At 50.1% G+C, this 71206-nt stretch overlaps 3 protein-coding genes across 8 annotated transcripts in view; 2 read left to right on the forward strand and 1 right to left on the reverse strand.

The window, feature by feature from the left end:
- The first annotated feature begins 220 nt into the window (after window positions 1-220).
- Window positions 221-38028, forward strand: phc2b (polyhomeotic homolog 2b). Of its 5 annotated transcripts, XM_084464296.1 has the most exons (16): window positions 221-391; window positions 1995-2108; window positions 13251-13572; window positions 15842-15991; window positions 16731-16808; window positions 18148-18312; window positions 19797-19907; window positions 21285-21567; window positions 27485-27810; window positions 28935-29220; window positions 31400-31629; window positions 32581-32710; window positions 32949-33102; window positions 34570-34684; window positions 35541-35913; window positions 36504-38028. In XM_084464296.1, the coding sequence occupies exons 3-16, from the start codon at window positions 13309-13311 to the stop codon at window positions 36656-36658; spliced, it is 2820 nt and encodes a 939-aa protein (XP_084320422.1). In that variant the 5' UTR covers window positions 221-391; window positions 1995-2108; window positions 13251-13308; the 3' UTR covers window positions 36659-38028. The 5 variants fall into 5 exon arrangements, with proteins under 5 accessions (XP_084320422.1, XP_084320421.1, XP_084320418.1 ...); XM_084464295.1 differs by lacking the exon at window positions 1995-2108; XM_084464292.1 differs by lacking the exons at window positions 221-391; window positions 1995-2108 and adding an exon at window positions 10273-10503.
- An 890-nt stretch (window positions 38029-38918) lies between these two features.
- Window positions 38919-48152, forward strand: LOC311338760 (T-complex protein 11-like protein 2). 2 transcript variants are annotated; one of them, XM_084464081.1, is made up of 10 exons: window positions 38919-39026; window positions 39176-39268; window positions 39602-39734; window positions 39832-39952; window positions 41359-41579; window positions 41993-42129; window positions 43768-43949; window positions 44244-44425; window positions 44914-45086; window positions 46875-48152. In XM_084464081.1, the coding sequence occupies exons 2-10, from the start codon at window positions 39193-39195 to the stop codon at window positions 47105-47107; spliced, it is 1458 nt and encodes a 485-aa protein (XP_084320207.1). In that variant the 5' UTR covers window positions 38919-39026; window positions 39176-39192; the 3' UTR covers window positions 47108-48152. The 2 variants fall into 2 exon arrangements, with proteins under 2 accessions (XP_084320207.1, XP_084320208.1); XM_084464082.1 differs by having other exon boundaries at window positions 38933-39026; window positions 39188-39268.
- An 8149-nt stretch (window positions 48153-56301) lies between these two features.
- The window catches only part of anks1ab (ankyrin repeat and sterile alpha motif domain containing 1Ab), a gene marked incomplete at its 5' end in the record, with an annotated part of 26336 nt that continues 11431 nt past the window's right edge, over window positions 56302-71206 (reverse strand). Inside the window, 8 exons of the mRNA XM_084464732.1 lie at window positions 56302-56450; window positions 60328-60504; window positions 62262-62399; window positions 62763-62846; window positions 63219-63290; window positions 64456-64593; window positions 68111-68281; window positions 69975-70082. Of these exons, the coding sequence (XP_084320858.1) occupies window positions 56328-56450; window positions 60328-60504; window positions 62262-62399; window positions 62763-62846; window positions 63219-63290; window positions 64456-64593; window positions 68111-68281; window positions 69975-70082 (1011 nt within the window). The 3' untranslated portion in view covers window positions 56302-56327. The remainder of the gene's footprint in view (window positions 56451-60327; window positions 60505-62261; window positions 62400-62762; window positions 62847-63218; window positions 63291-64455; window positions 64594-68110; window positions 68282-69974; window positions 70083-71206) is intronic.

The raw sequence follows: 71206 nt of genomic DNA on the forward strand, positions 1-71206 counted from the left end.
AATCTGGAACAGGTATATTCAATGTTCAGAGTGGGGGACGACGACGACGACGATCTGACAGACGCGTGGAACCGGAGACCTGAACGGGACGGGACGGGACGGGGGGGGTGGACGTGGGGGGTGGACCGGGGGGAACGGGGGCGTGTTCAAATGTCACGCCCTCTACCATTGGCTGGGGGTCACGTGGTGTCGGAACGCAAACGAAGACAGTCCGCTTCTAGTGTCGAGCCTCGCTCTGTTATCGCGCGTCTGGTCCCGAGCGTTTTGGATAAAACGCGCAGAAAACCCCCGACATGGTGTAGGAGGATATCGGGGCGAAATCGCTACGCGACACCAGCGAAGACGCGCCGCCGGATTACCGACAACAACAACAAGAAGGCCCTGGGCCGAGGTAGGGCGACACGCTCCCCTGTCCGTGCCCCGCAGCGCTGTGTGCCGTCAGGGGACCCGTCCCCGTCGCTCCACGTCGGGGGGCGAGGCGCGTCGGTACGCATGGGTTCGTACGCGTGTCCGGCTGCGTGACGCCCGACGCGTGTAGCCACGACCGCTAACGCCACAGTTAGCATGACGGCTACCCAGCAGTGTTGCCAGATTGGGCCAGAAGAAGAGGGATACACAAGGCAGTTGTACCCTCGGTTGACACGGGTTTACGTAGGGTTTCATAACTGCAATGTGGATTTATGACCATGAAGTCATCGTGGATAGCGAGGGGGGGGGGGTGTTAGCCTGCTAATGTTTTTAGCATGTTCGTTTTTTTATGAATGGCTGAGAGGCACCCAACATATGCAAAAGGGGGGTAACGTTGGCAACAGCCTCCACTGAGAGATTCTTAACTTCGTCTCTGGGGTCCGTTTTATTTATTATTTAGACACATACGCGCATGCCCCAACCACACCCACCCACACCAACTTCGTCTCTGGGGTCGTGACCCCTGGGCTGGGGGGGAGGGAGGGTGGATGGGCCAGCTATTTTGACAAGTGCGTAATCTGTGCCATGCCTTAGAGCAATAAGCCACCGGTCGACTGATCTCTTGTAGAACTGAAGAAGCCAAAATGGCCTTAATGTGACCCGAATGCTGCGACGATAACAACTGGCTGACATGAAGCCATATGCTGCCCTTAGCTGTTCTCCTGGCTATTGACGTTGATACAGAATGATGGCAGGCTATTCTGTGATTCGGTCTCTCAGCCCCTCGTTCAGTCTCTATCACCACTCAACTCCTGGGATAATCAGACAGAAAGACCTGTGCATATATCGGTTCAACCTTGTTGTGTGTCAGGCTGTAATTGGTCTCATGTTGTACTGTTATCTTTGAAGTTGCTCAATAGCCCTTAATGGCTGTCCTTTCGTTAATCGTTGCACGGTTCCTGCTAGGGTTATAAGATGGTTAACGTTGATATGCTGTGCTCTTCCGTTTCTTAGTTTAGAGGCTACCTCCCTCCCTTGCTCTTTCCTGTATGTTTGCCTTGATGTACAGGAGCATATGAGAGGAGTTATGTGGTACTATAGTCCCCCCCACTGCAGTATGGGGATAAATGCTTGATTATTTTAATTCCAATGTCCACCCTAGTGGAAGTAAGAATGTTGGCGTATAGCAGTCTGAAGTCAAGCCAACTGGGAGATGGAGATAAGCCCATTAGAATAGCTATGCTACATGCTATGTCAGGTCAAAGGTCATGCTAAACCCATCGCTGGGGAAATGAGCAGGGTGAGAGTTGAAGCTGACCTCTGACCCCAACCTCAGCAGCTGGAAGTTCATTGGTGGCTCCAAAGGGCCTTTCTACTGCATTTGATTTCACTGACTGTTTTTTTGTGACATGATGTTATAAAGTTGTACTTAATAGTCTTGCTGTTGTTTTGGTTATTAACCTCCAAATGTCATGTACCAAATTGTGCCATCTTCTTGAAAACTCAATGCCTTTCCACTCTGTTGTTGAGAGTAGTCGGTGCTAAGGTTTGGTAAAAAAGTACTTCTAATCCCTCCAACGGTGTAGAGTGCATGAGGGTCGGGCCAGCGTGCCTGCTACTCCCACCGTCACCAGCGGAGACAGAACGCAGGAGCCACCATCTCCATAATGGCTCTGAGGCTGCATTGAGTTACTCCAGAGGTCAGAGTTGTTTTTTTTTCAAACACTGCACTCTTAAAAGTTTTGTTATGTTTGGCTTTCACATGAACATGTGAGATCGTTCATGTATTTCCCTGACGGTAGTCTGCACACAGATGTCTTTCTTTGGCGTATTACTTAATGTCCTTATGATCTAACACAACACATACTATCTGCTTTGTGGTTGTAAATTGTGTATTTGGTTGACGTAATGGTACATAAACATATAACAACATAAAACATTGTATTTCTCAATTATGAAATGTGGGATTTTGCTTCAGACTCCAAAACCCTTATTTTCTCTTATTTTTTAAACAGTTTCATTGCTAGCCAGGAGCACCAGATACCACTTTTCTCTAGCAGGCTGCACATCAAGGAGACATAACCTGGCCACGACTCGTTGACACGGTTTCCATCCCTCATTACCTGTAACACCTTGACCTAAAACATGAGGCGCACAAGGGGCAGTAAAGTCCTGAAAGAGGGCCCTCTAAACCCACTCTACGAACCTGGGTTTCACCGCTAAGTGAAGCCAGATTGGTCCACAATGCACATCGGTTGTGTGCTCGTGTTCGCACGCCACACTGTGTGGATTCCCTTTCGTTCAGGAGTGAAGATGAACAGTATGTAAAGGTGATCGAATGTTGTGTTGAATGTGATGGCTTCTTTTTAATATTGTCCGTTCATTGTTATTCCAGATCGCCAATTTATGATCCGATTACCAGGGGCTGGTTGGAATCACGTCTACTGCAAGCAATAAAACAGTGACTTCAATAAACATTTATAAATGACTGAACATTTTATCTATACTTTTAAATGATTGCATACTTTATAGTCATGTCTTTTATCAAACAACGACTCACTTTACAAAGCTTATTTGAGATTTGTGGGACATTATTTTATCATCACGTTCCGTTTAACATAGCTTATCTTTTAATGTGGTAATCGAAATCCTATCCGCAATGTTAACTGCCCTCAGGGAGCGAGTGACGTCAAACTGGATATAAATCCTCCTCGTCACTTGTGCTGATTAACGGGGCGTAGCGTGTGGACATTCTGCTCCACCATAAACATCTCCACCCTCACAGCGGGGGCCAGATTCTACAACCTATTTTTTTAACATCTGGTTTCTGATATTTCTCATTTACATTGAGGGCATTTAGCAGACGCTTTTATGCAAAGCGACTTACAACGGTTCATACACACATTCACACACCGATGGCGGAGTCAAACACACAAGGCGACAGCCAGCTCGTCGGGAGCAGTTAAGGTGAGGCGTCTTGCTCAGGGACACCTCAACACTTGGAGCTAGGAAGAGCCGGGGATCGAACTAGAAACCATTACAAGTCAGCCCACTCTACCTCCAAAGTTACGCAGACAGAATTCACTACAAACAGAGCTGTCTCAGACTCAGCCTCCTACCCACTATTTCACCACTTGGCGAACAGAGTGGACAATATTAAAATATGAACTGTCACCACTCAAATGGAAGAACTGAAAAGTCGCTGAGCACGCCTTTCTCTGCAAAACGACAGACATCTTTATCGTAATTTTCTTACACCTTACACATTTGGCAAAGCAGGACATCGTAACTATCGGGGTTTGTTCAGTCAAACACGTCTCTAAAGTGTGTTCTGATGGGAGGTTTGTTAATGTTTAATATCCATCTAGACTTATTTATTTTGTCGCTCATCCCTTCCAGGGTGATGTATATGATGTAATCAAAAATTGGCACAATCTACATACTCTTCTTAAACAACGATCCAGAGCCCTAAAAGTCTTATCATGTAGTCCTGGATTGGCCGCTACTGATTGAGCCTGTATGAGGGGTGAAGGGGTTCATACTTCTTCTGCAGCTTCGCCCTTCCTTTCTCCCTCGTCCTGTACATCAATGCTCCCTGCTGTCAGTTCTCTTGGAGTTGTGTCAAGGATCATAGAGGATTTTCAAGATGCCACTGGCACCGTGGTGCCTATAAAATGCCCATTGTCTGGCTCCTGGAGTCTGTTTGTTTGCTCTGAATGCCAAGCTCCCGGAGGCTAAATCCAATCCAACAGTCACCACCCAGGCTGACCAGTATTGCTTTGTTCTCCTCAGACGACGAGCCGATAGGTTTAACTGTCACATCCCTCAGAATAGATCACTGCAGCTTCCATCGTTTCCCAGAAAGCGAGTTCAGTTGTTTCTGTCCCCTCATGCCCTGGACATCCTTCCTAATGCTTTATCCTTTTGAGTTTGTGGATTACTTTTTCTTTCATCCCCATCTTTGAAATGAGTGACACTGCAATGCCTGCTTTCTTTTTTGCGTATTCAGAAGAGAATGTGAGGCAAAGTACACAGAAGATGGCCTTTTATAATCTTCCTCTGGATCTCAAAGTTCCCATTCTTCTCAATTTTCTTTTTTTTTCTTTGCAGGATCAGTCAAATCTGTCAAGGGATGTTGGAATGGCCTTCTGGAAACAGTATTTGGGTTAGGGTAGTAGTGTTTCTTCAGAACAGCTTTCTGTGAAATGCAATCTCTTGGCACCAGTTTTAGCCTATCAGGAACACTAATTGTATCCATGATCCAGGCTCATCATCCCAGATGTATTGATTCCCTGTGGGGCACTGGGAGCTCCTCACTGCTTCTACACCCTCCTCCACCTACTGCTCAGACTCCCAGGCAGGAGCTCTCCCCAATCCTCCCTCTCCCCAAACCTCCTTCTCCCCAAACCTCCTTCTCCCCAAACCTCCCTCTCCCCAAAACCTCCCACTCCCCAAACCTCCCTCTCCCCAAACCTCCCCATACAACTTTGTTCTTGGTGTGAAGGCAGGTGTCATTGGAGGCTATTAAACAGGCTAACAACTAGCTGGATGGCTATAATTATAATTTTATGTTGTGGAGCCACCAAATTGGAATGGTAACTGAAACTTGCTTTTTGCCGTTTAGTCAGATGTCATGATGCATTCAGATTTTAAGGAGCAGGTATTGGGCATCTTGCACAAGGATGGCTATTGGTAGGACACTGAGTCCAACCCAGTACCCCAGCCCTTACACTAGCTCTCCCTTGCCCTTCATTATTACCCTCCACCATTGTGTGTGTTGATGTTGGTCTATGGTCGAGCTGCTTTTCATTGAGACCTTCACACAAGACTGGCAGACCCATGAATGTCGCTCTGCTGAAGCCAGAGACATTTGTCTTGTCTGAGTCCTTTCCATTCCCTGTGCTGCTTTTGGCCTCCCCCAACCCCATACCTGACCTACTTTCTCCCCCCCTTTTGGAGTGCAGGATCCTGGGAATGAGGCCTGACTTGGAGAGCTCTTTCTGGTTGTAGCATGTTGCTAATCTCCAGTCAATAATGGCATTGTTTGACAGAGCTTTAGTATACTATTTATAGATGAGAGACGCCAAAACAAGATTTAGTCATCCTCCCAGGATTAACTTTCGTCTTTTTTTTCTCCAGATTCATAATTATAGGCTAATAATATATCTTGTTATGAAGCATTTGAAATCACCAACGGAATTTGTATTGCACAACAAGGAAAAAAAGTATTAATAGTTACAATCACATTACTTTTATTAAGGGAACATTCAAGACCTTCTTTCATAAAATGAAATTAACTTAATATATGGTTGTCCAAAATAGTGAAGAGTTTTGGTTTGGTTCAGAATACACGTTTTTCCCGTATGTCCCCGGGATGTGGAGCACGCAGAATTCCCAGGGTGCCCTTGGTGTCATCGCACCAGTATGAGGTTATTTTGGGTGTTAGGATTTGCACAGATTCTAGAAACCTTGACGTTTCTATGAGGGCTTGTCAGACGGGCGATATCAGGGTGCTCTAAAGAATCAGACCTTCTCCTTGACTTTACATGGCCATCTGAAATAGAGAGACATGGCTGGTATCAAACCAAGCAACCAAACCACCACCAATTCCCCATCCACTCAACCTGGAAGTTTCTATGAGGGCTTTGTCAGACGGGGCGATATCGGGGTGCCCTAATGAGACAGACCTATAGGTGTTGAGTTCATGTGACTGCGGTCCGCTGTTGGGAAGGAACCATCTCGGAAAATCTCTTTAAAAATTATTTTATTTCAATTGGTCCGACTCTCAAGTGCTTCTGAGTAGGAGTGGACAGGCTCACAACGAGCTCCGGTCGGGGCTGAGGACTTCCCTGGAACGCAGCCCACGGCCTCTTTGTGCCGGCTTACTCATCTGTGCAGGAAGAGGTCCGATGGCTCACTTACAGCCGGGCCCTTCGGGGAGGGAGCGGGCCCCTTAGGGGAGGCCCTGTGTATCTGAGTGGATCTCAGCCACGCCGGACTAAAGAAAGCGGTGCTGAGGCGGCCTCTTGTTTGGACAGGGCCTCATCGACCCGCTGCTCCCCGTCTTGGCTATTGTTCTCTGGGGACGACCCAGAGGAGAGAGCAGCTTTTTGGGCCACGTGGCACAGACACAGCACCCCCCCCCCCCCCCCGACCCGTGGCTCAGGAGATAGAGTGGGTTGGATGGTTACTGGAAGGTTGCTAGTTCAATCCCTGACTCCAACACTTGGGGCTCCCGAGTGTTGAGTCCCTGAACAAGACCCCTCACCCTCACTGCTCCCGACGAGCTGGCTGTCGCCTGCATGGTTGACACCGCCGTCGGTGTGTGAATTTATGCATGAATGGGTCAATGTTAGGCAGTATTGTAAAGCGCTTTGAGTGGCCACTGGTTAGAAAAGCACTGAATAAATGCAGTCCATTTACCATTTACTTGGTTTGCTCCATGTATACATATACACAAATATCAGTCACTTCCTTAATGATGGTGCCAGCATCTCCCAGCTTGCCCACACTTGATGATCAACGTATTGAAGACACTGTTCTCTGGGACTTGTAACCTTCTATGGAGAATATTAACTCTCATGCTAGGTGGAGGCTACATGGATGCCTCTATTATCTCAAGTGGATATCTGAATGTTTTAGCTTCACTATATTTTTACGCCTGGCGTCTCACTTTACAACTGGGCCATAATTGTGTCTGATTATTTATCATTGCATTTTCGGATGATGAGGCCAAGTCGTTTAATATGAGCTTCTTTTAGAATGAATGCGATTCTTTTTGGTTTGAAATGTTCTCAGAAACATTGACCTTCATGTAGACGCTAACCTCAAGGCTAAATGGATCTGGGTTAATTGCTCAGACTCTGCAGCTGCATATAGAGAACTTGGCGAGTCTTGCTTTTATTCCTGGTCAATCGCAGCAGCTCAAAGGCGGGCGTGGCGTCAATCAAGATCAGGGAGGCAACTCATATGTTCCCTTCATTGTTGATCATCGTGTAACTGGCTGATGTTGGCAAGCTCCCTCTTATTATTATTTAATAATAACAGGGAGTGTACACTACAAAGACACTACAAACTAAGTGTTTGTAGAGCAGAGCTGCTTTTGCACAATGGAGAGGATTGAGAGGGAAGGAAGACGACTTGGATGTGACGCAGAAGTTGCCTTTTATCTGCTGGACATGTAAGTGAGTTTACAGATCTTGTCACCAACAGTCGTTTCAATGCCGGTCATGTGGTTATCAGCAAGTTGTCAAGGTGCATTAAGATGCAGAAAATTATGTTTGGTGAAATCAATTGCAATCTCGGCTGATTTCAGTCTATTGATTTCTTTGAAACCGGTTTAATGAGTGGAGTCTGTGTTCCCATTGTCTTTGCACTTGAGGAAGTGCATACTACTCATAACCGCCTCAGACAGCACCCCTGAAACCACAAGTCCTTCCAAGACAGAGAGACTGAGATGTTTATTAATATACTTTTGGACATTTTCTTGACAAGTAGTTGAGTAGTTGCGTAGTGGATACATCCCTCTGTGATATGTCATCATACATTTTAGGTTCTGTTGTCCATCACTTTAAACATAATTGCCCTCATCTTGGTCCATCTCAGACCTCATATTTGACCTCATCTCGGTCCCTCGATCAGAACTATATATATGGGTGTCAGTCAGTTCATGTGAAATCCTCCATGATTGCGTTCATAGCGTTCCTCATAACCCCACTCCAGACAGACCACTGTCCCAGTCGGCCCACTTCATCAGGCCCGGGCCTTGGCCACTAATAACCCTACAGCCACAACACTTGAGAGAGGACAGAAAATCAACAAGCCAATGGAAACGGACACACACACAATCAGATCCGGCCCTCAGGCCGCGGGCTGGTAATATTTTCACCTCCTCTCCCATTTTGTGTGTGTGTGTGTGTGTGTGTGTGTGTGTGTGTGTGTGTGTGTGTGTGTGTGTGTGTGTGTGTGTGTGTGTGTGTGTGTGTGTGTGTGTGTGTGTGTGTGTGTGTGTGTGTGTGTGTGTGTGTGTGTGTGTGTGTCCAGCCAAGGTTTCTCCTAATCTAACTTGGCTCTTCAGACCTACCATCAGACTAGCGTTCACTGCATTAAAACAAACCAATACAAAATAAACTGTTGTTTGTAAGTAACCGTGGCTAAGCCCAACCACACAGCCAATACTTCTGATCTGTTATCTCTGGTGGAGAATGCCTCCGTCTGTCCACAGGAATCCAGTGGTATTGGCCCTGGCTGTGCATTGGCTGCCTGCGTCATCCACTGGCTCATGGTGCCCACAAGAACAGCTTATTAGGCATTAAGGAGAATGGAATTGATCAGCTGACTACAGGGCAGGCAGTGGGGAGCGGCTTGTGTTGTCTTTAAAGAACACACACACACACACACACACACACACACACACACACACACACACACACACACACACACACACACACACACACACACACACACACACACACACACACACACACACTACTTTACAATAGGTTCTCCTTGGCTTCATAAGGCCATCTGAAACAGAGAGACCTCGGGTTAAATGGTTCGTATCAAACAAAGACACCGCCGCCACCACTTCCCCAGCCACTCAACCAGCCATATTGGGTCCATCGCCGGTGCATTACCCCCCCCCCCCCCCCCCCCTGCAGAAGTGTGCGACTGCAGGCACATGGATCTGGCTAGCCCACCACAGGCTAATCTATATGCTAATGGGAAGATCATAATCAATGAGGCTTGTGCATGGTCGCTCGCAATCAATTGCACGTAGCGTGCCGCGAGCATCTGAAAATGGCTGTATTTCAGCCCACCAGACAGTGGGCTGGCATGTTAATGTGGGGGCCTCAGACAATGAGGGTGCTATCACGCACAAGCACACACGGTTAATGGAGGTTTGATTTAAGAATTGTATTCACATTAAGTATTTCTTTTTCTAATACATCAATTAATTTTTTGGGATTAATGGGAGTGTTTCCTCTGTCAGTGATCTTATAGCATTATTATTCAATATTATTTTCAAATCTCTCTTAAACTGGGCCTCTTGGTGTACTGAATCATTTCAGTGCTCCATTTAATTGTAGTTAGTTAGTGTGGCCGGTTAGAGTGATTTGGTTAAGGCTGTAGCAGAATTAGGCTAATCTCTAGGAATGGGTTTAGGGAGCCATCCCTGGGCCGTGTAAGCCGTGGGGTGTTAGTGTTCTGGGTTAGGAGAGAGAGAGAGGTCTACTCCCAGCACATCCACCATCATTAGTTTCCCCTGGATGATAATGGCCTCAATCTCACACACACACACACACACACACACACACACACACACACACACACACACACACACACACACACACACACACACACACACACACACACACACACACACACACACACACACACACACACACAGGTTTTTGTTAAAAGGAATCGCTTGACGCCTGTGCTGTCTTACTCTTTAAAATATGTTCTATTCCATCATCCTACCCATAATGTATCACTGCTGTCTTTTTAAGCACGCTCATTTGCACGTTTATGAACCGTTTTTTGCATGCTTCCACCATAAAAAGACCCATCTGCACCCAGGCTCTGGTTCCTTAGCATAAACGCCTCCGTGCAGCCTCCAAAATATGCGCTCCCCCGCTTGAAGGGGAAGGGAAGGGGGGAGGGGAACGCCGGGTAAGAACCACGGCCATCATCTTCATTAGAGGGGGATCACAGTGGCCAATCAGCGCGCAGCTCAGCACGGGGATTCCGTAGGCACCCCGTTGGCTGTCGCTAGGATACCAGATAATCAGGAGGCAGGCCGGGGGGCTGGTTGGTGGAGTGGGGTGTCGATGGTGGGACGAGGAGCTCAGCCACTGCGCGCTGCTGGGGGGTCGACGAGAGGAGCTGGCGGGGGTCTAGAGCGAGGGTACGGCAGCACCACGGCAGCAGATGCACGCGAGCACACCGGCGGAGGAGCAGGAGACAAAGAGGAGCAGCAGCAGCAGCAGCAGCAGCAGCGCTAGGAGTAGCATCCCAAGCTAGGACAACAACAGGATCCCGGGGGATGGGGCACCATACCCCTGCATCACGCCGGGGGGGAGGGAGGAGGAGGTAGGAGCAGCGAGGGTAGGGGGCTTTGTCTCGGCAGAGGAGAGGAACCCACACACACACACACACACACACACACACACACACACACACACACACACACACACACCACACACGTTGTCTCTGGTTGTGCGTCCAGCAGCCTCTGAAGCCACTGGGCTGTGCCATGCTGTATTGCTATTGATCGCTGCTTGTGTGTGAGGAACGCGTGGCAGTGTTGTGTTGTAATGTGGGTCAGGGTCTCCCGCTCCTCGACGTGGTCGGGGGGGTTGTCAGAGGGGGGGGACGGAGCCTGAGGACTCACTCCTTCCATCCCGCATCACTTCCCCTCCCATGGCTGTGTTATCTCTGAAGGAGAGACTGACTGTCTGTCTGTCTGTCTGAATCCTAACCAGGATTCAGACAGGGTCCTAACCAGGATCCCCCCCCCCCCCACCCCCCTGGGGTTGGGTGAAAACCTCTCAGCATCCTCCTCCATCGCTCCACCCTCTCCTCTCCCCTCTCTTCTCCTCTCCTCTCTCCTCTGGCAGAACACATTTGATGGTTCCTTGTCCGGCTGTCATCCAGGGCTCAAGTGCCGTCGGATCGTCACTCAGTGGCGTCGGGTTCTGGTGCCGTGCTGCCGAGATCACGTGATGCCACGTTGTCATGGTGACGAGTATTCCTCCCACGGTGGAGGGAGGAAGACTGTTGTTTACGTTTTTTACGTGTTTGTGTAGAGTTGGATGTTCACCGGTGTACAGAAGGTGATGAGGGAGGGAGGGAAGAAGGGGGGAGGGGGGAGGGGGGTGAATGCCTTGGGAAGGAGGAGGAGGTGAGGGGTGAGTGGAGGGGGGATTCCTCAAGGCTGCTGATGAATGAATGAATGAATGGCTGCTCTCTCAGGGAGACGCTGACAGAAGGGGTCATTAGACAGCATCTCTGGAGAGATCTCTGCTTTTCATTCATGGCGGGGCACAATGTGTGTGTCAACGGCCTCTATGGGGCTGCTGGAGCCTTCGGAAGCGCGGGCAGGAAGGCTTTATTTACACCCCAAACCCGGCAGCGGACATGATGAGCTCATACCAAACGGGACGGCCGCTTGTTTACCCAACAACCAGACGGAGGGCGAGGAGAGGCTTGGTGGGGTGTGAAATCAGAACGCTAGGTTACAGCTTGCTCCATCTTCTGGTTCTGCTTCTGTTGTTGTTTTTGTTGTGGTTGTTGTTTATGGTAATTGCAACGTCCCGTGTTTATTTTCGTCCCAAGTTCTCATGTTTCCACACTGGGTTCTTCACCTCCTGCCGTCTCTAGTCTCATCCACACTGCAAAGATTGTTATTTAGGTAAGATGAAATATCTTAAATCAAGGCAATATATGCTTGTTTTTAGTCTGACAAGATATTTCTTCTTACTGGGCAGTTTTTATGTTAGAGCAGTTCACTTGTTTCAAGCTCTTTTGTCCTTAATTATCTTAATAACATATAACTTGATAGTGAGATTTTATTACTGGTTCTTAGCAACATGATGCTTGAAATTAGAATAACAAGAATTCTAAAGCTGTTTGTTTTCCCAGATTCTCAGAAGAGCTGTGTTGTTTACTTAGCGTAAGGGTTCGCTGGTTTAGAGCCCGGCTTGGCTAAGGGTTCGCTGGTTCAGAGCAGGGCTTGGCTAAGGGTTGGCTGGTTTAAGCAGAGCTTGGCTAAGGGTTGACTGGTTTAAGCAGAGCTTGGCACTCACCAGAGGAGGCAGATCCTATCTGCTGCTGGTTTGGTTTGAAGCCATTCAGCCCGGGCCCCTGCGTCTTATTCTTCCCGGTAATGAGGGAGGGAGGACGTGTGTCTGCCTCCCTCCCTCCTCGGCCTAATTACTTCCCTCACACTCCCACACATGTACAAAGAGAAATGCAAACCAGCTTGCTGAGCCAGCACGGTTCTACAGGCAGGAGAAGGGCAGCCTGACGGACAGGCGCTTTCATTCACTACTCCCGTCACCCCGGACAGTTAACCTGGGGGCCAGGAACCCTTGCCTCCCTTACTCCCACTCTCTCCCACTCTCTCCCACTCTCCCAGCCGCTGGGCTTCCTGAAACACTTGCTTTCTGTCTCTCACTTTCTCTCTCTCTCTGCTTATCTCACTCGCTCATGCTTTATCTCTCTCTCTCTCTCTCTTAGTTCCTTTCTGTCTCTCTCTTGCTCTCTCTTTCTCTCTCTTAGTTCCTTTCTGTCTCTCTCTTGCTCTCTCTTTCTCTCTCTTAGTTCATCTGTCTCTCTTAGTTCCTCTCTGTCTCTTAATTCCTCTCGGTCTCTCTGTCCCTCTTAGTTCCTCTCTGTCTCTCGCTCTCTCCCACCCTGGCCTCCATCAAGTCCCCTCCATCTGCGTTGTGGTGAAGGTTTGGAATCCAGGACCGCATTCTTCCTCTCTTCTTCCTAACCCCTCTTCAGCGGCGGGCTCCCCTTCCATTCAACGCGCCTCCCTCGCAGGCCTCTGCTTTGGCTCGCTGCCGACACAGCTGACGTGTGTTTTTAAAAGGCCATCCGTGCTCTGGTCCGCTGGAGAGAGACTTGAACCCAGATTACCCAGCATGCACTGGCAGGTCTGACATACAGCTCATAGCTAGCTCTGTAGCGTGCATCTTCGTCGTTAATGGTAATGTGGAGGAGTACTTGATTTAAAAAGGGATCTCTAAATGGAATGCAGCATATGCTTCCACACGCTGCCATCTTGGTTTCTTTCTTCTTCTCCTCACTCACTTCCTCTTCCCTCTTACCAGGCACAGGCGAGCCATTCAGAAGAGTCGGGGTTCAAAGGTCAGGAGAGCAGAGGGAACCATGGAGAGTGAGCCAGCTGCCCCCGCCTCCATGGCCGGCGCCGGCGGACCGCCCCACCCTGCACCACCACCCCCACCCACTGCCTCCACCACCAGCACCACCGCCGCCTCTGGCAGCAGTGTCGCTGGGAGTACTGGTGCTGGGGCCGCCCACGCCAGCACTACCAGCGGCAGCACCAGTATCATCACCAGTAGCTCCAGCACCAGACAGGCCGTGCCTCAGATCTCGGTCTACAGCGGGATCTCGGACCGCCAGACTGTTCAGGTACGCCTCACCTGGGGAGGAGGAGGGGGGGGGTTGTGAGAGGGTGAATTAGAGATGTTCGGATACCATTTTTCCTTCCGATTATCGGCCGATACCGAGTATTTACCGATGCAGCATCTAGCATTGTTTTTACTAATAGCACTGGTTCTTCTTTCAATGACGGCAATGGTTGGTTCACTTACTGTAGACAACATTTATTTTTTCAGATCTAGATCATTTACATTTATAATTATAACAATACATTTATATTCTTCTAGTTAAGCGTTTTTCCAACTTCGTAGCTCGAACTCAGGTAGGTCGGAGATGACACGTTTCCCATTTTGACTTCCCACCTCCGACCGTTAACGAACGCAGCATAACACTGCACGTGTTTGTGATGTTCTCTGCCTGTGTAGTGAATGAGCTACTCATGTGATGGTATCCGATCGGTGCATAGACTTGCGTACTCGCCGTGACCCGATACTGCATTTTAGGCAGTATCGGAGGAATTTCTGATACTGGTATCGTAACAACTCGAGGTGAGTGTGTTGACGTATCACACCCTCATTAACACACAACCTGCGGGGCTGATTGTGTGTTGATGTGGTGGAGACGGTGCAAAGTTCAGCTGGGAACTGCCTTCAGTGTCTCCATCGTTGTACTACCACGTCGTTCAGCAGACACCTTCATCCAACGGGACTTGGGTTACATCTTTGAATTATTAATGTGGTTCATTAGCGGATGGGTAGGGCATCTGGCTCTGGTACGCATACACACTCAGGAGGGTTCGAACTCACAACCTTCGGACAGACCTACATCCGGACCACTGGACTGTCCTGGCCCTGGTTTGTCTAGTTTAGACAAACATTAGCAGGCAGCATACACAGGGAGGCAGGGTTACCCTTAGCCCTGGGCAGCATGTGACTCAGGAGGTAGAGCGGGTTGGCTGAGTGTCGAGGTGTCCCTGAGCAAGACACCTCACCCTCACTAATGCTGACGAGCTGGCTGTCGCCCTGCATGGTTGACTCCGCCGTTGGTGTGTGAATGTGTGCATGAATGGGTGAATGTTAAGTAATATTGTAAAGTGCTTTGAGCGGCCACTGGTTAGAAAAGCGCTGTATAAATGCAGTGCAATTACCATTCACCCTGTTCTACTGCCCCCCCTTTTCTAACACCAACACAAGGCGGTCGGATGAGCTTGACCTGCCAATCAACAGAATTAGTTAAGAGTGCATCTTGGCCGCAAAGTGAGTCCCACCACCGGAGTTCCAGCGTCCCGAGACTGACGCGCCTTCACCTAAAGCGCTCTGGATGACCCCTCCTCTACACGGGATAATCCCCTCCCAGGTCGGGACAGCCCACCCTCTGGTCGGGGGTGGGGGGGGTGGTGGCTGTCAGGGAGAAGTGTTTTTGATGCTCCTTTTTTACTCCTGAAGATCCTGAATAATCCCCTTCCACACAAAGCCCCTCCCCCTCCACCAGAACCAATAGGAAGATTAGCAGGCATTCAAGTGACCTTTGACCTCGAATCCCCTCCCCCACACCACCCCCCCCATTCCTGTCTCCTCCCGGGAGGTTTGGCCGATGCGTCTTCTGTAGGCTGAAAGACTCCGGGTCAGCCCGCCTCCTTCTCCTCGTTGCCCCGGCAACTGGGTCAGGGCTGTCAGTCACACAAAGAGAGGTGCTGCTGTCAGTGGGAGGGATTAAGTCGACACAGGCGTGTGGATTCGCTCAGTCTGAACGTGTAGTCACCTGTTTATATGCAGGAGGGGTATTCTGATACCATCTCTTATCTAGTCCTATATGAGATGTGTTGTATGTCATATAGTGGTGCTGTATGTCGCACACTGCACCGCTGCAGCCCCCTTCCCTCAGGACGCAGATACAGGTCCGTCCATTCAGAACCTAGCTCCCCCCCCAACCCCGACCCACCCCTCCATCAGACCGCTCCGGTCCTCGTGGTTAGGAACCATCTGCTTCTTAGGGAGTTTTAAACAAATTTTGGAAACTTCGTTATCTCCGACTCCCTGCATACGAGCTACCAAGTCGGAAAAATGTAAATGCATGGACGCTTGACTACAAGAATACAGATTATTATTATTATTCTTATATAATTATAGATTATAAATGTAAATGATCTATACATTGCTGTCACGATAAGAGAACCCTTCAATAAGAACAACTGCTATAATAGTTACGATGCTAAATCTGTATATACTCGAGTATCTGAAAAATCTCTAATGGGAAGCTCCCAGTGCGTGGTGCGGCTAACCTCTGTGCTGTGCTCCAGGTGATCCAGCAGGCGTTGCACCGGCAGCCCAACACGGCGGCCCAGTACCTGCAGCAGATGTACGCGGCGCAGCAGCAGCACCTGATGCTTCAGACGGCCGCGCTGCAGCAGCAGCACAGCCTGAGCACCGCACAGCTGCAGAGCCTACAGGTACAGACAGACAGACAGACAGACCTGTCTCTATCATCCATTCATCCTTTAGGTCATCAAGGACAAATAAAAGACATTTGCTGCTTAATTCAGATGTTTGGTTCATGGATCGTTATAAAAGGTAGGTAAAGGATAAATGTAAAGGTTGTCAGATTATCAAGCACGTTTAAGACATCGCTTGTGTTACTTGTGATGATATTTGCTATTATTTATGACATTCATTCACATTCATACTCATTCACTCACTCCCTACTGCCTCCTTCCCTCCTAAGGTTTTATAAATGAGATATTAGACTGATATCAAAGGAAGGTAAAGTAAGTCTACATTATAAATGAGATATTAAAGATGGCTGACTATCAGTAGTCAGTAAGAGTAATGCTGCTTCATTATAAATGCGAAGCAGCACATACCTTGGTAATCATTTCGGAGAAGCTTCAAAGGAACATGGCTTTATTTTTAACTCTCTCTCTCTCTTCCTCTCCCTCGCTCCTCTCTTCATGTCTTTTTCCTGTTCTTCTCGTCTATTTGGTCTGGTCCCTCTTCCTTCTCTCTCTCTCTCTCTGTCTCTGTCTCTCTCTGCCTCTCTCTCTCTGCCTCTCTCTCTGTATCTCTCTCTCTCTCTCTCTGCCTCTCTCTCTGTATCTCTCTCTCTCTCTCTGCCTCTCTCTCTGTATCTCTCTCTCTCTCTGCCTCTCTCTCTGTATCTCTCTCTCTCTCTGTCTCTCAATCGTGCACCAGGCCAGTATGGCGGCTGGCAGGCAGGGTTCCTCCCAGAACGGCACCTCGCCCCAGCAGGGGGCCTCCTCCCAGACCACGGTGAGTTGGAGGAGGCTGGGGGCGGCAGGAGGCATGAGGCTCTGAGCCACCTCACCTCCCTGGAGGAGGAGCCTTATGGAGCTGGCTCGATCCTCCTTCTCTTTGTTCCATTTTCTTTATGCAGTAATATCACAACTACGTCACAGCACTAAATCACAATCTGGCAACACCATATCCGCACGTTATGAATTCTAACTATATGGTCAGAATAGGACACATTCAGGTGTTAAACAGAACCTGGGTCAGTGAGAGGATAATCAGTATTGCAGTACACACTCTCTGTTCTGCAATACACAGTACACAATAAGCAGTACACACTCCTGTGTGTCCTGAAATACCTCTGATTACTTGATGCAGAGCATTCAAGAAACCCCACTATTTTTACAATACTCTTTTATTTTTATTTTTTTGCCAGAAACTATCCCACATTTCTTCCATTGGAACATTGACATGAATCCATCCCAACATTTGCTCATGTGACACGGTTTCCACCAATAGCGTCTCTGTGTTCTCTCGAGCCAGGTGTTCTGGGCCGTACCCAATTAGGAAGAAGCATTCTGGCAGCTGTGATGATGTCAGCCTTATTTGTAGTGTTTGGTTCTGTCCCTAAGGATACAAATCGTGGGTCCACAGATACTAAACTGGCTTGATCTTAACCCAAAGGAGTATTACATTTACGTTAATGGAATTTAATAGACACTTTTTTCCAAAGCGACTTACAATAAGTACATTTGTCAGAAAGAAAGAGAAACAACAATATATCGCTGTCGGTACATTAAGGATGTTCATAGAAACAAGTGCCAAGCACTAACAATCACTAGGTTTACCCATTCCCCATACACAACAGGGATAGCTAGGATAAGATGCGACACAATGTAAAATGTACTACTAAGTGTAAGTGTAAGGAGCATTTAGGAGTCTAGACTGTTACTCTCTCTATCCCTGGATCCAAACTGCTCTCTCAGCAGACATCTGTCTCCGTCTCTCTCTACCTCTCACTGCTGTTTGCGGTTATTTCAATAATGTAAATAACAGAATGCATTCTGGGAGATGTAGTGCAGTTAGTTTGGAAGTTGCAGTTATAGTTAAAGAATACCAGGGTATCGCTGGACAGTGCCCTAGTGTCCCGTCTGGGATAAGTAAAGGACGATAATAAAGGTTAGGGTTAGGGTTAACCCACCAAAGCTAAAGGAGCTTTGTGAATACATTAATACACTGAGGATGAACACATGAGTCGACGGTGAGGACCCATGCAGTGAGAATAGGATCATCTGAGCGATCATCGCGCCTCGACCCTCTCATCGGCTAACCCCGTCTCCGTCTCTGACTCCGCCCCCAGATCAACCTCACCACGTCGTCGGGTGCCGCCCAGCTCATCAGCCGCGCCCAGAGCGTTAGCTCCGCCCCCACCAGTATTTCCCAGCAGGCCGTGCTGCTCGGGAGCCCGTCCAGCCCCACCACCCTCACCGCCAGCCAGGCACAGATGTACCTGCGGGCACAGATGGTGAGACCTCACTCACTCTCACTCATTCATTCATGTACCTGCGGACAAGGATGGTGAGACTCGCACGCACACACTCACTCACTCCCTCATGTACTTGCGGGCACAGATGTGGGTGAGACACTGACTGACTGACTGACAGCCTTTGAGGCCTGATGCGTGTGTCCATCTGTCCTTCCCATCCAGCGCTCCCCCCTCCCCCGCTGTTGGTTAGTGTAATAAAAAGCCAACGCCACGAACGATGCATCGACGTACTGAGGTTGTTATTATTTTTAAACTCAAACATTAACTGTCTAAATGCGAGAGTCACTAACGAGAGAAAAACACTCAAACCACTTCCAAGCGGAGGAGGCCGTCGTTACTTTTAAACGCCCCCGTCTCCAGCGGCAACATCATATGTTTTTAATATTCCCCTTCTTCATTAGTGCCTTTTTTTTACAGCTCGGCGTGGTTAACCGCTGACGTCTCTTGCTCTCTCGCTCTCTCGCTCTCTCTCGCTCACTCTCTCTCCCTCTCCATCTCCCGCTCTCGTCCTGCTGGCTCTCAAAGCGCAGGCCCAGACGGAGGCTGTCTCATTAGCGGGCGGGCTAACCGCTCTGCTAACGGCGTGTGACGCGGTTGGCAGTGTCTGACACACGTCTCTCTGTTCCGACTGCCACTCGCTCAGAACCCCCCCGCCCAGCTCCCAGGCCCGCGGCCTGCAGGCGGCTGCTGTCTGTGGGCAGAGCCCTCACACAAACACAGGCGTCGGGTTTCATGTGCCGCCTGTCAAAGCCGCCAGCTTAGCGGCTGGCCTGACGCCGCGTGGGAAATGTGCCGGTGATGCCCGTGCAGCCGATGTACAGACGTTGTTGTGGTGGTGCAGGCGTCTCTCTCTTTATGTTAAGGCAATGCACACACACACACACACACACACACACACACACACACACACACACACACACACACACACACACACACACACACACACACACACACACACACACACACACACACACACACACACACACACACACACACTGAGTGCTGTCGGGTTGTGAGCTACTTGTTCTTAAGTGAGGCACTCAGCCACTTCAGTACCTGATATTGAGTTACAGGTACTGGTGTGCTGTAATAGGTTCGGTTTGAGAGGCTGGGCCGTGATGAATTCAGTATGGGGGTGTTTTGGATTCACTACTTCCAGCGTTCAGGGGAAAGGATGGAATGTGTCTCCTCAATCGGGGCCTTTTGATTTATTCATAGATTGTGTTATATTTGATTTCTTGCTTCTTGATACTTTCACAATAGTACATGGGGCATTGACTGATTGACTATTTCCTTCCTTTTCCCTTTTTTATTCATAGCGAAACATTTCTTAACGTTTCCTTTTCTTTGCAAGCATATACCCAATACATTCCATTAAGGCAAGACTTCAATTGTGTGTGTGTGTGTGTGTGTGTGTGTGTGTGTGTGTGTGTGTGTGTGTGTGCGTGTGCGCGTGCGCGCAGCAGGTAGCCAGGAGCCTGGGCCGAGCCGTCCCCCTGTCGTCTCAGCTCATCTTCACGCCCACTGCCACGGTAACGGCTGTCCAATCAGAGAGCTCCGCGCAGTCCTGCCAGGTACCGTGTCCCCTGGCAGCGCAACACATGGACCGGCATCAGCCAATCAGAGACTGAGCTTACTGTAGTGGGCGTGATCGTCAGCCATTGGCTGATCAGTATCTCTGACCAATTGAGTAAAAGAGCTTGCTTTTCACAGGCTTCTCTGATTGGCTGATCAGAAATGCTGATCAGTCAATAAGTTACAGAGCCTGCTGTAACAGGCTTTTCTGATTGGCTGATCAGTGTTTCTTATCAATCAGTTAGAGCTTCAGTCAAGAGGATTTTCTGATTGGCTTATTGCCTTGCAGTAACAGGAGTTTCTGATTGGCTCATTGCCATATCTGTCAATCAGAATCAGCGCTTGCTGTAGGGGAGGTTTCCCTGGAGATGGGTCCATCCCTTGGGTTGGATAGTAGGTCTGGGGTCCTCCCTAATGGGTCCCCACTGACACACATTACTGGGAATAGGGTCTCACATTACTGGGTATAGTGGCACACGTTACTGGGTTTACTGGCACACATAACTGGGTATAGTTGCACACTTTACTCAGAGTAGGGTCCAGGTAACCAAACGTGATCCTGGAAGCGCAGCACATTTCCACTCATACCTGTCGCCATGACTTTATTCCGATTTAAAAAAAAAAAGGACAGATTGGTTTCCTAGCAAAGGAATTGCCTCTTATTGCCTGAGCCCATCTGGATCCTCGACATATTTGCATATATATTGTGGTTTATCCGAAGAATAGGATGCAAATCCATTGCGATGTATGCAAATTATTAAGGAATGCGTTTTCCTTTGTTTGCAAGATATGTATTGATATTAATCTATTATAGTGCTGTTTACTGTCAAATATTGAACACGTCGTGATACCACTTTGATATTCACGGGATTCAACTCATTTGAACTTGTAGGAACGTGACTCTGCCACTAGAGGGCGTTGCACCACACAGAATACTGAAGTCTTCCATTTCAGCAAACTCATTGAAATAGCCCGGGATGGGTGATATTTGCATTGCAAGTTCCCTCAATATTGAGTACAAGGGTTCAAAATTCTCATGATTTCTTGCACAATAATGCTAAGGCTAATAATTCATGAAGATTCTGTCTAGGAGACGAGACTGTTACTCTCTCTGTCCCTGTATCCATATCGCTCTCTCTCTGCCTACATTTTTCTCTGTCTCTCTCTACCTCTCTCTGCCTCTCTCTGCTATTCCTCTGCTATTTCCCTCAATATTGAGTTTAAGGGTTCAAATATCTCATGATTCTTGCACAATAAAGCTAATGCTAATAATACAAGAAGAAAAATGGCTTCCCTTAAGTATTGGTATTAAAGCAAGGCCCTGACCGCCTTCTTCCTAGGATGACCTTTAACCTCCTCCTCCTCCTCCTCTCCAGAACCAGGTCCAGAACCTGGCCATGCGGGGCCAGCAGGGGGCCTCCATGGGCCCCCAGGCCCTCAGCCTGAAGCAGACCCCGGTGCCCATCCAGCCGGCCTCCCTGATCCGGAACCCCTGTCCCCAGGGCTCCGCCCTTTCCGTGGGGGCGGGGCTAGTGGGGAAAGGGGTGGGGCTTGCGGACGGCCCCTCTGAGGCGGGGAAGAAGGCGGAGCCGGAGGTGCGCGCCATCAACATGAGCCGCAACAACAACGTGGCGGCCGCGCCGCCGCTCATCGCCCCGGGTACGTCACCACGGCAACGTCACACCCCCACATGGCAACGTCACGCCGCCCACATGGCAACGTGGCCGCAACACACGCAAAACATGCTAGCACACTAACAGAGCAGCACACGTTAACAGAGCAGCACACGCACTAACACACCCGCCGTGCAGCAACACAAGCTAACAGGGCAGCGCATATACTAACACGTCAACAGAGCGGCACACATGCGAACAGGCTAATGTGCAGCAAACAGGCTAACACACTAACAGAGCAGCACACAGGCTAACACTCTAACAGAGCAGTACACAGGCTAACACGCCGGGCGTCCAGCAGGCCACGCTGCTCGCTGTGTGCATCATGAACTCTGTCAATGTGGCCCTCACTCCGATTGCTGAGCCATCATAAAGTTATATGGAGCACTATAAACACATCGTCCCGACTGGGGTTCATAAAGTACTCATCCTGGGTATTAGACAGATATTCTGAGACTGTTTAAGGTCTCCTGAGAATAAACCATTCTGCACTCCATGTCAACGTTGAGCTCTATATCTTTGAGTGATTTGGAGGGATTTAATGACGCAACACATCATTTATTTTATTGATCCCAACCGATATGCCCTTCCGATATCAGGAGTAAAACGGTGGCATCTGTTGAAATAGTATGTCATGTGATCGCACGGGTCATAAGATAACCTAATCAATAGTAATAATAGTGATCGATAGCCTGTTGTTTTCACCACAGAGCGAGAAGTGAAGACAAGAGCGTCTGAGATACTGTGGACTGTTTGTAGTGTGTGTGTGTGTGTGTGTGTGCGTGTGTGTGTATGTGTTCTTCACTCGTATGGTGTGTGTGTGTGGTTGAGGGCATCACAAACCTGGATGCACGCCACCGCACGCGTCTCCTCGGTTGCCATGGCAGCTGGCCATGAGGGACAGGTGTCCTCAGGGGACCCGGGCAGCGGTCCCGGGGCGGTGTCTGGTGGGCGGGACTACTGACGAGTTCTTTAGTACACGGCCGACAATAAGGGCATGCAAATGATCTTTGTCTAAGGGCCCGTTACAAGACCATGATGGGGCTAAACCTTTTGTAAACACACGTGTGTGTGGGAGGGTGGGTGTGTGTGTGTGTGTGTTTCTTTTTGTGTGTGTGTGTCTCTCTGCTTGTGTGTGTCTGTGCATCGGTGTGTGTCTGTGACCAAGGCTGCTCTAGAGTCCTGGAGGTGCAGGCCTATCTCCAGAGCTCGCCCTCTGTAGGCTCCTCCAGGGTTTGAGCAGATGTTCTGCACCACTACGACCCAAAACATCTCCGCATCGAGGCACGGCTCGGTGTTGGTTTCCACGGTGATACCCTGAGCCCAGGACTAGACGTTTGGGAATCAAAGACCCTGTGTGTGTGTGTGTGTGTGTGTGTCTGTGTGTGTGTGTGTGTGTGTGTGTGTGTGTGTGTGTGTGTGTGTGTGTGTGTGTGTGTGTGTGTGTGTGTGTGTGTGTGTGTGTGTGTGTGTGTGTGTGTGTGTGTGTGTGGGGGTTTATTATGTCTGCTGCTGGTGAGAAGTGGTAATGGAGCCCTCAGACAGCAGAGGGAGGGTGGGCCTCCCTCTGCTGCAGGGGGGTTGGCTGAATGGAGTGGGGGGCCGGCAGCTGTTCCGCTCGGTGGTCCGTTTTGTTCCCCAGCGTTTGTCGTCGCCTCCTCTTGGCAGACCGTGGCTATCACCCTGCTAACACACACAGGCTCACACTTGCAGCACACACTCATGCAGCACACACTGACACGCATGCACACATAGACGCATACACAGACACACAGACAGACGCATGCTCACACACATACACACGCACGGACACATGCACAGGCAGTCACACAGGCACAAACAGACACACACACAGGCGCACACACAAGCACACGCACGCACGCACACACACACAGGCACAAACAGACACACACAGGCGCACACTTGCACACGCACATCTCAAGCCCAGACACAATTAGAGGGTCTCACACTCACAGTGTGTGTGGCCCGATCCCAGTGGGGAGCCCAGATTTCCCCATTGGTCCATTGGATATGGGAAAACCCATGCGGAAAACACATGACTCATTGTCTCCGTGTGTGATGAAATAAAGGCTGTACTCCATGGATACGACCGGAACTGGCTTTCACAACGTTCAATACAAGAGTTATGTCCCTTTGTAGGTAGAGATTGATTAATCAATGGCAAATTGTGTTTTTTGAGGTGAGATTTAAGAACCAAGTAGTCGCCAAGTCGCAAGCATTGTGCTCAATACATTATCAATGACATAAACAATAATATTAAGATCACACATTTTGTTGCTATCGTCAAAGTGTAATGGTAAAATAACATGTGGTAGTCATACTAGCTTCGAACAGAGAGTTTGAAGACGTGCCTTGCTCAAGTGAGGCAGGCCGCTTCCAACCGGATGATGAAACGGAGTGAAAACGAACGCCGTGTTGACGGAGGCGGAAAAACGGACCCTAGGGCGTGCAAACCGCCCCGGACCGGTTCACTAGGGCTACAGATCACTCTGTAACATACTGTTGCTACGGTACACTGCAGGGTTTGAACAGAGGCCCTGGTGGCTGGTGGCTTTACAGGGGTATCTGGTATCCGTGCATAAAGCTGACGGTTATCAGGGTCTGAAGAGGGGGAACCTTTTGTCAATGGAGCAAATCGCTATTCTTCACCTGCTGGTTAGTTGTAGAGTCTGATGGTGAACTTGTACAAACGGCTGACCTGGTTGTGTGTGTGTGTGTGTGTGTGTGTGTGTGTGTGTGTGTGTGTGTGTGTGTGTGTGTGTGTGTGTGTGTGTGTGTGTGTGTGTGTGTGGCAGAGCGGCAGCCTGTGTGTGGGGACTCAGGGATTTTCCAAGGTGTTAAAAATAAATTGAATCAGATGGGAAATGAAACCGTTGTCACCTCTGATACACGTGCTAGAGCAACACATCGCTGGTGGTTAGGAGGCCTGGGGCCCCCACCTGAAAAGTACCGGGTACAATGCCCCTAACGTCGCAGCCTTCCTGTATCCCTCCCAGAGTATCCTGCCCTAGCCCACTACCTCACTTCTTGATAACAAGCATCTCGATTCTGTAGGGCGCTTTGGACCAAACTCTCTCCTTAAGGACTACATGGTAGACAGTATCTTGCAGCGCTACAAACTCTAACACAACGTGTGTGTGTGTGTGTGTGTGTGTGTGTGTGTGTGTGTGTGTGTGTGTGTGTGTGTGTGTGTGTGTGTGTGTGTGTGTGTGTGTGTGTGTGTGTGTGTGTGTGTGGAACATGTAGAGTTAGACACGAGCTGTGTGTTTGAAGCCATAGACGATGTGTATGTAAAGATTACTGTGTGTTGGAGCGAGTCCAAACACGGATGCATAAAGCCATGCTTGTGTGTGTGTGTAGCCTTGCCTCTGTAGGCGAGCGGGCCATAATCCTGGAGCCTTGTGGGAGCGGGTTAGGGGAGTGGGGGGGGGGCTATGGTTTTAAATGACTTCCTCTCCTCCCTGGCCCCACTCTGGTCCTCATTACGAGCCTGAGAAAGCTGTCCAGATTCCCTTGGGGAGCTGATGGTCCTATCTGGCCCTCGGTCTCAGACCTGCCCCTCCGCCCCTGGCCCCCCCGGCCGCTGTATCGATCCACCCCCCTCTCCTCTGGGTGTCTGCTGAAGGTCCGCTGCGGGGGTGAATCCAGAGGCCACATGTGACCTAATGACCCTTTGATGAAATGACCCCCAGCTCGGCCCGCAGTCCCCCGAGGCTGGGCAGCCTGTGGTCATGTCCCTGCACACTACTTACGATCTACTGTCACTCAAAGAAGACGCCTTTATCCAAAGAGACTAAGTCAAGGGTTGAAGAGGCATTAATGAGGAGACAGGGGTTATTAGGTGCCTTGCTCAAGGATGCCTACAACTAGATTCTAGACATCGGGGATCGAACCCAGAACCTTACGACCGGGAGTCAAGCAGCATTAAAGAGGCAGCATTGCAGAGGCATTAATGAGGAGACATGGGTTATTACCCGTAGGTGCCTTGCTCAAGGATGCTTTCAGCTAAACTGAAATCGTCATTCACAGACACTCCCAGGGCGTCAGACCAGCCTGATGACAGTCCAATACTTTCCAGGAGGAACGTCTACTATTTGTTTCCACATGAGGGCCTGGACTGTGGCTGCAGCCTCACGAAAAGAGGGGGGAAAACATACTGTTGGAAACCAGATGGAGGGTCGCCCACGCAGAATGCAGTGCGGAGAACGAGGGGAGGGGAGGGGAGAGGAGGGGATTCTGGGGGATGCGTACGGCTGGTGTTGTTTTGGTGCCGTCATCGGATTGCTGGAGGATGTGTTAAATGTCACCGTGTGATGGTGTGTCCGCACACCGACGTGTCCACGCGACACAAGCCGTCGCTAAGAGCTGCTGTCAGCTCCATCAGAACCGGACAGACAGACAGGCGCTCCGCCGTCTGTCTGCCCGGGGAGGAGCGAGACAGGTTCTGTCAGAGAATGGAGGGACGTGGGATGATGCTGTTTCACTTTTTGTCCTTTTTTTAAAGATGTACTAATAAGAGCATGAGTCATCTGTACTGACTGCTTCCTGGGTGGTGTGGGGAATATTTATTTTCTGTGTGTGGGGGTGTGAATGCTGACTCACCATTGACTACTTCTAGAGTTCCTACGGGGTAACTTGGTGGATCTGTGGGAGAAGGAATAGGCCTTGGTGAGTTCTTTCTCCCTGATGTCGTCCAATCTTTTCCAAGTTTTACTTGTGTTGTCAGGCCAGCTCCAACTGCATCGTGTCCATTTGATGATCCTGACCCATAGTTTAAGAGAGGAGAGGTTCTACCTCCACTGTAGCTTTTCTCTTCCACTGGAGGGCTCCTAACCCAATGGGAGAGCTACTACCTCCACTGGAGAGCTACTACCTCCACTGGAGAGCTACTACCTCCACTGTAGAGCTACTACCTCCACTGTAGAGCTACTACCTCCACTGTAGAGCTACTACCTCCACTGGAGAGCTACTACCTCCACTGTAGAGCTACTACCTCCACTGGAGAGCTACTACCTCCACTGGAGAGCTACTTCTATCTCCACTGGAGAGCTACTGCTATCTCCACTTGAGAGCTGCTACCTCCACTGGTGAAGGTTGTACCTTCATTGATGAAGCTAATACCTCCACTAGAGACACTGGAGAGCTACTACCCGCACTGGACAGTTTCTACCTCCACTGGTGAAGCTCCTACCTCCACTGGTGAAGCCAACATGGTTCTCTCAGTCAACATGGATAAGCCAACCGGTTTCCCCTCACCCCAGCCCCCAACACGACTCGATGTTGGGGGCTTCGAGCCATGATGAATGAGCTATGTCCGGGCCTCGGGTTGTCTCTCATTGGCTCTGACGAGTGGCGACAGATCACTGGTTGACGAAGGCTTTGAGTAATGGCAGGAGAGGCTAAACTACTCCAGAAGGTCTGTCTTTCAGCAGGGTTGTCTTTCAACAGGATGGGGGTGGTGGCAAGCAAGGTGAAGGCTAAGGGAACAAAACAACATTTTTCTTCAGTTTATATTTTGGGGTCGTGTGATTGGTGCTTCGAGATTTGAGAAGGAGGAAATAGGTTGAAGGTGATCATTAGCCTGACGTGGTTTAGCTAATGATGTCTGTCAGTGAGGTATGGAGAGGAAATGGCACCCCATTATGTGTTGTGCAACGTTGTACTGACCCTGCTTTATGAAGGGATTCAATCTTCAAGTCCCTATAGTGGCTGCCGAGGCCATATCTCACTACAAAGGTGGTAATACAGTAGTTTGTGGAATTCAGGAAAGAGTCATGAATCAACACCAGCTCTTGCCAATACAGTTGGCTGAAGTAATGTCCTCAGAGACGAAAGCCCTCAATGTAAATGTAACCCTCTTCTTCTCTCCCTTCTCCCTCCAGCCTACACTCAGATCCAGCCCCACTCTCTGGTCACTCAGCACAAACAGCAGCAGCAGCAGCAGCACCAGCACCACCAGTTTGTGATGCAGCAGAGCGCCCAGTCCTCCCAGCGGCCCCAGGGCCAGCTGCTGCAGACGGCCTCCATCCAGCCCTGCCCACACCCAGTCCCCGTGCTGCCCAAGCCGGGGCCCCACCAGACCGCCGGGCCCCACCAGGCCACCATCTTCCACTCCACCGTCAACCCCCAGGCCCTGCACGCCTCGCTGGGCCACGCCAAGGCCCAGCCGGTGCAGCTCACCGCCATCAACCTGCAGATCCAGCCCACGGTGAGAGCCCACGTGGGGGGGACACGCGCATCTCTTTGACTGTTGGATTATCATTGGGTACTCCACGTGAACACTGCTCTCAGAGTGTGACGGATGTTGGATTATCATTGGTTACTCTGTGTGAACACAGTTATCAGAGTGTTACAAATGTTGTTTCTCTTGTGTCTGTCCTGAGTACGTGGCGAGTAGAGCAGGTTGTGGGTTTGAACTCCAATGCCCAGAGCCTTCCTGTAGACATCTTAAGCCCTAGCCCCCACCTGCTCCTTAATGACCTGTCTCTGTACTGTCTAACCCCCACCTGCTCCTTTATGACCTATCTCTGTACTGTCTAACCCCTACCTGCTCCTTAATGACCTGTCTCTGTACATTTTTATAAACATCTGCTGAAGGACTTCATTCAATTAGTAAATTAAATAGCAAGACTCTTAAGCCTTTTTAGGACTAGTCAATAGTGTTATTGAGTATTAAAATGCATATTTTATACATGTGCCATTTGTCACATTGCAACATCGTGTTGGGTGGCATTGTAATTCTTGTGGGAGGGCAGGGAGTTCCCGAGAGAGGACACTTAACGACCTGATTTGCATACAGCCTCCTGAAGAGCTGATCAGGTTTCTCATGTTTCGGTTTTTAACGTGCAAATAATTACAACTGTCAAACTGAACTGCCATTCATTGGCGTGTGTGCCAGCCACAGCGTTTAATCCTAGCTGGAGGCAGAGAGGCTGGTTTTAGTTTTAGATGTATTCAGGAACATCCTGAATACTTAGAATGATGCATGCAAATGTTCTTTAAAGGAACAAATCCAGGTCTGTCAGGTCATCTCATAATGGATGTAATCTGTCGTTATCTGGTGCACACCTCAACAGCGTCCCAAACATATTCAATAGATTCCTTCTCCTTTAGTTGCTTTATTGAGTTGCCTCCTCACACTCCTCAGCATCTCTAGACGGACGGATGCTCTTCTGCTCTTCTGGCTCCTCGCCCTGTAGAGGGCTTACGACTGGGGCGGGGGGGGGGGGGGTGTCGTCTAATGGGTCTGTGAAGCCCTTTGAGTCTGTGACTGTGATTAAGAGCTCTACTCACAAAAAGTGACTTACCCTTTTTTTTTTTTCTTCTTCTCAGGCCTCTCGAATGATCCAAGCCAGTAAAGATAAGCCCACCTCATTGGTGGTAAGAGAAGCCGGCCCCACCTCCACGGCCTCGCCGCACCCCCACCCCCACTCCCACCCCCTCCATCACCACCACCATCACCATCACCAACAGCAGCAGCATCAACAGCAGCAGCAACCACCACTGCACCACCAGCCTGTCGCTCCTCCACCGCCTCCACCTCCACCCCAGCCCAGCAAGCCCGTAGAACCACAGCCCAAGGCCAGCCTTCCTGCCCCCCCATCTGGGCCCACGCAAGGTAAGGAACCAGAAATGTTCTCATACCATTTTCTCTTTCCCGATACCGATTCAGATTACTGAACTTGAGTATCGGATCGGTGCATAGACTTGCGTACTCGCTGATACCCAATACTGCATTTTAGGCAGTATCGGAGGAATTTCCGATACTGCTATAGGTATCGGAACAACTCTATATAATAAGGATCCGGCCTCTTCTGGGGGCCCCCAATGGTGCCAGAGACCTGTGGTCACACTGCCGGAAGAGGAGGATAGAGAAGGGGGCTCGCTGGAGGCAGGCAGGCAGGCTAGCCCCTGACAGCCCAGCTTTAGGGAGAGAGCTGTTTAATGATTGTGTTTCCTGGCTGTATTTCCGTGCCGTCTTGTATATGGTTCAGTATGTACGTTTATGGTGTCGAGCAGTGTGATAATATTGAAATGCTTAAATGTAAACACGGTGCACTCATCTTGACACAAACAACGGTAAATCTACATATCTGTAGACATAGAATGTTTGGACTTTCAAAATAAAAGCAGGGGTGTCTTTTCACAACAGATGGACATGACGTTCTGGTTTTATCTTGAGTGTGTCTAGGCTGCTTTATCAGTAACTTGGACTGAGCGCTGGACAGGCTCACATGTGCAATAGCTTTTAATTTGATGTATTGGTCGAATTCAGCGTCAAACGTCCACCAAAACACTTTTCCCTCTAAAGCAACGCATAGAAAAACAGAAAAGCTTTTAAAGGTCTGGAAAATGTTCATATTCCGGAGATCATATAGAATCTGTGACCACACAAGTAAAGTAAATAAATGGGTGGGCTGCTAACATATACAGGCTGTCTACTTCTGTTTTAAACGCTTTTACTCTGATTCACTGGCGAGATGTCTGCCAGGAATCAAACCCACTCACGTTTTGTTTTTTTCGTTCTGTCAGCACATTCAGTGAGTCTGATCGTTGAAGATATAAAACGTTTTATTTTTAGGTAAATTAAACGCAGGGAGGGTCGTTTACAGTAAAGTACATGTCTGTACTTTCCTGTATCATATTATGTTATGATAATCCATAAGCACTACACCAAGAGAGACCCATGTTTTCTTGGGTCGTAGTGGATGGCTGTGTAGGCGGTGCTTGTTGTTACAACAGTGGCCGGCGGGGTGTGTTTGTTGTCGGTGGTTTGAGGTCTGATTGTCAGGGAGCTGTAACGCTCACCACCGGGCCAAAGAACCACTTCCTGCTGACTTATGGAATCTATTCTAAAGTACACCATGTGGTTGATCAATTAGCCCAACATTTCTGGAGGAAAAACGCTGGAAAGGTTTTATTTCGGTATATTTAAAGCCTATTCGTCTGGCGAGGCGGTTGGACTTCTTCTGTGTACTTATGGTCACAACCATACATTAGGTCACATGGACTTTGGGCTTCTAAAAAGTTGCGAATAATTTCCCTAAAGCTCACGATTGGAAATTAATTATATTTAAATGGTATATCCGTCCCTAGTTTCGTCATTCCATATGGGCCTTGGTTACTGGTAAGAGCCGCCTGGGTTCTGGTGTTGAGGCACGTCTGAGCCCCGGGGGGCCGCGGGGAAGTGACCGGGGAGGGAGGGAGAGGGCGGCGCCTCGCTCGGGGTCTCCACGGTGGATCCTCCGGCGGGAGCGCGTCAGTCCGCTGCTGCACACGCCGCCTCTCGGCTGCGGGGATCGGGGGAGCAGCGCCGGGTGGCTGTGGATGTGTTCGCCGGGTTGATGTGGATGTGTTTGCCGGGTTATTGTGGATGTTCTGACCCTATGGGAGTAACGGAACAACGGATCTCCGGTCGGATGCAACACGCTTCTTTTGTGTTTTCGCAAAAGTTAAGGCGATCGGGAGCCTTGTCGCCGATTGTCTATGGACTCGTCTCTGATTAATTGACTCATTTACTCTGGAAAACCGAACATATTGCCGGTCGTGTGCGGATTGTTTCTCGGTTTGCGTGTTTTGAAGTCAGCAGGTGGATCTCAAGACTACAAAACAAAGCAGGTGGATAAAAAAAACACGTTTGCCAAGCCACTCATAAGTGCGCTTCATAGGGACATGTGTGTAAAAGGGGCTGTAGCGTACATTAAAAGTTTCCCTGCAGTTATACATTTACTAAGCTAATATTATAGAGAATCAACACTTGCGTCGATCACCAAAGCGTGCTTCTCTCCCGGTCACAGCAGACGGGGTTTCGGACAAGAAGCCGCGGACTCCCCCTCCTCCGGCCGCTCCTCAGCCAGCTCCCCCGGCCATGACCTCGGGCCACGGGGACGAGTCGCCCGCGGTGACGGCCAGCGCGCCGCACAACGGGGAGAACAAGCCACCCCAGGCTATCGTCAAGCCGCAGGTGCTCACGCATGTCATCGAGGGCTTCGTGATCCAGGAGGGAGCCGAGCCGTTCCCCGTGTGTGTAAGTCTCACTCTCTCTATACTCTCTCTCTCTCTCTCTCTCTCTCTCTCTCTCTCTCTCTCTCTCTCTCTCTCTCTCTCTCTCTCTCTCTCTCCTAGCAACGCTACCCCACTGTAGTAAACAAACCTATCATTCCCAAAGCACCCCCCCCCAGGGACCGTTCAGGGAGTAAACACTGGCCCCTTCCTCATCATCATCATCATCATCATCACCCTCTGTTTAGGAAGCCTATTTTGAGCAGGTTATCGTTGAAGGATTGGGTGATTTATAGTCTGGAGGTGTGCAGTGCAGTGATTATGAAACGGTACAGGTGTGAGAAAAGAAAGCCCAAAAAAACCGTGTTGAATCTGTTCAACTGATTAAAACCACCAACATTTGCTGGGTAGAAATCCATCTCTGCTAATATTATGGTACGGGCAAATTATGGGAATGACAGTAGCGATACCGGTGCGGTTCGGTTTGGGCCCACATCGCCCCCCACTGGACATCTGTCGCATTGCATCATCAGTGTAGTTGAACTTGAGAGCAAATGGCAAATATGTCATTGATAACAATCATCATCAGTGTAGTTGAACTTGAGAGCAAATGGCAAATATGTCATTGATAACAATCACTACATCACGATATGGTTCAACTTCAGTTTTTTTATTGATTATACAATAATTATTACATAAAGAGTCCATTTTGTTCACTAAGATTGACCATACCACTAGAAAACTAGCACTAATGCAGTTATAAGAATCTGATGGTCGTTAAATGAGGGGACTTCCATTCACAACAAATGAAGGATGTAGTTGAGCTAGTTCAAAAAACAGGTTACAGTCTTTATTTTTTTATTTGATTATTTATTGAAACCCCCCATTCATTATAGCAGCGTTTTATTAATATTTATCATGATCATTACATCTCCAGTGGCTCACGATCCCCCCCCACCTCCTGGTCCTCCCCCAGGTGGAGCGTCTTCCCGTCCTGATCCACAGCCCCAAGAAGTCGGACCACCAGCTGTCAGACGACCCGGACAAGACCCCTGCCAGCCAGGCCGCCAACACGGACTCTGAGCCCGACGACCTCATCCAGCACGGTACAACCCCGCCCCCCCACCTCCACACACACACACACACACACACACACACACACACACACACACACACACACACACACACACACACACACACACACACACACACACACACACACACGCACACACACATGCCTCCACATTCATGGCACCTGTGTGTGTGTGTGTGTGTGTGTGTGTGTGTGTGTGTGTGTTGCTATAATGCCTGTGTGTGTGTAACGCCTGGGTGTGTTGCTTTAAGCCCTGTATGTGTGTGTGTGTGTGTGTGTGTTCCCCCTCCCAGACAAGGAGGAGGAGGACGAGCCCAAGCTGACCTGTGAGTACTGCGGCTGGGTGGACTTCGCCTACAAGTTCAAGGGCTCCAAGAGGTTCTGCTCCGTGGTGTGTGCCAAGAGGTACGTCCAGAGGGGTCTCCACGGGGTCCTAGGGGGGGTCCTAGGGGGGGTCCAGAGGGGTCTCCACGGGGTCCTAGGGGGGGTCCAGAGGGGTCTCCACGGGGTCCTAGGGGGGGTCCAGAGGGGTCTCCACGGGGTCCTGGGGGGGTCCAGAGGGGTCTCCACGGGGTCCTAGGGGGGGTCCAGAGGGGTCTCCACGGGGTCCTAGGGGGGGTCCAGAGGGGTCTCCACGGGGTCCTAGGGGGGGTCCAGAGGGGTCTCCACGGGGTCCTGGGGGGGTCCAGAGGGGTCTCAACGGGGGTCCTGGGGGGGGGGGGGGGGGGGGGGGGGTCCACGGAGCACTATGGAAACATTGTGTTCTTAACTGCTGTTTATTGTTAACTTGAATAGACCGGTTTGCTAGAATCCTATTTTCATAAGATGTAATTAATGTTAAATATGCACCAAGAGATAGATTTGATTATATTCTTAGTTGACCCTAGCCGGGTATTCTCCTGTGTAGCTCTCCTGTAAACTCTTTTAGTTCTTCAGAGGATCAGAGTGTAGAGATGAGCATATTTTTTTACCATAGCGTGTTCTCGTGTTAGAAACCCAGAGAGGTCCGGTATGGAGATTAACATTTACATTAAGGGAATGTAGCGGACGCTTTTATCCAAAGTGACTTACAAGCAGTTCATTTGTCAGAAGAAAGAGAAACAACAATATATCTATCTGTCGGTACAGTAAGGATGTTCATAGAAACAAGTGGCAAGCACTAACAATCACTTGGTTAACCCATTCCCCGTATACAACAAAGATAGCTAGGGTAAGACACTACACAATGCTAAGTACTATTTTTAAGTGCCAGGACGTACATCATACAATAAGTTCTTAAGAGGGGTTTGGGGGGTAAGGGGGGAGGCTATGTGGAGTCAAGGTGGAGAACGGAGCCATCCTCACAGTGGTTGTGTTTTGTGTCCTCACAGTGGTTGTGTGTTTGTGTCCTCACAGTGGTTGTGTTTTGTGTCCTCACAGTGGTTGTGTTTTGTGTCCTCACAGTGGTTGTGTTTTGTGTCCTCACAGTAGTTGTGTTTTGTCCTCACAGTGGTTGTGTGTTTGTGTCCTCACAGTGGTTGTGCGTTTGTGTCCTCACAGTGGTTGTGCGTTTGTGTTTGTGTCCTCACAGTGGTTGTGTGTTTGTGTCCTCACAGTGGTTGTGTGTTTGTGTCCTCACAGTGGTTGTGCTTTTGTGTCCTCACAGTGGTTGTGCGTTTGTGTCCTCACAGTGGTTGTGCGTTTGTGTCCTCACAGTGGTTGTGCGTTTGTGTCCTCACAGTGGTTGTGCGTTTGTGTCCTCACAGTGGTTGTGCGTTTGTGTCCTCACAGTGGTTGAGTGTTTGTGTCCTCACAGTGGTTGTGTGTTTGTGTCCTCACAGTGGTTGTGTGTTTGTGTCCTCACAGTGGTTGTGTGTTTGTGTGTGGCTCCAGGTACAACGTGGGCTGCTCCAAGAGGATGGGGCTCTTCCGTCCGGAGCGGAGCAAACCCACCAACCACTGGCGCAAGAGGACCCAGAGCCGGCCCGTCAGCGAGGCCAAGAAACGGGTACGGACCCCCGGGGCCCCGGGGCCACCACTCGCCCTCCAACACACACGTTGATGTTGCTTCATTACATTTATTCTTGATACACTTTTTACTTTTTCTTATGTGTGAATCGGTTAACAAAATAAGACTGAACTTTGTTCTGTTTGAGAAATCCAACTTCTTGAACGTAGACACACACACAGGCACACAAACACATGCGCGCACACAAATGCGCGTACACACACACACACACACACACACACACACACACACACACACACACACACACACACACACACACACACACACACACACACACACACACACACACACACACACACACACACACTCTGTGCACTCTTGTTGTGGTAATAAGTTCCCTATCCCTCCCTGATCAGAAGTGTCCTCTTTGCACTTCCCAGCGGCGTGTGGCTTCATGGATTATTCATCTTCTCACTGTTCCTCTCTTTTCCATTAACCTTCCGATGTTGCGAGGCGCTGGCTGGGCTGCCTGTATAATGACTTGGATTAACAGAACTCTTACAGTGTTCCCTGGACAAGATAAGACACACTTTATTAATCCCCGATGGGAAACAGGGGTGTGCAAGTGACATGTGACATGACATAAAAAGGAACAAAATAATTACGGAATCACCGTTTTATAACCCTTAATTCTGATTGGTTGAACGGTGCCTGGGGACTCATCACTCACCACCGTGAGCCAATCGCCACTGCGGTAGTCTGGCCTGTGTTTGGCTGCGGCCAACAGTGAGTGAGTGAGTGAGTGAGTGAGTGTCTCCCTGGGGATGACCCTACACACCTAAATTGTGCATTACTTGTCCCTAAGTCCTCCCTCTCTCCCCCCTGTGTCCCCCAGAAGTCTCCCCCGTCGCCCCACCAGACGCAGGGCGGCTCGGTGTCCTCCCCCCACGCGTCCCAGCCCAGTCAGGACGGCTCCACGCCCTGCTCCGACATGTCCAGCTACGAGGAGCCCCCCTCCCCTCTGTCGGCCGCCAGCTCCGGCCCCCCGCCACCGGCCCCCACCAACGGGCCCCTGCCGCCGGCCCCGCCCGCCTCCTCCTCCGCACGCGTCCTGCGCCAGTCCGGCGGCCGGGGGTCCGACCCAGAGGTCCTCGAGGCCCGGGACCTGGGCCACCACGGCGGCGGCGGCTCGCCTCGCCACTTCCTGCCCTGCGACCCCACCAAGTGGAACGTGGAGGAGGTGTCCGAGTTCATCCGCTCCCTGCCCGGTCAGTGGGGGTTCTGTTGCTCTGTGATTGGTTGTCAGTCTGACCAATAGGGTCCAGAGGCTCTTTGGGCCGTGCCCGTTGGTGACTCCCCTTGGAAGTAGGGCTGTGCGATTAATCGATTTTGATCGCAATATTGATTTCGTTTTTTTGATCAAAAAACGAATATAGTTGAAACTATTTATTTTTTTATTATTTTATTATTTTATTTTATTTTATTCATTAAATGTCTTATAGAAATTGCAGAACAGCTGGATTCATATTTGTACATTATTTTCGATCTGAACATTTTGAACATTTGAACATTTTGTGTATTTTTTTAACGGGAAATTTTAAAATTCTCAGTTACAAAGTATTTTTTTTGGTGAGAAATGCTGAAAAAATGCATCATGTTTTCAAACTCATAAAGTAAGTAAAAAATGAATCCAAAAGTTCCAGAGTGATATTTGTGAATTGTTTATGCGGTATCAGACAGGCTGTCCTTTATGAGCAGTGCACCTTATGACTCACATGTCACCAGATGATTCACTACATGAGGTATCAACACGACGGAGGGATGAATCTGGTCAGTGACAGGTTTGTTTCCCTCGCAGGCTGCCAGGAGATCGCAGACGAGTTCCGCTCCCAGGAGATCGATGGCCAGGCCCTGCTGCTCCTGAAGGAGGACCACCTGATGAGCACCATGAACATCAAGCTAGGCCCCGCCCTCAAGATCTACGCCCGCATCAACATGCTCAAGGACTCCTAGCCGGCCGCCCCGGCCACCCTGTGTGTCTGGTCTTGTGTGTCTGGGTGTGCTGGTGGGCGAGCGAGGCTGGGATGAGTGGGACCGGGATGGGGAGAGAGAGCCACCCTGGACGTGGTGTCGGAGCGGGCCTCGGTTCGGACCAGGCTTGTCTGTGACGTCGTGTCACGGAGGTCGCAGTTCGGTCTGAGGAAGAGGAGGTGTGAGGTCTGGAGGAACAGCGGGGGTAGACAGTGTTCTCAACAACATTGCCACAGTGTTTGGCCATGGCGTTAGGTTGTGAGGTAAAATTGGCAGCGGATGGGGAACGCCGAAGGATGAGGGGGTCATTAACATTAAGAACTTTCACGTTTTAAAACCGCGATCACGTGATCCTCCGCGATGACTCTGCTAAACCGAGGCGCTTCAGAGAACTAGAGACAAATTTGTGTTTTAAACTCAACGAAAAATAATGGATGTGTTTTTAAATGCAATAAATTGTAGGAGGGACGAGCAGAAGAGGCGTGAACCCCCGTCAGAGCGACGGGGTGATGAGCGGTTCAGAGGAACGGTTCAGAGGAACGGTTCAGAGGAGCGGTTCAGAGCAGAGGAGCAGCTCCCTGGGGTGCAGGAGGGGGGACGGCTGCACCTTGGAGGAGCGCATTGATGCTGTAATTGCTATTTCGGTACGGTGTGTGTTGTGTGGATCAGAGAGGGAGGGGAGGGGAGCGGTTTGAAGCACGCAACCCGGCGGTGTTTGTTCGGCAGACGCTCCGCTGTCGGAATAACCTCAGTGGAGCGAGGTCCTGAATACATATCGTCTGCTTCGAGTTCAGCGCCTGCGCTCCTCCTAGATGTAGAGCGCATCTCAAAAAACGTCTGCCCCCATTTTGTTTTTCTAGAATCTATCATTGTTTTTTGTTTTTATTTATTCCTGGCGTGTCAGAGAAGCTCTTAATTATCAAAGCGCGTGTGTGTGTGTGTGTGTGTGTGTGTGTGTGTGTGTGTGTGTGTGTGTGTGTGTGTGTGTGTGTGTGTGTGTGTGTGTGTGCGTGTGCGCGTGGCCCCGTTTTGACACAGCGCTACTTTTAGCACTTGTGTGCGTCGCGTGTGTGAGGCTCAGAGTCAGACCTGTCTGTACGTCGTGGCTCATGAGCGGCGTTCGCTCTCTAAGTTATCGTTGTTTTTCGGTTTTTGTATCGTTATTTTTTTTTAAAATGTTAATATTATGAAATATGCAATTATGTACATACTATAGCTTGGCGGATATTTGTAATGTTTTGTTTGTTTTTTATATCTGTGTTTTGTGACTGTAATGAAAGGCTTATGGTTTTGTTTTCTATACAAGGCTTTTGTCAGATGCTTGTATTTATCAAAGGAAATATTTCTTACACATTTTTCAATGATAAAATAATCAGCAAAAAAAACATCTCCTTGTGTCTGTGTTATTACAATGAGTATGTATAACCAGTCGTTACAGGTGGAGCAAGTCTAAGAAGTTGTAAGTACATTCACCATCATACCTACATAGCCTACAGTGAACAGGTAACATAGAAACAAGTACAAAATATCTACAAATAAACCCACAACGTGACCTACATAAACAAGTAGATTGAGATTCAGATTAGTGTAGGTAGTAATTATGAATCACTGCTATAAGAATGAAGTTAGTCCATTGACTAACCATTCAATGTACTAAGAAGAGACAGGGAACATTTAAAATAACCAATCATTTAATAAATCAAGGGTCCACATTATTGTGCACGATAGTACAAAATGCTCTATTTCATAGTTATTCGTGATCATTATACTATGATGGAGGAAAACTCCAGCCCTGACAGGACCTAGGCAGACAGTTTAGCTCCGACGGTTCACACAATAGACCAGATAGTACCGCATTGTTCCACTGTTTCACAATAGATCTGTGGTGAAAGAGCAACAACTTGTCGTGAACATTCTTGATCTTATTTCAAAAAAGGGGGGCGGAGGCTGAGGTGTACAGTGGAGACACGCCCACTGTTATGATTCAACTTTGGACTGAACCATTCGCACCATGGCAATGTGTGTTATTAAAATAATCAGCATTTCACTTCAATTAGTGTTGCTGCCAACCTGGAATGAACTGAATGTATATGTTTCCTCTTTCGTTCGCTTACAAATGCAAGTTGAGACAAAAATCTCCGGCTGTGATATCCGGTCCGGACTGTCATTGGTCCGAATGGTTTGGCCCGTTTTTAAACTCCAGCGCGGATGTTGTTTTAAATCGTCCAGCTCAAACATCTCAGTTAAATCCCATGTTGACGCTACACCTGTGACTTCCCCTTAAATGCATAAGTGTCATTTCCATGGTTTGATTGTTGATTAGATCCATTCCTCTCAAAGCCAGTGTTTGGTAAGTAAGCTGTTAAAAAGCTATTATAATTTTTTTTTTTTTTCTTCATTTTATTGCAATACAAACAATGTGGACTGAAAGGTATATATTGTACACACACACACTCGACTTAGTTATTGTAAAGCGTGTATCGGTCAATTGTTTATCAGAGCCTGTTGCAGCCGCGATGCCGAATCACACGGAGGAACAGGCGGACGCGCCCACGGACGTCCCCCGCCTGGAGGAGCTCGAGTCCCCGGCAGGTAATCCATTTAGTCAGCCTCACTATTTATGGATCCTATTTGAGGAAGATTAGATATTTGGCTTAATGCTTATCCCTCCGATTGCGTGTCTTTATGTGCGTGCGTGTGTGTGTATATATGTGTGTGTGTGTGTGTGTGTGTGTGTGTGTGTGTGTGTGTGTGTGTGTGTGTGTGTGTGTGTGTGTGTGTGTGTGTGTGTGGTAATATGTGTATGTATGTGTGTGTGTGTGTGTGTGTGTGTGTGTGTGTGTGTGTGTGTGTGTGTGTGCACGCGCGTGTGCGTGTGTGTGTGTGTGTGTGTGTGTGTGTGTGTGTTGATCCGTCTCCTCTCAGGCAGCCCACCCCAGAACGTCTCCATGTCCCATCTGATGGAATTACAGAATTGCGTTTCCAACCTCAGCCTCGCACACGAAATCGTTGTGAACCGAGACTTCCGTTTCAAATCCTCCAGCCCGCCCAAGGACAGGCACGATGAATACACACTCGAACACATTCTGAAAAATAATATAATCAATAAATCACGGTTTGAATTGTTTCTGATTTTTGTCGTGTTTCTGCGGCAGTCTGGAGGGTCGGGTGGCGGAGATGGTGCACCGGGCCTTCTGGGACGTCCTGCGGGAGCAGCTGGAGGCCAGCCCGCCGGACCACCGCCAGGCCGTCCCGCTGCTGCGGGAGGTGAAGACGGTGAGTCCCGCCGGGTCGTCATCATGCACACCTCAGGGTCTCTGGAGCATCTCTCACCCGCCTCCTGCATTAAATGCATGCTATAAGCTGTAATAGCTGCGTTTTCCTTCAGAGGTTAAATAAAGTGTTTTCTTATTATCTTATTTCGTGTAAACAGTTACCTGATCGACAGGAGCAGACTTTTCAAACAGATTTTAGTGAGTTTAGTGACATATAATTTGTGATTTATATCCAGTTATGTAATTTTGAAAAAGCCATTGAAGTGGCGAACGCATAGATCTCCGTTTCGTTGTGTTTGGCGCCCTCTCTGGTGATGAGCGGTATTGCTCCCACAGCGCCACCGTGACCCACTTGCTTACATTCATAATACTGCAAATGCAAGCGCTTTCATCAGCGGGCCACAGGCTCAATACCCATGTGTTGCTTCATTTTAGCAAGATAATGACCTAATAGACATTTATTTACATGAAATCCAAAAAAAACCCTCCAACATAGAGGCCCACACAAACAAACAAACCAACCAACAGCCAACATCCACTGCAGATGGTGAGACCTGGGGTTAATGGTTCTATTGACAGTAGCTGAGAGTGGGTCATGTGACTGAGGTGGTCATGTGACCGTGTGTTTATGGAGTGGGCACCTGCCACGACAGATGTTTCCATTAATTAGGATCACAACATCTTAGTTAGCAGCTCACTACTCTCTCTACAGCTGCTACCTGACACACACACACACACACACACACACACACACACACACACACACACACAAAGTTACAGAGACACACACACAGACACACACACATACAGAAACACACGCACACACACACACACACACACACACACACACACACACACACACACACACACACAGAAACGCACACACGCACACACTCAGGAGCTTTTTAAACTCACCACACATGCCCTCTTAAACTCTTCTCATATCGAGGTGTTTCTCATATCATCCCCAAACGTGACCTGAACAGCGAAGCAGTCATTTAGTCACACTCTCTCTCTGAGGACATTAGGATCTACCGATATGCAGCCGAAGATCCTACCTCAAGTCGTGCTCCTAACTCCAGACAACACAACCTGCATATGAACCCTGCTTGTTTCATATGCAGGTTGTGTTGTCTGGAGTTAGGAGCACGACTCGAGGTAGAATCCTAAACAAGCAGGGTTCCTAACCTTGCATATATATTGCAATATATTGTTGTTAGTACAGTAAGGATGTTCGTAGACCAAGTGCCAAGCACTAACAATCACTAGGTTAACCCGAACTAGCAACCTTCCGGTTACCAGCCAACCTGCTCTTCCTCCTGAGCCTCATGCCTCTCTTTGTCCGTTAAAACAACACATGTCTAGTTCTAGTTTGTGTCGTGCTGAGACTAACCCCTCCCCCTCCAGATGCTGCTGGCCCTGCTGCTGCCCGCCCACGTGGGGCTGCGGGCCCAGCTGGACCGGGTCCTGGACCTGGAGCTGATCCAGCAGGAGGTGGACCACGGGGCTTTGGACCTGCAGCGCCTGGCTGCCTTCATCACCTCCACCATGGCCGGCCTGTGCGCCCCCGTCCGGGACCCAGAGATCCGGGCGCTGCGGCTCCTCACCGACCCCGTGGACCTCTTCAGGTCAGGGGTCCCGCAGACCCGGATCAGCTCGGACCCCAGAGCTCGTCCGTTAGTCGACAGGAAATTGAACTCAATTTGTTAAATGATTAATCGATGAATCGTTAAATACCGTAGAACATTTTCTGCTTGATGCTTCAGGAATTCGAGTATTTTATCAATGGATCATCATAAACTGAATACTTAAGTTTGACTCCTCCTCCTGCTCCTACTCCTGCTCCTGCTCCTCCTTGTGCTCCTCCTGCTCCCCCTGCTCCTCCCCCTGCTCCCCCTGCTGCTCCTCCTCCTGCTCTTCCTGCTCCCCTTCCTGCTCCCCCTCCTCCTCCTGCTCCTCTGCTTCTCTTCCTCCTCCGCTTGCTGCTCCTCCTCCTCCTGCCCCTGCTGCTCCCCCTCCTCCTGTTCCTCCTGCTCCACAGGGAGGTGCTGCGGGTGCTGGAGCTCATGAAGAAGGACATGGTGAACTTCACCCTGCTCACCCTGCGGCCGCACCTCGCCCAGCAGGCCGTCCCCTACGAGAGAGCCAAGTTCCAGGAGCTCCTCCTCAAACAGCCCGGTGAGACCGGAGGACCGGGTCAGAGGGGAGGACCACCACCAGGGCTTCTGTCTCCCTCTCACTCTGTGCCTCTATCTCTCTCGTTCTCTCTCTCTCTCTGTCTCTGTGACTCTTTCTCTGACTCTCTCTCTCTGTCTCTGTGTCTCTGTCTCTGTCTCTGACTCTGACTCTCTCTCTCTGTCTCTGTGAGTCTTTCTCTGACTCTTTCTCTGACTCTCTGACTCTCTCTCTCTCTCTCTCTCTGTGACTTTCTCTGTCTGTCTCTCTGTAGCTGCTTTCACATATGACCTCCGTCTTTTCTCCGCATTTGTGGAGCAGGAGGTTCGACCGTGAGGGTCATTCACACTTATTCACACTTGATGCCCGATATGCGAGATGAGATTGGTGTCGCTCAGTCATCAGTAGAATCTCCGGCTGCTTAAGGGGGGCGGGCTTGCAAGGGGCGGGATATGACGTAGGGTCGAGGTTTGTTTTGGTTTGACCGCAGACAGCGCGCAGGCAGAACGGGCAGAACTCATCGCGATCATCTTAAATGTTGCTGCAGCGATGCATCATATATTCTGTTGCATCCACAACATCCGCATCGATCGATGAAAGATTGGGGCATGAGTTACAGACAAATAGAAGAAATGACAAACAAGAAAGGCGTCAGGAACGACTGCGTTACCGGAGGAAGACAAATGTAGTTGATTTCTGTGTTTAACTGAGAAAACAGGTGGAAGGACGGGACCCTATAATGTTCAGCTAACTGTTGTCAATAATAAGTGTTACGAGAGTAACGTATGTGTGTGTGCGAGAATGGCAGTGTGTGTGTGTGTGTGTGTGTTAGTGGACGAGCGAGGAGAGCGAGCGGTAGTGTGTGTAAGTTTAGTGAAGTAATGAACGAGTCCGCTTTATTACGACCATATTCAAACCTATAAGCAGACCCACTGCTGTTCCCCCGGGGAGAATGTTCGTCCTGTGCTCCTCGACTACGGTTTGGGAGCCGACAGCAGGAAAGGTGTAAAACATAATAATAAAAAAACATTTTCTATATACGCGTGCAGCTGTGAACTCTCAGCTATGAGCTGTGTAATTTATTGTATGATGCGTACTTTGAGGGTTACGATAAGACCTATCATTTAGCGTTCACCACAAATGACACTGAAAAGCAGTGCCACATTAAAATATGTTTTAAACCATTCAGCGAACAAAGGGCAATAGGCTGATTATCGATTAGGGTGTGGGTGCCACTTAATGACATTCAAACGTAGACCGAAGCGTCATCAACACGCCCACTGAACTGGTGTGAAATGCCGACATCCTACTGCTCATTCACATATAAGGTAATTAGCATTTCCTCCGGAGAACATACTACCTCGGGGGTAGTATTTTTTCAGGAGGTCCAACGTCAGGATATGTCATTCACATATACGGCACCTCTGTAGAATAGACGGAGAATAGACGGATGCACGTCCATATGTGAAAGTAGCTTATGTCTCTCCCTCGCTCTCTCTCTCTCTCTCTCTGACTGTCTCTCTCTGTTTGTATGTCTCCCTCTCTCTCTCTCTCTCTCTCTCTCTCTCTCTCTGACTCTGTCTGTTCTTTCTCTCTCTCAACCCCGGCCTCGTCTCCTCTGACCCTGTGGTTCTATTCCAGGTTCTCTGGACCACACCACCTCCTGGCTGCAGAGGGCCGCCCAGGAGCAACGGGCCGCCATGATGACCGGACCCCCTGGCTCTGACCCGGGGGGCCGGGGGGTCGTCAGCCCCTCAGCGGTCCTGAAACGGGCCTACATGGGTCTGCTGCGCTGGGACCCCCAGGACCACCGCTACCCAGAGGTCAGTCCGGGTCAGCTGGACTAGCAGGCTAGCTGGGCTGGGGGGGGGGATTGTAGGGGTCCAGGAGTTTAAACCTAGACTAAACTCTAGTTCCCTGATATAATGCATTCCATGACATCTGGTCTTTAAGGGTGTCTTAGGGTATCAAGTACCTTAATTAAGTAATAAGTAACTAAAGACCAAATAGTAATTTAGTGTTCATGAGCTGCATTTATGATGTATTCATAGTCAGTCATAGAATATTGTGATGATGTGACAATGACATTGTTCTGGGTTGACCTCTCCCTCCAACAGGCTGTGCTGATGGACAGAGACCGCTTGGACGCGCTGGGTCAGAGAGTAGACTTGCTGGTGCTGCAGGCTGCAGTACTGCTGCTGACCAGCACCCAGTGCGGGGGAGCTGTTTTCTCCCTGCCCGGGTTTGTAGGTAAACTCAAGCAGACCAGTGCTGCTCTGCTGGAGGGCAGCCAGGCCAGGTAAGAGACGGAGAGGCGAGGTGATGTGTGTGTGCGCGGGCCGTCGTCGTGGGAACGGGGACTGTTTGAGGAAGAGGTGGACGGAGGCGACAGCAGGCGGCTAGCTTGTCGCTGCGGATCGTGCTGACCCCATTCTATCTGTTTCCGTAGAAACGCCCTGTCAAAGCGTGTTGATTCGATAGGGCCTGAGAGGCTCAGGACACCTGGCTGCACCAGGCTGCTCAGGAAGGGAGGGAGAAACAAAACAATCCTCCCCAAAAATATTTTTATTAAATTAGAAGAAACCACAAATTGTGGTCTCTATCCTATTCACTAATTAATATATAATTTAACACAACATTTTGACTGCTGAATATTTCTGAGTTTATATAATAGATAGATTGTATAATTTACACACATAGCAACGTCATTTAATATAAATTGAATTATGCAGCCGTTGGATCAGCCTGGGTTGGATCAGCCTCGGTCTGACCCTGGTTTCTCTTTAGGGCGTCGGATCTGAAGGGGGCACTGCAGGCTCTGGGGGAGCAGGTGCTGGTCCTCGTGGCCCCGGCCCTGGTGGCCCTGGGCGGGCCCTCCCTGTCCCAGCAGGGCCAGGACGCGCTGAGGGGCCAGATAGCAGACCTCTGGAGAACCTCCAACCCCATCCGGACCATCATAGGTCAGAGGTTACACGCCTTCTGCACTCACTCCTCACATCACTGAAGGGTTAGAACGACAGGGCTCAATCCGCTAGTGGGCTAACCAGGTAGGCTAACCATGCTAACCAGGTACGCTAACCAGGTAGGCTAACCCGCTAGGCTAACCAGGTAGGGTGACCAGGCTAACCAGGAGGGCTAACCAGGTAAGCTCACCATGCTAACCAGGTAGGCTAACCAGGCTGACCAGGTAGGCCTTGTAGGGACCCAGGTCAGTGCGCTAGAGACGCCGCCGTGCTCAGCCCAGCGTATTGAAGTGCTCAGCTACACAAGCACTTCAATAGCCCCCCCCCACCCCCCCTCTCTCTTTCACCCCCTGCCCCCCCCCTTTCTCTCCACCCCCCTCCCCTCCCCTCTTTCACCCCCTGCCCCCCCCCCCCCCCCCTCTTTAACCCCCTTCCCCCCCCTCTCTCTTTCACCCCCAGCCCTGGCCACAAACGCCCCTCCATGTATATTTCATAAAGTAATTCACCTTATCCCCCAGGGGGCTCAGGGCTGTGGTGGTTTTTAGAAGCGGAGGGAACACATGCATTGTTGATGCCCTGGCCCAACGGCCCGAGGCAGAGCCGATACAATATTAACGCGGACCGCTGAACCCTTGTTAGCTCAACCAACAGCGCTCAGAGTCAACAAGCCGCGGAGAGTGGGGAGGGACGTATAGCGAGGCGGACGGGGACGGTAAACATCCCCAGATGCACAACGCACAACGCACACATACAACGCACACATACAACATGGAGGACGGGGCGTTGGGAGGCTGTGTTTGGACTGTTGCTACGAGACCGCAGCCCTATTTATAGAGAGGACGCCATGTAGAATTGAGTTAGCCGTGGAGCGCTAATTATAAACCTGGTTGAATTGTGTTATAGTGCTGATTCATTAGTTGTGTTTTCTGTATTTGTTTGTGTTTAGTTCTGTGTGTCTGTATTTATATATTTATATATATATATATGTATGGTATATTTAGAGTCTGAGCCAGAGATGTGTTTTAGATGCTACAGACACACACACATGAACACACCTCTATTTCAGGAGCGTTTTACATCGCCGTCACATTCCTATTCGTTATTTTAGGCAATTATTTTGATGTGCTCTGCTGCAGGCGAAACGCACACACACACACACACACACACACACACACACACACACACACACACACACACACATGAACACACATACACACATACACAGATACACAGATACACACACATAAACACACATACACACATACACAGATACACACACATCCATACACACACACACACACACACACACACACACAAACACACACACACACACACACACACACACACACACATAAATACACACATGCACACAAACACACATGCACAAATATACCAACATAAACACACATACACATACACACAAACACAGATACACACACATAAATACACAGTCATGCACAAAAACACCCATGCACACATATACATACTGTAAAAACACACATACACAAACACATGCACACACACACACACATAAATACCCACACGCTCATGCACACAAACACACTCACATATATGCACACACACACACACATACACAGATGCGTATACATATAAAAAATAATCACACACACACACACACACACACACACACACACATGCACACACACACACACACACACACACACACACACACACACACACACACACACACACACACACACACATACACACACACACACACACACCCAGTCCTCCCTCTCAGTGCCGCCCTCCCCCGTCCCACAGGGGAGCGAGTGCAGGGTTTCCTGCAGGCAATGCTGGAGGCTGGCCCCGGCAGGAAAGCCCCAGACCCCCCTGCCATCCTGGGCCCGCAGGGGCCCGAGCTGGAGGAGCTGGGGGCCCGCTTCAGCCGCCTGGTCCACTTCAACCGGTCGGTGTTCGGCCCCCACTACGCCCCCATCCTAAGGGGGCTGCTGTTCCCCCCCGGGCGGGAGGAGAGCAGGGAGGTGGGGCGCTAGACCCACCGGGGGGGGGACTGGGCGGGGGGGCAGGATTTGCTTGAGTGTAAATGTGTGAATAGAGGGGCGACGCCATTTTCAAGAACAAAGAAACTGAAGAGGCCATGCAAGGAGATCCTTCAGGTTGATTTGTTTAACGGACACATGGGGTGCACTGAAATGGGCAAATATATCTATATTTTTAATACTTTTTTCCTTTCTTTTGAATGAACAATCAGTTTGTTTTTAAAGGACATGTGAATGTTTTTTTGAATAAGAAAAAGCCTCCATTTTGTATAAGTTTACTTTTACTGTACATATAAAGTACATGGGCACTTCATAGCTCACTGGTTCGCGACCCTGAATGATGTGTAAATACATAAAGTTTAACCAAAAGCTGTGGTCTATCAGGGCCAGATATATCTATTTTTGTACTTTCTAAGATGTTGAGTGGGCATTATGGGTTAAAAGGTTCATCAGTTGTTTTGCGAGAAGATTTGGAGGCAGATGTTTAGTGAATATATAGGATGGTGTTTACAGACCAGATCAGTTTTAAAGGAAATTATTTCATCATCACAGAAGAACACAACAACCAAGGCTGGATATGTAGCTCTGGGCAAGTTTATTCTAATTGATCAAGCCTTATATCACAAACATCACGGGATTCCCTTGTGTGAGAGTAGAGACAGAGTAGAGACAGAGCAGAGATAAAGTGGAGATGGATAAGAGACAGAGTAGAGATAGATTAGAAACAGATAGTGATAGATTAGAGATCAACATGGTGGATTCTGCTATTCCTTCTGGTGACCTCTGACCTCAGGGTCAAACAGACATTGCTCATATTCTGTGTATACTATATTCTCAAATATGTACTCCATATTAAAGCTGAAATTATGCAGCCTTTACTTTATGTTTGACTCTAACTGTATCAGACAAGATCCAGTATCAGTTATCTACGCAAACCCACAGGAACTCATTTACCAGAGAACATGTTTTGTCTTCTGTTGAATATGTTGTTTGTTTTTGTTGTCGGATTTGTCAGATGTTTTAAAGATCTGAAAGATTTGTGTATAGATATATACACAAGATATATATATATATATATATATATATATATATATATTTATAAAACGGGTGGCTTAAATCAAGCGATCTGATTGGTTCCCAACTGTTGTATACTGAGCGTATACACACAGCTATGACGCCCGTTCAGTTTACAGAGTCCAGTATCACTCCGCGCCTAACTTGAACTGTTGTTTATTTATATATAAAAGCGATAGCATAGTTCACTGAAGCCTAAAAAAAGCCTGTAAAGCAATAGGCACACGGTCGCCGGCAATTTAGCCTTCTAAATTGCTAAATTGCCGGCGAACCAAGCTACCGTCTCTAGCCTTCTCTCTGAAGGACGCTACAGTGTGTTGCATAGCAACCGCCGTACACTTTGCTGGCAGCCAGGAGGGACTACTTTTCTGTATTCGTTAAAAAAAATGCTTTTCCGACTTTCTTTCTTTTTCAAAATTGAGGGTGTCTATGACTTTAATTTCGCCATATTTACGTAACCGTTTTATAAAAGCAATAGATCACTTCAGTCAGTGATATACGGTCATTATACCACAGTGAAGGGGGTCGCCGCCCCTCCGCTGTGCGTCGGGACGGACAACGCCCCTTAACTGTGGTATAATGAGCGTATACCACAGCCTGTCGTGATCTATTGCTTAATTATAAAACGGGGGGCCTAAATCAAGCGATCTGATTGGTTCCCAACCGTTGTATATTGAGCGTATACACACAGCTATGACGCCCGTTCAGTTTACAGAGTTCAGTATCACTCCGCGCCTAACTCTAACTGTTGTTTATGTATATATAAAAGCGATAGCGTAGTTCACTGAAGCCTAAAAAACATGTTGTTAGGGTGGAAATGTTGTAAAACAATAGGCACACGGTCGGCAATTTAGCCTACTATCGAGTTCGAGTGAACTCGATAGAAGGCTAAATTGCCGGCGAACCAAGCTACCGTCTTTAGCCTAGCCTTCTCTCTGAAGGACGCTACAGTGTGTTGCATAGCAACCGCCGTACACTTTGCCGGCAGCCAGGAGGGACTACTTTTTTGTATTCGTTAAAAAAAATGCTTTTCCGACTTTCTAGCTTTTTCACAATTGAGGGTGTCTATGACTTTCATTTCGCCATATTTACGTAACCGTTTTATAAAAGCAATAGATCACTTCAGTCAGTGATATACGGTCATTATACCACAGTGAAGGGGGTCGCCGCCCCTCCGCTGCGCGTCGGGACGGACAACGCCCCTTAACAGTGGTATAATGAGCGTATACCACAGCCTGTCGTGATCTATTGCTTAAATATAAAACGGGGGGCCTAAATCAAGCGATCTGATTGGTTCCCAACCGTTGTATATTGAGCGTATACACACAGCAATGACGCCCGTTCAGTTTACAGAGTTCAGTATCACTCCGCGCCTAACTCTAACTGTTGTTTATGTATATATAAAAGCGATAGCGTAGTTCACTGAAGCCTAAAAAACATGTTGATTGCTGAAGAGGGTGGAAATGTTGTAAAGCAATAGGCACACGATCGGCAATTTAGCCTACTATCGAGTTCGAGTGAACTCGATAGAAGGCTAAATTGCCGGCGAACCAAGCTACCGTCTTTAGCCTAGCCTTCTCTCTGAAGGACGCGACAGTATGTTGCATAGCAACCGCCGTACACTTTGCCGGCAGCCAGGAGGGACTACTTTTTTGTATTCGTAAAATATAATATATACCAGGCGGATGCTGGTCTTTCAAAGAGGGTAAGCTCATTTTCAGCCTACATCATATAAACTCAATTTATGTATATATATGTAAATTATGCTCTCTGTTCCTTTTCAAGGAAATGCTCTGTCATACCAACTAGCTGTCTTTTCCAGTGACTTGACCAGTGTCCTCTCAAAGGCCAGCAGAGCTAGGATGCTTAAATGGCCTTGGCCCATCGTGTTACGGGTGTAGGACTTGAGGCGCTTTAAACAGGAGAAGCTAATTTCTACACATGCAGATGTAGCTCTAATTGTTGCCACTAATGAGAACAGTTTGTAAAGCTGAGGCATTGAACTGTCCAACTCCATGTCTTTAAGGAACACCAATAAATCACACAGCTTTCCCCTGTCACCCTGCAAGTCCTGATCTGAATACAGGACTTGAAGTTCAGACCTCAGGCTCCCTGAATCAAAGTGATGGCCAACTACCAAAACTATATTAAACTTGAACAAGGAAATGTGGGAATTATGTTAAACTGAAGCAAGGAATTGTGTGTATAAGTGTATGAAATGTACGATGAAAATTGTCTAGCAATTTCGCCAAGCAAATAATCAAGAAATAGGTTGCAGTTCGTCTTTCGACTCGCTTGCAAAATCGGCGATGGGACTGAGGAATGAAGAGCCCTCCAATCAACACGCAGAAGCTCAGCGTCCAGGCCAGCCCACTCCCCATATACCCCCAGAGAAGCTGAGCGTCCGTGGGAGGGACATAATCGCAGTATTATCCAATGACCGCCGACTTTCGACGCACTAAAAAAAGCTGTTCTATGCAGCCCCATTGAAGTGGACGGACGCTGAGCTTCAACAGGCAAATGCACTGTGGCGCTACGGGAATGAATGAGAAGGAAATCGAGTCAGTCGACCTGCGATAAGCAGCTGATTCTGAACGAACTCGTCTTCGAGATGGACGTGTTCTAACGCATTTTAGTCAATGAAATATTAATATTAACAGTATTTGACCAATACATTTTTGAAATTTTAGGGGAAGCTGAGCTTCCCTTGCAGTCTTAGAGAAATCGCCACTGATATATATATATATATATATATATATATATATATACTGTGTATATATATAATACATATAATACAAATATATATACAGTATATATATATAACAATTATATAATTCACATCAGTAATTCATGCATATATGTAACATTTATATATAAAAAACGTAATGTCCAGACAGTGTTTTTTGTAGTTGTATTATTTAATTTATATATATATATATTGCTTTGAAATTTGAAACAGTAATCACATTATCATCGACAAACCGAACTCTGTCCACAAACATGGGAGAAAGCATTAGAGATGCTGGTACAAATCCTCTGGTTCTTCTACTTTTCAAATCCCCCTCCTCCACCGTCTAGCTAACTCCATCTGACCTTTGACCTTTGACCTTTGACCCCTCCCCTTGCTCACGGCAGTGACCCTGAATGAAGAGACGCAGGTCGCTATGCTACACGGCCCTCGGCGGTGGTCAGGTGATGCAACACCTGACCACGCACATGCAGGTCAGCGGACCACCTGACCTTTCTGCTTGACCTTTAGTCAAGACAGGTGGGGGGGGGGGGTGATGACAGTCGGCCAATCACACGAGCTTACAGACCACACCTCCTCTCGTGTCGGGCATTCATATGAGGAGGGGGAGGTGGGTGAGGGGGGGGGGGGGGGGGGTGCTCGTGTGTGTCGAGGTCTCCGATTGGTCGACCTAGCTCTCGTCCCTCCGTGTCCTTCGTAGCTCCTCTTCGTCACGCTCATTCTCCTGCGTTCTACGATTCTCTCCGCATGCAAGCGTCCTGCCCCATCTCACGCACACGCACACACTCACACACGCAGAAACATGCTCACACACACTCTCACATACACACACACACACACACACTCACGAAAATATGCTCACACACATACTCAGGCAGACATGATCACACACAGATTCACACGCAGACATACACACAAATCACTCACGCACACGCATTCACTCACACGCATGCAGATATACTAACACTCGCAAACACGCAAACACACATAGCATGGGCAGACACACAGACACACATACTCATGCAGACACACACACACTCTAACCCACGCACACTCACACACATACACACTCACGCACACGCAGACAGACTCACACACTCACACACACGCAGACACACTCACACACTCAAACACACGCAGACACATTCACACTCACACACACACAACCACAACCACACTCACCCACTCACACACAGTCAGACCCACTCACACACACACACACCCTTGCGTGCCCGTTGGGCGCCCGCCCCTCACAGTCTGGTGTCCGGGAACCGGAACGATGGCGTGAGCTACACAGGGGGGAGGGGGAGGGGGGGGGGGGGGGGGGAGAACAGGGCGTTAGAGGAGAACAGGGAACATGCAGACAGCGTGGCGGCGGAGGACACGCTGCGTGTGGCGTGTGTGCGTGGCGTGTGGAGGAACAGATGGAGAGAGAGAGACGTTGTGCGCTTTGTGTTGTTTTCATCTCTTTATTTGCGTCGAGTTCATCGATGTGGAGAAACAGGTTCAGGGTTTGTGTGTGAGTGTGTGTGCGTATGTGTGTGTGTGTGTGTGTGTGTGGGGGTGTGTGTGTGTGTGTGTGTGTGTGTGTGTGTGTGTGTGTGTGATGCGGAGGGAGACAGGATGAGAGGGGGAGCATTCATAGGTACATGGGTTGGGGGGGGAGGTGAACCGATAACCCGGGGGGGGGGGGGGGGGCGGGGGGGGTAGACACGGCTCCATCAGAAACAAAGACCTGGACTCAGGGAGGGAGGGGGGCTCGAGGGTCATGCAGGCTCCCGGGAAACAGCAGCTTAGTAACAGTCAGGACAGAACGACCGCACAGACAACCCGGTCTGGACCACAGGGCTCTCTCGCTCTCTATCTCTCTCGTGTTACATCTCTCTCGCTCTCTCTATCGCTCTCTCTCTCTCTGTCTCTCTCACTCTCTCTCTCTCTCTCTCTCTCTTTCGTGTTACATCTCTCTCTCTCTCTCTCTCGTGTTACATCTCTCTCTCTCTCTCTCTCTCACACACACAAACAGAAACCAGGACACCAGTGATGTAAGCACCACAGTCCCAGTGGGCTCACGAGAGACTGGAGGCACACACACACACACACACACACACACACACACACACACACACACACACACACACACACACCGTGCACGTGTGTGTGTGTGTGTGTGTGTGGGTGGGTGGTTTTGTGTGAAGGTGTGTGTGTGTGTGTGTGGAGCCCAAAGGCGGACTGTGAGTCACGATACAAGGTTAAAAACAAACCAACAACAATAATAATAAACAGCTCCTACAGAGACTCCATCCTGATGCTGGGGTTCACAGGGTGTGTGTGTACGTGTGTGTGTACATGTGTGTGTCTGTGTGTGTGTGTGTGTGTTTATGATTGCGTGTGTGTGTGTTTAGGAGTGTGTGTGTGTGTATGTGTGTGAGAGAGTGTGAGTGTGTTCAGGAGTGTGTGTGTGTTTAGGAGTGTGTGTGTGAGAGAGTGGATGTGTATGTATGTGTTTAGGAGTGTGTGTGTGTGTATAGAAGTGTGTGTGTGTTCTGGACTATGGCCCTGAGTCACAGTGTAAATAAACGGTGTCAGGTTCGAGGTTCGAGGGGGACGGGGGGTAAAAGTGATTTGCATTCATCCTTTTTTTTTCTCTTCTACCGCAGGCGGTTAAATTGAGCTCCGACAGGGCGGGGGAATTAAATCAGATTCATTGTCGTTTATTAAATCTGTGTTTCTTTTTTCCAATGACACACTTCCCCGTGTGACGCGGGTTTAACACCCTGAACGCTCAGAGGGTCCGGGCAGCAGCGCTTTGGTTCAGCAGCGAGCAGACAGAAGCATAGGTAGGATAGGACGGCCCATCAGGACCAGTCACATGTTAAGAACAACACATACACAAACCCGCACATCGCCTTCTTTTTCTCCCCATCTTCTCCGTAAATAATTCCCTTCCCGTATCGGGATAACGAGGCTAATCGGGATGAGGGCGTTCCCGGATCGGGCCCCGTCTTAAGCCCCGTCACAAAGAAAATTAAGTCACTATTTAGTGTCCTCTGAGGAGAGAGGAGAGAGGGGCCCCGAGGGAGGAGCTGTGGGGAGGAGGAGGGCCCCAATGGGACTTAGGGGCCACAGTGGGGACCAGGGGCCCCAGTCAAGACCAGGGGCCACAGTGACCAGGGGCCCCAGTGGAGACCAGGGGCCCCAGTGGGGACCAGGGGCCACAGTGGAGACCAGGGGCCACAGTGGGAACCAGGGGCCACAGTGGGAACCAGGCTGCAGTGTCTCTCAGGGCTACTGGGTGCTGAGAGGCACAGGGGTGACTACCAAAGGCTGGACTTCAAAACCACGACACTCCCCGCCCCCCCGGCCCTCCGTCAGACTACAGCTGCCCCCCCCCCCCCCCCCGTGTCACATGACCTCCGTCCACGCGGGCCACATGACACGGGTCGGGGTGGTTTTGAACAGGTTCTCTTTTTCTTTTTAAGTGAGGGAGGGGCGTGCATGTTGGGTGGGGGCAGAGAGCACATGGGGGCAGCGGCGGGGGGGGGGCGGGGGGGGGGGCGAGAAGCTTGGCTGATTATAGAGGAACTGAAATGGTGGTGCACTGCGTCCAAGGGTCCGGATGTACGGTGGGCGGGGCCTCTCTCCCGTACCGACCAATCAGTGGTCCGGATGTACGGTTGGCGGCGCCTCTGATTGGCCGGTTATGAGAACGGAACCGCCCCTCGTACGCCCGGACTCTTGGATCTAGTGGACGACCGACGGAAATGATTGCCAAACAAGTAAAGGCTACAAAGTCTGTGGTAAGAGCAGGTCCCCCTGTGTGTGTGTGTGCGTGCGCGTCTGCGTGAGTGTGTTCAGGGCCACACACACACATCAGTTCCTGGTCCGTTTGATCCCAGACATCATGGGTTGGATCCCTTTAAAGCGATCCGACTTTACAGTTTTGCTGCTACTGTACAAACGCGTAGAAAAGAGTTAGAGTTTGCTGCACGGGGCTGCTGTGGTGTTTCTGGCTGCGGTTAACGTGTCCGTCTGTCCGTAACGTAACGCAGCCCTTCCAGAGCTCACAGTGGTACGTGTCGGGTCTGACCGGACGCGCTACAGAACAGAGAAACAAAGGAAAACGAATCAAAACAAACTCAAAACACAAACGCAAAGCCAGTCCACCAGAGGAGGAGGAAGGGTTATAAAGCATTTCAGAAAAGGGTTCAAAACAAGCATGCGTCGAGTCTAGAGGGTTATTGTGCTCACCAGGGGTCTGTGTGTGTGTGTGTGTGTGTGTGTGTAAGATTATACTTAATGTATTGATTGATTTTAATTGATCGATGTGATCTCAAATAGCACATTTGAGGTTTCCAAACAGAGCTTAGAAATGTGTTTGCCAAAACCCAAACGTTTAATGAGTAATTACATGTGTAATGTACGGATATCAACTCTCAAATGAATCTCCACTGAATTCAAATAAAAAAGGACATGCTTCTTTTGGAGAAGGGATTAGAAAAACAAAGATATGAAATAACATAATAATCAAAGTAACAACATAATCATAATAATAATAATAATAATCATAATAATAATAATAATAATAGAAAGTTAACCTCTGGGAAACTAGCATGGGGTTGGATGCAAGTTGTCAGGAGGAAGAGGAGGAAGAGGAGGCAGTTTAGTTGAGAAGGCAGGACCAATGGGAAGTGAGTCCAGTCCGGTCAGCCAATCCTGGCTCAGCCAATCCTGGCTCCGCCATAGGCTGCAGCAGCAACAGGGTAAAGGGTGGGGTCTGCCGGGCAGGGGGTGGGAGGGGCGTGGGCAGTGGGGACCGGACCAATAGGATGGCGGTGGGGGCGGGGTTTAACGGGGGTCAAGAGTCCCCGGCCTACAGGAAGGAGGGGGGAGGGCTATTCCGTCACAGTGAGAAAGGCACAGGGCTCGTGTGTGTGTGTGTGTGTGTGAGTCTGTCTGTGTGTGTGTGTGTGAGAGTCTGTCTGTGTGTGCGTGTCTTTGTGAGTGTCTGTCTGTCTGTGTGTGTTTGTGTGTGCGTGTCAGTGTGTGGTGTTGTTTGTGTGAGTGTGTGTGTGTTTTTTTTTGTGTGTGTGTGTCTGTCTATGTGTGTGTTTGTGGGTCAGTCTGTCTGTGGTGTGTGTGTGTGTGTGTGTGTGTATCTTTGTCTGTCTGTGTGTGGTGTGCGTCAGTGCATGTGCACGAGAGTGGCAGAACCTAGTTTCTTTGGGGGGGGGGGGGTAGTTTGGGGGGGCTACAACAGAATGGGAGGCTGAGAGGGGGTGGGTGTTGGACTGGTACCCGGGGGTGGTGACGGCCAGGGGACGTGGGAGGGGGGGTCGGTGACGTTGGGGGGGGGGGGGGGGGGGGGTCCAGGGTCACGGCGGCGGTGGCGTCTCAGAATATGGTGGTCTCGTACTTGGTGCTGGCGGGCCGCTGCCTGCCGGCGTCCCGCGGGTGGAAGAGCCAGGAGGTGCTCCCGAACGACTGCATGTCGGGGTCCGCCTCCAGGGGCTCAATCTGGGGGGGGGGGGGGGGGGGGGGAGAGGAGGAGGGCGTGAGACCGGCGGCCATCGGACCAGAGGAGCCTCGGTGAGGAGGGGGAGACACGGGGTCCGCTGGGGGGGCTGACATCTTTAATTTTTTTCGGGGGGGGTTGCAGTGCAGGGGGGGGGGGGAGGGGGGGGTGGTCCGGACGAATGGAGGGCGGCTGACAGCAGACACACACTGAGCGTGCTCGGGGGGGCCGCGGCGGCGACACACGACACCACCACAGACCACAGACCACAGCCAAAGCCCGCCACCGCCCCCAGCAGGGGGCCGGTGAGGTGGACGGTTCAAATATGGCACGAAGCAACGGAAACGGACACAGGATGGGGGCGCACAGCACAGACAGATGATTGGTCCAGACGGGGGGGGGGGGGGAGTCTCGGCTCAACAGGCAGACATCGGACTGACAGCGCTGGAGACGTTTTTACGAGGCGACATGAGGTTTGTGTGGAGAGATGCTGACTAGCGTGAGGTAAGGTGTAAATGCGCTGTTCAGACGTTGATTAAAGGGGCCCTATCTCCCCAGCAGGGGTCCTGTCGAGGAGCCTTGAGCAGCCCTTTCAAACTCCCACTTGTGACATCACAACCAGGAGAGTCAACTCGTGACATCACGACCGGGAGAGTCCACTCGTGACATCACGACCGGGAGAGTCCACTCCGCTGTGTGACAGATGAACTCCAGTCTGGCAGTTGATCCAGTCCACCAATCGACTCCTTCCAACAGAGTTGGACCCTCCCACAGTGGTGATGTCACTTTTGAAACGGCTCATCATGGTTCATCAACACGACGGAATAGCGCCCCTTTACAAATCGACCCTTCACTCTGTGTTGGGAACTAGCTTCCACTTAAAAACCTGAAAACGTGTACAGTATGTTCCACCAAGCCTCCACCACATCAGCGGCCGATAGACACTCACAGAGACAGGAAGTAGCACAGGAAGTAGCACAGAAACCAAAACAGGAGCACGAGGTTAAAGGACGAGGTTAAAGGACGGGGGTCCGAACTCGTCTTTGTTGTCTGGGAGCTGGAGGGTGACGGTGAGCAGACAGGAGGAGGAGGAGGAGGAGGAGGAGGAGGAGGAAGAGGAGGAGCAGGAGGAGGAGGAGGAGGAGGAGGAGGAGGAGGAGGAGGAGGAGCAGGATGATGGGGTGCCGTGCTGCGATATCGAAAGATGAGGTAGGCCAGGGAGGGAGGGAGGGCTGGAGGGAGGGGGATATTAAACAGGAGGAGATCAATGCCACTGCGGCAGGGCTGAAGGGGGGAGGACGGGGGAGAGGGTGGGGGGGGGGATTGTTGCGGCGGCACACAGACGGGGGCGATGGAGGGGGGAGGAGGAGGAAGAGAGAGAGCAGGACCTGTACTCCGGGGCTAACTGGGTGCAGTGGGAGGAGGGACGCGCGGTGGCTAGTACACGTGTGACAGTAACAGCAGCGGCACTCGACCACAGGTGCACCCTGGGAGGCCAGTGGGCCGGAGGAGACACAACAGAGACATGTTAAAATAGAGAGGGGGAGGGAGAGGGAGGGAGCGAGGGGAGGAGAGAGAGAGAGAGGGAGGGGGAAAGAGGGAGTGGGAGGGAGAGAGAGAGAGAGATGGGGGGAGGAAGGAAGAGAGAGAGAGAGAGGGGGGGGAGGGAGAGAGGGAGAGACGAGGGATGGAGAGGGGGGGAGAGAGAGAGATAGAGTGAGAGAGAGGGGAGGGAGAGAGGGGTGGGAGGAAGGGAGAGAGAGGGGGGAGAACAGAGATATGTTAAAACAGAGGGAGGGGGATAGAGAGAGAGGGAGGGAGAGAGGGAGGGAGCAACAACAGAGACATGTTAAAATAGAGAGGGAGGGGGAGAGGGAGAGACAGAAGGAGAGGGAGGGAGAGAGGACAGAGTGACCAACAACATAGACATGTTAAAACAGAGAGAGAGAAAGAGAGGCAGTTTGACAGAGAGCGCATTAGAGACAGAGACAGAGAGCGAAAGGAGGCAGGGGGGACAGAGCAGACGGACACACAGTTTAAATGCATCCAACGCAGAAACCGTCATGCCGGGATGTGCACAGCCTGGTCGTTCAACACCCGTTCGTCTGAACATGATCTAACAATCCACCGCACGCTATGCCTGCTCCATCTCTAGGAATCATGTCCTCCTGTCGTCAAACACACCCCAGGGAGCGGCCCCCCCTGTGGCCCCCACCGCCCACCCCCCAGCCTCCAGCGGGACCCCAGTGAGTGGGCCCCCCGTCGGCCCCCCAGCCTCCAGCGGGACCCCAGTGAGTGGGCCCCCCGTCAGCCCCCCAGTCTCCAGCGGGACCCCAGTAAGCGGGCCCCCCCGTCGGCCCCCCCCGTCGGCCCCCCCCGTCGGCCCCCCAGCCTCCAATGGGACCCCTTGTTTATTATGATCAGGGTGCAGCGGTGGCCGCGACTCTAAAGGTATATTACATTTATCACTCCTCCCGATAATAAAGCCCTGTGATTTGCTGCTCAGCGTGGAGCGAGCGAGGGAGCGAGCAAGGGGGCGAGCTCTGGGCGGGAGAGGGCAGCTCTGGGCGGTGACAGTGGAGGCAGGGGGGGGGGAGGGGGGGGGGGGGGGTTGGTTTATATATGGCCGCACACCGCCCATCCATCAGGTGGGGGGGGGCACCTAGAAAATAAATGACGCGGCAGTGGCGACGATGGGAACGGAGGGGGAGGAGTCTGGTGCCACAGCGCCGAGAGACCGAATACGGCAGTGTGCATCATGGTCACGCCTTCGTCATGCTCCGCTCGCTGGGGGGGCCGCAGTCACACGCCGCTGCATGATATCCTGTAAGGTTAGCTGGATGACATTTGCAGCGGAGCACTGAGTCATCACACCCCCCCCCCTCTGTCCCCCCTCCGTCCCCACGCCTCAGACCTCAGACCTCCCACGAGGCCGGTCAGAAGGTCAGCAGGTCGTGGTCCGGCCGGCCCGGTGGTCCGGATACGAAGTGGTCCGCACGCTCTGGGGTCCTGACCCCCCAGGCAGGGGTCTAGTGGTGGGGGGTCGTCTACCAGGGGGAGTCGTACTTCATTATAGTACTTAGTTGTGTAGCGTCCTATCCTAGCTATCTTTGTTGTATACGGGGAATGGGTTAACCTAGTGATTGTGATGCTTGGCACTTGGTTCCATGAACATCCTTACTGTACCGACAGCAATATATGGTTGTTTCTCTTTCTTCTGACAAATGTACTTATTGTAAGTGTCTTTGGATAAAAGCGTCTGCTAAACGCCCTGAATGTAAATGTAGTGGTGGACGGGGTGCTGGACCCCCAGCGGAGAGGCACTGGGTTCGAGACCCTCACACCCCTCCGGTCTACCTGTGGGCGGGCCCCGTTACCATGACTCCAACCTGCTTGTTAATAACCGGTTTGCTGACTGAATGTTTCACTGGGCGTTGCTTTGGATAATTTGTGTGTGTGGATAATAATAATAATCTGCAACATCTGTTGTATTCATCATCAGAGGCTGTTATCCAGGGTGACTGTCAGAGGGTGTTTCAGATGCATCATACATCATAATGAGCAGGGAGAGGCGGACAGGCATGTGGCTCAGAAACACCTACAGCTGGACTGCCGAGACTGGGATTTGAACCCAGAACCTTTCCGATGGCGGTCAAACCTTAACAGCTAGACTAGGACTGTTCACATCTCTCTGCAGGCATCCTTTCACCAAACACATTCGTAACACACGTTTTAATCACTTTGATCCAAGCGGCTTTGGACTTTTTGTTTGTTTCAATGATAATAATAAATAAATACTAATACTAAATACTAAAACTAGTAAACTAAAGTGGACCCAGTGGACCCAGCAGGGAGTCTGGTCCCAAGTCTGGTACTCACTGTGGACCGCCGCATGCTGTTCCAGGACTGGGACACGGGTCTGCTGGCTTTGGTCTCGATCACCTCCGAGTTCAGGGACAAAGGCGGGACGTACTGTCTGGCCCTGGACTGCACGGCCAGCTGATAGGCCACCTCGAACGCCTGTCCCAGCGTCAGGATGATCTCATAGGTCTGCGTCTGGAAGCACACGGTCAGGGCATGGTGTGATTGGTCGATGTGGGCTTTAGGTCAACATATTGGTGATGGAATAAAGGGGGATGAGAGGGTTAAGGTGATGGTGGAGGCGGGTCTTAAAAAGATAACAGGTTTGATTGGCGGGGATTGTGTTAGGACCATGTTTGGACAAAGTGTGGTTGTGTGTTCCTGGGCACGGAATATATTGCAGAGTGACTTGAAACTCAATTAGTTAATCTCATTACGTGCTTTTAAATACAAAATGAAAGGTATCTGAGATATCTTTAATTTAGCTGGTTACGAAACTGACTGAAACGTCTCTTTGGAAATGTGAGTTCCCTCTGCCTGTCTTTTTGGATATTTTCCGTTTGGCCTCCTTTGTGTTTTCTGTGTGTTTGCGTTTTCTGTGTGTTTGCGTTTTCTGTGTGTTTGCGTTTTCTGTGTGTTTGTGTTTGGTATTGATGCTGCACCTGGTCTCCCTGAAATAACAGACTCTAAATCTCAATGGGACTCTGCTTAAATAAAGGTTAAGTATTTCACTTTATTTATTTCCCTACACACACGCACACACACACACACACACACACACACACACACACACACACACACACACACACACACACACACACACACACACACACACACACACACACACACACACATACACAAGCGCATGCATTTCTTTTTACATTACATTCATTCAGCCAAAGAGTCCAAAGTGCATTCGACTATGAAAATATATCCTAAAAAGTGCAAGAATCATTTGAGTGCATAAAATGATTCAATAAGGCAAACTGCTTTAAAACACACTCACGCACGCACGCACGCACGCACACACGCACGCACGCACACACACTCACTCACTCACTCACTCACTCACACATTCACATTCACACATTTTATTTGGGGGTCTCTGGAGTGTGATATTCCACCTCACCCTCACAAAACGAGCAGTGCTAGCTCGGGGCTAAACAGCTATATATCCTGCTGCCTCTGCTCCGGGCTGAGCCCGCGCTAACAGACAGTAACTCGTAAAATTGCACCTTAAAATCTAGCTGCGTCAGACACGGCAGACTGGTGACTCTGAGGGATCACCTCGCGTCGGGGCGGGGGGGCCGCCGAGCTGTTCGGGGTATAATAATACGAATGAAACAGGAGCGACGCGCTGAAGCAAACAGATCATTCCATCACCTCCAGCTGGGGGTCTGCGTGCGAGCAGACCGCACTAAGTGGCAGGGACCCCCTCCCACCCCCCCCGCTTGGCAGAGAGAGAGGGGGGGGGGCCTCACTGCAGGGGGCCGGCTGTTGTCTTCGACGACAACCGATGTGTTATGAATTCACCCTCTCACGAGGAACAGGTGGACAGGACTGACGCGGTTTCACACGGAGCTGCACTTTCACTAGCAACACGCGTCTGGTTTAAGATGAGGCCCCTGTGTCATAATCCTGTTATAAATCGTGTGTGCTGTGCACATACTGTAACGTTATTGGATCATTTGCAAAGTGATACCTGGACAGTATGAGCTGGCATCAAAACAGGTGGGATTGTTTCATACGTTCAATGTTGATGCCATTTGATCAGGAATGCTGTCCCTCGAGACAACTGGTCAACATAAAAAAAAATAAACAACTGGCCAATAGGCTTGCTTGAATTAAGAAAACTGCCCAATAATATCACATCAATTAAGAAACTTGACCAATAGGCTTGCTGCGTGGAGACGCCTGGCCAATAGGAGCGGAGAGGGGCGGGCTGTACTCACCACCTCCACTGTGCTGAAGACGTGGCAGAAGTGATGGCCGCTCTTCAGGTCCTTGGTGATGTAGGCGAAGCTGCGCAGGTCGTCGGGGTCCTGAGCCGCGCACGAGATGTTCCTGATCTCATGCTCCGCCACGATGGTCTTCAGGAGGGGAAGGAGCCAGGGGGGCGGCGGAACAATCAGAGGAGAGTTACACACGGTGAACAGTATTGATAGTATTGATAGTATTGATAGTGGGGGGGGTTTGATTTGAGGAGTCGAATCGATAGACAGAGGAAGGATTACACACGTACAGACATGGATACACACACACACAGATCACCCTCACACACGCACACACACCTATATACAGACACTCACAGATTCACACGCATGTAGATACACACACACACAGACACACACACACACACACACACAGACACACACACACACACACACACACACACACACACACACACAGACATGGATACACAGACACACTGACACACACACGTGTCTCGTTACCTTGCTGGCCGCGTCTATGAACTTGACCCCTCTGTAGGTGATGGATAGTATAACAACCGGACCTTTCTTGGAGTCCTTCGATTTCTGGTGAAATGAAATGAAACATTAATGCAGCGGGGGGAGGTTAGAGATCCAGCTGCCGTCTCGTCTCAATGACACCACGACCTTCTGGTGGTGTTCATCACCGCTCAAACAAAGGGCTGCATTCCAAAACCTTTTCCTATGAGCCGTGTTAGCTAGAGCTCCAGCAGGAGGAGTGTGGAGACAACCAAGCTACTTGGAGGTCTGAACACGACCTGTATCGAGTCAAATCGATACAGGACGACTGTTGGAATGCAGTGTAGAAGCAATAGATAGGAGGACTTAGAGAAAGGTTTTGGAATGGAGCTGGTCAGCCATGAAGGTCAACATGTCACGTTAGCGGTTAGCGGTTAGCGGTTAGCTGTTAGCACTCACCCTGATCTTAGCGCAGGCGTCCTGGGTGGACTCGATCCCTCGTAGATCCCTGATGATCATGGAGCCGAGGTACTGGACAGAACAATGAGACACAACACGTGAAACACATCGAAACGACAAAGTTTTGGCTTTATCTTTGTCTTCGGCAAACCGATGTTTGACCAGGCATCAACCATCCCGCATCAACTCTCTCAACCACAACGTTGGTGTTTGATTTATGGGAAGCTTCCAGTGTGTTACACATACTATCGTCTTAATGCATTATTCTACATAAGGAACATTGAATCCCAGTATGACTCTGTTGCTTTAATCTCAATACGTACTCATTATCTTATCTCAGACCATCTCATCCCAGAGCAGATATCACTGCTGCATAGTCACAGAGCTATGTATAGCCTGACACTGAACCATGAGTCAGGCTCATCACAGTACAGCCATCATCAGCCTGGCTCTGCCCATTTCCAGCACCCTATTTGTATGTATATGTACAGTATGTATGTCAATTATAGCAGCCATTGCACTCCTGATCATCCCTGGAAGGAGGGGTCCCCCACTCTGCGTTCCTTCTCAGGATTTCTTCCTTCCTCAGGATTTTTTTCTTGCCCTCTGGGGGCCTAGGGTCAGGGGGCTGTTATAAACACACGGCCTGCTAAGCCCTTTGAGACTCTACCTGTGATTAAGGCCTACACAAATAAAATTGCCTACACAAATAAAATTAAATGCGCCTTCCAAGATCTCCCCACTTGTGACATCACAAGTGGGGGCGGGGCCCCCAGAGCGATGATGGATGGGTCCTGCTCCAGTCTCACAGCTGGTGCACGCCGCCCCATCCATCATCCAACCGCGTCGTTCGGGGTGGACACGACCACTTCTGACATCACAAGTGGCAGATACATGATGGATATGACAGGCAGCGCATGATGGATGGGGTCGACTCCCGCCTCACCGGCTGGCGGTCCACCAGGGAGGGAGCGTCAAGGGGTGGGGGTCATCCATCTGGGAGGGGGGGGGGGGGCACGCCTATTTGTGACATCACAAATGGGAGGAGGGACACACCCATTTGTGATGTCACAAGTGGACCGATGTTGCAACGTCTCTACCCTGATAACCGGTGGTGAATGCCAATTTGTGACATCACAAATGGACGGAGGGACATGCCCATTTGTGATGTCACAAGTGGACCCGTTTCGAAACAGGCTCGTACCCTGATAACCGGTGGTGTAACAGAGCTACTCACGGTGGCCTCGTAGCCGCAGGAGTCCAGGATGAGTTTGTCGGGGTGGTGGTGCCAGGCGGAGACCGTCGCGTAGGTAGCGGAGTTACTGGGCGGGCGCAGGTTCACCCGCGGCTCTTTGTGCCGGTCGCTCTGCCGGTCCTGGGGAGCGCGAGCACAGGAAGTGGAGGAGTCAACACAGGAAGTAGAAGAGCCATGACAGGAAGTGGAGGAGTCATGACAGGAAGTAGTGCAGTCATCACACAGGGGTCTTTGACTCTCTTTACTATAAGTGTCTTAGGGATCTATGACTCTCTCTAGTATGATAGTCTTCACATGGCGGTCCTTGACGCTAGTATTAGAGTCTTCACATGGGGGTCCTTGACTCTAGCTAATGTGCTAACCATGAGGGCGCTCTACCTTTCCTCACGCTAGTTTCAAGTCCCTTTTCTCTCTACTCTGTCACATCCATAAAAGCACAGAACAGCACTGATACAACATGGAGAAGACAACACAGGACACTTGATATGAAGGGATGGGATGCAGAAAAAGGCAAGGCCGGTTTATGTAAATGTGTCCCAGCTGAACCAACTGGTCTGAACCCAGTCTGATACTGGACTGAACCCACTCTGACATCTCCCTCCAGTAATAGGCCTAACCCCGACCTGCTGGTTAATGAATCAGAAGCAATGTCTGCAGATTCATGGTCATTTGTGCATCTAAACAACACTATTTCTATATTTATACATACTATTAATAAATGATGTATCCACGGGGGTTTTATGTGCTTGTCTATATGTATCTGGGTCCATATGCACACCCCCGCTTGAAAATGAAATGGTTCCTCCCAAGTGGGTGGTTCTTCCTCCACAGTGGAGGGATATTAAGGGTGTGATTAGGTTCCGTGTGTCCGGTCAAGGCCTGCGGGCGAACACCACCTGTCTCCTAATCCCCGTCCGGTAACTCTCGCTAAGTACACACCGTAAAGTTTAACACTCGTTCTCACAGCGCCGCCGCTAGCTGTATTAAACGCTCTATCTGTTTATCGACAGATGGTGGTCCATCCTGGGTCATGTACCCCATGATCACCCCTCTACTGCGCTGATGTAGAGTCATCTTTTTATTTAGTTATTAAACAGGGAGTACAGGTGCACCTGTGTTTCTCAGGACTTTAGAGCACTAAAGAACCTTTTTAGCGGGTTGTGGTGACTGGACGCCTGGCATATCGCAGTGACTACAACTGAAGGCCTGCACTCTCCTTACGGTTCACCGGCCAGCACCCCATCACCAATTTTTAATGTTTTGCCTGTATGTCTCTCTGTCAATTATGGCACCAATTGCAGTCCTGATCATCCCTGGAAGGAGGGATGCCCCACTCTGCGTTCCTTCTCCAGATTGGGTAGCCGTGGCCTACTGGTTAGGGCTTCGGCCTTGAAACCGAAGGGTTGCTGGTTCGATCCCTGACCCAGTAGGAAAAATGTGGGCGGGGGACGTGGTTGAGCACTGCTCGACCATGCCCACGTCCATGGCTGAAGGGCCCTTGAGCAAGGCGCCTAACCCCTCTCTGCTCCCCGAGCACCACTGTAGCGGCTCACTGCTCTGGGTTAGTATGTGCTTCACCTCACTGTGTGTTCTCTATGTGTTTCACTAATTCACGGATGGGATAAATGCAGAGACCAAATTCCTTCTATGTGTGAGCATACTTGGCCAAACAGCTGATTTACATTTACATCTCTTCCTTGCTAATTAAGGGAGTTTTCTCCTGCCCTCTGCCCACAGACCATTAAGCCCTTGTAGACTGTACCTGTGATTAAGGGCTATACAATTGAATTGAACGAAAAAGCAAACAGTTGACTTGTGTGTGACATTTTGACATTTTCTGACCCCTGTTTTGGATTATTGGATTAAAACCTTCTTTGTGTAAGCAACACAATCAGCCCAGTAATGGGTTCATTTATTTTTCGTCCTATTTCCGACAGTGGGGATTGTGAGGCCAAACTAAAACTGGACCATCAGCACATTTTGTGCTTTGCCAACTTTGTTTTTTGGACCAGGTTGCGATGATTAATGGTTGCTTTTAGTTTTTTACACTCACAAGATGTTATATCAGGCATATATTTTTCCTTGACCACAATATTTATTAGACAACATTAAGGTCTGGGTGGCGAGAGAGGTTTTTAGGGTGAAAACATGAGGTATTGAGAGAATGGGATAGCGAGAGATAGAGAGAGGGGAGACAGGAGAGACAGAGAGGAGATAGGACAGATATGGGGAGAGAGAGAGGAGAGGGAGAGAGAGAGAGAGAAATAGAGAGAGAGCGCGCGAGAGAGAGAGAGCGCGAGAGAGAGAGAGAGAGAGAGAGAGAGAGAGAGAGAGAGAGGAGAGAGGAGAGAAGAGAGGAGAGTGATGAGAGGGAAAAGGCAGGGGAGAAAGAGGAGAGAGAGAGAGCAGATAAAAGACAGAGGGAGATGAGAGAGAGAGCAGGAGGGAGTGAGGGGGAGAGATGGAGAGGGAAGAGGGAGGAGGGAGCCAGGTAGAGCCAGCAGCATACTTCAAAAGAAGTCAAAAACGTTTTTTGAGGACAGACCCATTTTCCTCTCTGCGCGTTTTCGGTTTGATCACTGAACGTTCCGTTAGTTAAGACCGGTGGGTCGCCATGGAGACGGGAAATCAGGATTCTGATTGCGGAAAGAATCCCAGAAATAAACCGCTCCTGCCTTCCAATTCCTGACTAATCAGACCCGATGTTTGCACGGTCGTCGTCCGCAGAGACCTCTCAAGACCTCTCAAATCCAGAGTCCTGTCCTGGAAGGGCCCAGAAAGTTCTCTCTGAGTTTGGTCTTTTACGCCACAAACACCGCAGGCGTTCAGTTCTGAGACCTCACCCGGTCTCTGTTGCACCAGGAGAAGGGGTCTGAGGGGGGTCCAGGGTAGGACTAAGGGGGGGTCCTACCCTGAGGAGGGTCCAGGGTAGGACCAGGGGGGGTCTTACCCTGAGGAGGGTCCAGGGTAGGACTAAGGGGGGGGTCCTACCCTGAGGAGGGTCCAGGGTAGGACCAGGGGGGGTCTTACCCTGAGGAGGGTCCAGGGTAGGACCAGGGGGGGTCTTACCCTGAGGGGGGTCCAGGGTAGGACTAAGGGGGGGTCCTACCCTGAGGGGGGTCCAGGGTAGGACTAAGGGGGGGTCCTACCCTGAGGAGGGTCCAGGGTAGGACTAAGGGGGTCCTACTCACCACAGAGCAGGTCTCTCTCTGATGGGGGGGTCTCTCTCAGAGGGGGTCCTGGTAGGGTCTAGGGGGTCCTACTCACCATGGAGCAGGTCTCTCTAGAGAGGGGGTCTCTCTCAGAGGGGGTCCTGGTAGGGTCTAGGGGGTCCTACTCACCATGGAGCAGGTCTCTCTAGAGAGGGGGTCTCTCTCAGAGGGGGTCCTGGTAGGGTCTAGGGGGTCCTACTCACCACGGAGCAGGTCTCTCTAGAGAGGGGGTCTCTCTCAGAGGGGGTCCTGGTAGGGTCTAGGGGGTCCTACTCACCACGGAGCAGGTCTCTCTAGAGAGGGGGTCTCTCTCAGAGGGGGTCCTGGTAGGGTCTAGGGGGTCCTACTCACCACGGAGCAGGTCTCTCTAGAGAGGGGGTCTCTCTCAGAGGGGGTCCTGGTAGGGTCTAGGGGGTCCTACTCACCACGGAGCGGGGTCTCTCGCTGTAGGAGCGGAGCGAGGCGTTACAGTCGGGGTCGTCTCTGCGGCGGCGGCGGCCCGGCTCACTGAGGGGGAGGAGCATGTCCATGGAGCGGCTGGTGTAGGGGTCCATCTGGCTGAGGGGACTGGTGGACTGGGACAGCAGGTCATGGAACTGACACACACACACACACACACACACACACACACATGGGGACATGGAGACACACACATGGCGGATGGACACACACAACCACACACACACACACACACACACACACACACACACACACACACACACACACACACATAAAGAAAGACAGATAGACACACACAAAGACAAAGAAACACACAAACCGACACACCCACCCACACACACACACACACACACACACACACACACACACACACACACACACAACCCACATAGAGACCAAAAAATAGACACCCACAAAACCACACAAACACACACACACACACACACACACACACACACACACACACACACACATAGAGGTAGATAGATAGACACACAGAAACACAAGGGCACACACACAGAGACAAACATATAGACACACACATACACAAAAAAACACACACAACGACGTACACACACACACACACACACACACACACACACACACACACACACACACACACACACACACACACACACACACAGAAACACAGAGACAGACAGATAGACACACACAAACACACACAGTTACATCCAAGCATAATATTCAAGTCAAGAACAACAGAGATGAGCTAAGCCTGACTGGGAAGCGTTCCCCAAGCGTGTGACTGGACTTGGTGGACTGGGACACGACGACAACCACTCTCACACAAACACATCTACTCAGATGAAGGATATCTCAGATGTCTCTCAGGCTGTCTCTCTCTCTCTCCGCCTGTCCCTCTCTCAGCCTGTCTCTCTCTCAGCCTGTCTCTCTCTCCGCCTGTCTCTCTCTCTCCGCCTGTCTCTCTCTCCACCTGTCTCTCTCTCAGCCTGTCTCTCTCTCTGTCTCTCTCTCTCTCCGCCTGTCTCTCTCCGCCTGTCTCTCTCTGCCTGTCTCTCTCTCAGCCTGTCTCTCGCTCAGTCTCTCTCTCTCCGCCTGTCTCTCTCTCTCCGCCTGTCTCTCTCTGCCTGTCTCTCTCTCTGCCTGTCTTTCTCTCCGCCTGTCTCTCTGTCAGTCTATCTCTCTCTCTCTCTGCCTGTCTCTCTCTCAGCCTGTCTCTCTCTCAGTCTCTCTCTCTCCGCCTGTCTCTCTCTCTCTCCGCCTGTCTCTCTCTGCCTGTCTCTCTCTCTGCCTGTCTTTCTCTCCGCCTGTCTCTCTCTCAGTCTATCTCTCTCTCTCTCAGCATGTCTCTCTCAGCCTGTCTCTCTGCCTCTAGAACCGACCAATCGCTGCAGGAGGGCGTGGTGCTGGGGGGGAGGGGTGGTCTGTGAGGGTCCGGGGAACGGAGTGACGTGATCTTGTGTGTGATTAGGGCAGAGGAGAAAGGAGGGCGTGATTTATTCTGGTCTGATTCCCCGTCTCCATGGAGACCCACCGGTCTCAACTATGGTAACGCTCAGGAGACAAACAGTGTTTCGCGAAACGCAAAAACTACCCGTTCGGTGGCAACCAGAGATGGAGTCCCCGGGTTCTGAAGCTCCTAAGTCACCTCGCATCGAAGCATCTGCTGCTAAACGGCTTAAGATTGAATAATTGACGAGGAGAGGAGTGATACTCTGCGTCGTGGTCAGGACGCAGGGCCCCAGCAGGGGGGGTATTAACCATGGTCTGCTCAGGGGCCGCTGCCAGGTCCCGGGCCCCACAGGTCCGTAGCCCCACCTCAGGCCTCCTGCTGGCCCCTGTGCTCACCATGATCTGGGAGAGCCGGTGGGACTTGCTGGGGGCCTCCTCATAGGGCCGCTCTGCCAGGGAGGCGATGATGCGTTTCCTGTGGCCCAGGGCAGCGATCTTGATTACCTGGACACACACACACACACACACACACACACACACACACACACACACACACACACACACACACACACATACACACAGACACATACGCAAGCATACACACAAACAAGCACACAGGCAAGCATAAACACACACACACACACACACACACACACACACGCACGCACACACACACACACACACACACACACACACACACACACACACACACACACACACACACACACACACACACACACAAGCACACATGTATGCACAGACACACACACACATGCAAGTATGCACCCACACACACACACACACACACACACACACACACACACACACACACACACAGCGGCCACAGAGTTACAAGCCTAGATCTTCAGTAGCATCCATATCTCAAAATACTGTCATGTTTTCCATCCCTTGACGATGCTAATGCAAATATATTGTATATTCATAGTACACATGAACAAGTTGTGGTCTCCCCCCCGCCCCCAAACACACACACACACACACACACACACACACACACACACACACACGCAAACACACACACGCACACACACACACGCAAACACACACACACGCAAACACACACACACCTCTTTGCTGGCACGCATCCAGGGGCAGAAACAGAAATGGCAGTGGTCAATAATTCAGGCTCAATCTGTAGCTGGGAGTGGAGGGGGGGCGGTAGGGGCGGTAGGGGTGGGGGGGCCTGGTGATAATTCACTGTACACTCTCCTGGCTCCGAGGAAGCAGGATGACTCGCCAGATGTGAGGAGACAACACACAGAGTGGTATTTTTAGCTCTGTGTTCTCGTATCGCACGCACACTTCAATCACACAACAAAGAGTTATTATTACATGTCGCGCTGTCAGTGAATATGTTTTTTGTTGAATGTATTATCGTTGAGTTTGTGGCCTTGATTGCTGAACGTTCTTGTTGGGATGTTAATTAATTAGGTATTAACGAGTGTTAACTGAAGAACTGTGAGGCTTTCGGTGCGGGTCTGTAGAGTCCTTCCAGAAGGTACCTGTTGTTACCCGGGGCAACAACATCAGACCCAACGCCGTGGAGTCTATTTTCTATTTAACAATCGTAGCAGGTTGTTATTATGCTCGTTTCTTAACGCGGGGGA

Source organism: Micromesistius poutassou, assembly GCF_964030765.1.
Source record: "Micromesistius poutassou genome assembly, chromosome: 2".
NCBI lineage: Eukaryota > Metazoa > Chordata > Actinopteri > Gadiformes > Gadidae > Micromesistius > Micromesistius poutassou.

Excerpts from the sequence above, each read along its gene's own strand:
- phc2b (XM_084464292.1), top strand. The coding sequence starts at position 10,457 with ATGGGGCACCATACCCCTGCATCACGCCGGGGGGGAGGGAGGAGGAG. Across the intron at positions 13,573-15,841 it reads CGGACCGCCAGACTGTTCAG|GTGATCCAGCAGGCGTTGCA; the intron begins GTACGCCTCACC and ends GCTGTGCTCCAG. Across the intron at positions 33,103-34,569 it reads TCCGTGGTGTGTGCCAAGAG|GTACAACGTGGGCTGCTCCA; the intron begins GTACGTCCAGAG and ends GTGTGGCTCCAG.
- LOC311338760 (XM_084464081.1), top strand. The coding sequence starts at position 39,193 with ATGCCGAATCACACGGAGGAACAGGCGGACGCGCCCACGGACGTCCCC. Across the intron at positions 39,735-39,831 it reads TCCAGCCCGCCCAAGGACAG|TCTGGAGGGTCGGGTGGCGG; the intron begins GCACGATGAATA and ends TTTCTGCGGCAG. Across the intron at positions 43,950-44,243 it reads AGGACCACCGCTACCCAGAG|GCTGTGCTGATGGACAGAGA; the intron begins GTCAGTCCGGGT and ends TCCCTCCAACAG.